At 52.4% G+C, this 69,291-nt stretch overlaps 2 protein-coding genes across 5 annotated transcripts; both read left to right on the top strand.

Annotated features, from left to right (window-relative positions):
- The first annotated feature begins 10,155 nt into the window (after positions 1 to 10,155).
- Positions 10,156 to 37,423, top strand: ELMO2 (engulfment and cell motility 2). 3 transcript variants are annotated; one of them, XM_065892937.1, is made up of 21 exons: positions 10,180 to 10,257; positions 10,602 to 10,642; positions 11,107 to 11,179; positions 11,554 to 11,604; positions 15,214 to 15,395; positions 16,940 to 17,039; positions 18,152 to 18,303; positions 20,800 to 20,878; positions 22,045 to 22,080; positions 24,061 to 24,111; positions 28,018 to 28,140; positions 28,456 to 28,590; positions 29,174 to 29,278; positions 29,369 to 29,477; positions 29,816 to 29,952; positions 31,362 to 31,525; positions 31,638 to 31,750; positions 31,932 to 32,039; positions 32,800 to 32,882; positions 34,732 to 34,809; positions 35,884 to 36,084. In XM_065892937.1, exons 1-21 carry the CDS (start codon positions 10,180 to 10,182, stop codon positions 36,082 to 36,084), a joined length of 2,199 nt encoding a protein of 732 aa, XP_065749009.1. The 3 variants fall into 3 exon arrangements, with proteins under 3 accessions (XP_065749010.1, XP_065749009.1, XP_065749012.1); XM_065892938.1 differs by lacking the exon at positions 22,045 to 22,080 and having other exon boundaries at positions 10,156 to 10,257; positions 35,884 to 37,423; XM_065892940.1 differs by lacking the exon at positions 22,045 to 22,080 and having other exon boundaries at positions 15,214 to 15,383.
- A 5,624-nt stretch (positions 37,424 to 43,047) lies between these two features.
- SLC35C2 (solute carrier family 35 member C2) lies at positions 43,048 to 50,314 on the top strand. Of its 2 annotated transcripts, none has more exons than XM_065892305.1 (9): positions 43,048 to 43,167; positions 43,541 to 43,691; positions 44,561 to 44,624; positions 45,278 to 45,350; positions 45,943 to 46,048; positions 46,125 to 46,208; positions 48,470 to 48,645; positions 49,737 to 49,866; positions 50,181 to 50,314. In XM_065892305.1, the coding sequence occupies exons 1-9, from the start codon at positions 43,048 to 43,050 to the stop codon at positions 50,312 to 50,314; spliced, it is 1,038 nt and encodes a 345-aa protein (XP_065748377.1). The 2 variants fall into 2 exon arrangements, with proteins under 2 accessions (XP_065748377.1, XP_065748376.1); XM_065892304.1 differs by having other exon boundaries at positions 45,880 to 46,048.
- Positions 50,315 to 69,291: the final 18,977 nt, after the last annotated feature.

Genomic DNA, 69,291 nt, shown 5'->3' with positions numbered 1-69,291 from the left:
ACCAAGCCCTGGCCCAACTCAGGGTCTTCACCCTCAGCCTTCCTGCTCCCTGGGCTTATCTTCCCCGCCTGACTTATTCCTGTCAACTCCCCTTTATCTTTGAAATCTCCACTCAAGTATCACTTCCCCAGGAGAAGTCCCTGGTCCTGGATTCCCCCACCTAGTGAATTCCTCACTTTCATCACCCTCTGTACTTCTCCTTCACAACACTTGAAGAGCTGCGGTTTTACATTTATTTATGAAAATATTCATGTCTGTCTGTTCCCACCAGATAATAAGGTCCACAAGGAAAAAGATAGTGTCTGCTTTTGCTCCTTGTATCTCCAGCATCTTGCCCAGAGCCAGGCACTGTAAATATGTACTAAATGAATGGAGGACTTGGCTCTGGTAGGAGGAACAAGGTGTGAGTCGTCTCTGATGTCCTACACAAAAACTGTGCCAGGCTCTGTGCTAGAATAATGCTGTCCGATGGAAAGATAATGCAATATCTGTTGTTACAAAATTTTTAGTAACCACATTAAGAAAGCAAAAAGAAACAAGCGACATTACGTTTTGTAATATATTTTACTTAACCTAATAGATTCCAGAATGATATTCTTTTGACATATACTCAGTGTTAAAAGCATTATTAATATTTCACATTTCTGTGTGTGTACTAAGCCCTTGAAATCTGGCCTGTGTTCTACACTTAGAGCCCATCTCAGCCCATGGTAAACACATTACAGGTGCTCAATAGCCACACGAAGGGGCGAGCAGTGCTAGAAGCTTTACATACCTGTGGCATTTAATTGCCTTTAACCTTTTGAGATAAATTATTGTTGTCTGCATTTTACTAGTAAACGTAATGAAGCTCCTAGAAGTTATGTTGCCTGCCAGCAACCATCCTAAACTTTGTGAGGGGAGGAGGCAAGGTGAGGACCAGGACCTCCATCTGTTCATGTGGAGTTTGGTCCTTCTGTACCCTATGCTGCCTCGAGGAGGTGTCAGGGGAGTCTGGGGGTGCAGGAAGTGGGGGCTAAACTTCTAGAAAACAATGGCACCTGTGGGTGTCTGCATATTCGGTTTCATCCATGAAGAGACAGTGTGTCTGGGTGTATCAGTACCACCTGCCTAGGTGGCTCAGGAACAAGTGGGTTTGATGCAGTGGAAGAAAAATCCTGCAAGGCCAGTGCTTCTTGATCCAGTCACCGGAGCTCAGCACATTCAGCACCAACTCAGCCTGGTCCCAGCACCTGGGTAGAAAAATGTACCCAGGCCACAGCATCTTGTACAGGGCCTGAGTCAACAGTCTGGCTGTTCAATTCAACAGTTGCTCACTGAGTTGAAGTCCCCACTCCCGTGAGGCCAGCACTGTTCTAGGCCATTTAGGGTGGCTGGGGAGTATAGATCACAGCCCTCATCTTCAGGACGCCTACTGGGTACTTGGAAAGACCAGACCAGACCACAGAATGATTAGATGAGGTGCAGGACACCGGGCGGTGTAATGAAGAACCGGAGACAGTGGTGTGCAGAGGCTGCAGTGGCTGTCTAGGCCACGCTGGGTAATGTGTTTCCAAGTGCGGATTTGGATTCCTCTGCAGGGGTAGGGGGGTACTTCGTAGTTGGCTACAGTTCCCACATAGATGCTGCTTGGCGTATTTACTTACCCGTCTGACTGCTTAAGCAGCCAGAGTTTGTAAACCCATTAGACATACTGGTTTTAATTGAGTCACTAGAAAAGATTTGTTGAGCACCTGTTATGTGCCAGGCATTGTATAGGCCACGCTCTGGAACTGACTATGAAGCTCTCCAAGGTTCTTCTGCTAGGAGAAAAATAATAATAAGAAGAATTTTATATTGATTTTCCTCCCCGATTGCCTTCACATATGTTCTCTCAGTCTGTCATCAGTATACTAAAGCCTGGCAGGCAGGGCTTTTTTATGCCAGGGAAACATGGCTACAGTGCTTTTGCAACTTCTTCAAGTTCACACTGTTGGAATTCTGCTTACTCTGTGTCAGGTATTATGCTTAAATGATTTACGTATATTATCCCACCCAATGTTCACAGCAACTTTATGGAGTAGGGTTGATGCGAATCCCCATTTAACAGATAAGGAAATTCTTAGAACTGGGATCCAAACCTAGGTCTGTTCCACTCCAGAACACAAGCTCCTTACCTCGTTAAGTTACTCTGCCTCGCTAGAAGGTCAAGGTTGGACGAGACCTCCTCATGCATATCAGGACCTGAAGTCCGAAGAGGCTTGTGCTCATGGCAGAGCTGGGCAGTCAGGTCTCCTGTGCTGCAGGGGCAGGACTAACCCAGAAGGAAGTGCCGAGGCCTTCTTTGGTTCCTGACTGCTGGTGTGGCCTTGCCAGCTTCTCTGGACCTCAGTTCCCTTATTTGTAAAATGAGAGGCTTGGCCTGGTTTTGCAGTGAGAACAATGCTGTGTGGTTGGGGTCAGTATTGAAGGAGTCGGGCCCCCAGCCCGGGGTTTCAGTCATAACCCAGGGCTTCTCAGCCCCGCGCACCCCGTGCCCACACAGGCTCTGCCTTCCCGCGGCAGCCGCGGTCCCGTGAAGGCAGACAGTACTTCTGGTTCATCTGTGTTTTCCACTTCAGTTTCTGTTTCAGTTCCAGAAACTGAGGCAAGTGGACTGGAAACACAGACCCCTTCTACGTCCATCTCGATGACTGTAGGGCCTTGTGGAGTTCTAGGCAATGGCTCGTCCTCTGTCATTAGAGTTTCTGTTCTCTTTTAGAGGCGGTCAGGTCTAGGGGCATCCTGGAGGGTATTTTTGGTGTGGAATTCTGTGGGCACAGCTGTGTGCCAGGCACGGTGGGCAGGGGAGTAGATGCGGACTTGATGAGTCCCTGCCCTCAGCTAGCAGCCCCTGAGCTGTGGCTCCCAGCCCTGGCTTCCCGTTAGATTCACCTGGGGGTGGGGGCTGGGGGGTGGTTTGCAGTGACCTGGGTTGGGCACGGATGAGGCACAGCCAGAGCTGAGGCCCACTGGTGTAGAGTCTGCACCTGGGCATCTTGTTTGAAGGCAGGTTCTGATTCAGGGGGTCTGGGCTGGAGTGGGTGATTCTGTGTTACAGGCTCCCAGGCAACATCGGTGGTGCTGGAGTGCAGATCACACTCTGAATAGCACGAGGAAAGGCTGCACATAGACAGTTATGAATCAGTGGGATTGTGACAGTGCGTGTAAAAGACGGGAGGGCGGATGAGGGCGCAGTTCATTTTGTCTGAGGGGAGAGGACCAGGAAGGCCACACAGAAGAGTGACTGAGCTGGGCCCTGAAGCTCGAGGAGAAGTTTGGCAGCTGGACCAGGTGGAGGGAGTAATGGCAGAGGCCCCAGTAAGACTTAGAAGAGCCTGATGTTTGGGGGAACAAGGTGGTCTGCTGTGACATTCGGAGTATCTGCGAGGGCGGTCTGAAGGCCGTGGTGGGCCTGGAAGGAGCTGGTGCTCTCCTGCGGAGTCTAAGCTCAGTTCTGCAAGGATAGGGACCTTGCAGAAGGTTTCTAAACCGAAGAGGAGAGCTGAGTGCTTCTTAGGGTAGGTGTTACGTGAGAAGAAGCCCAGACAGTTACCCTGTTCCCACGCCCTTCCTCACTGCCCTTGTGGCTCTAAGTTAGTGGCTTTTAACTACGTGTTTGGGTGAGTCTTGTGTCCAACACATTTCAACGGAAGGGAGAAATCTCAGCTGCCATTGGTATGATGGTCCATCTCGGTGTTTCTAGCAGTAAATGTCAGGACCTGACTCTTCGAACCCAGTTTCCCTCCCTGTACCTTAGAGTCTCACCCTCATTCAGGGGTCCGAACTAAGGGAAGTTAAGTCACTTCTCACTGCAGAAGATTTCAGAGGGAGAAGCCTCTGTTGAGATTGTGCTCTCGATTAGAAAGAGGGTTTGACCTCTGGTTGCCTTCCTGGAGCAGTGCTTTCTCTTGCAGGAAACATAAACCAAACTCACCCATGCCTCCCCCACCGAATCAGAAGCAAAAGAGCTGAACAAAAGCACCCGTCAATCCTTATCCTTAAAGGAATGAGGGGGGGAGAGTGCGGAGCTGGAGCCTTCTGGCCTTCCTCCATCTGAATTCCTTACTAATGGGGAGGGATTGTCTTTCACTTCCTTTCCGCTGGGCTCTCAGAATCCATCTCCCTGGAGCCGTCCTTGCAGGGGTGATTGATTGATGGAGCTTTGTGGGGCCTTTTGTAACTGTGCTGATTTTATAAGCACACCTTCCAGAAGCCACTTAAAGAACACTCATTGGAGACACGGAAGGTCCTGTTTTTCTCTTGTTTCCCCGACTTTGCCTTTGAAAACCTGGGCTTTCATTTTCCTGCCTTAGAGTATAGAATTATCTTCCCCAGATCAGTGTGTGCCTCTCTCCTGTTTGGTGACATTTAGAGCTTTCCCAATCATCTTTATATCTGTAATACTTGAAAGGGGGTGGGAGGGTGGGATGCAGAGTCCTTTAATCAGAAGGGGTTGATTACTTCTTCGCCTCCTGGGCCTGGATGTGGAACCACCGCTCCCTCATCTTGGCTGTTTGCTCTTGAACTCTATAGTGACGCTGAATGGTAGAGCAAGAGGCTATTTATAACCCTGAGAATTTTGCAATGTTACTGAATTGCTTCGACCTAATTCCCACTTCCTTTCTAAAGTGAAAATGAAAAGAGTGAGCAAATGAGAGCTGAAAGGGCTCCCCACAAGGAGATCCTTTATCTGGGGACTGTTACCTGGAGAATAGTATTCTTCTAGTCTCCTATCTCCCAACGTTTCCATAGGGAGAAAAGCGGAGGGATGTTTTCCCCCATCTTTTAACTAGAGTCGGGGTGCTAAATCTGATTTTCCAGTGAGACACGTCCTAATGTTAGATGTGAAAACAGTGAAAATGCTGTGGAGTTGGAAGGTGGTGGGTCGAGGAGGGAACACACAACCAGAGTGCTTCCTGCCCGTCCACTGCCATGTGAAGCCGGCCCTGGTTTGTAGGAGCTGAGGAAGTCAGAGCTGTTGGATTTGAGCAGATGCTCATGGAACCGTAACCGTGTGTCAGGCGCTGTGCCAGCCGATGAAGCTGCAGGGTTGGCCTTGCCCCGGGGGAGGAGAGAGCTGTGGGAATATAAAACTATAATGGGGTGGGACAGGAGCCGTCACAGAGCTGTGGACAGAATGCCACAAGAACACGGGCCCGTCCTGTTTCACTTTGCTAGAGAAATGGGGGTGGCATGAGGAACTAAGACTGGTACAGAGAGGAAGTGACATCTGAGTGGGGCTCTGAAGCTTGCATATGAGCTCTCCTGACAGTCGAAGGAAGGAAAAAAATGCAAAGATACAGAGGAGGAGGAGGAACATAGGCTGCCGTATAGAAACAGCAAGTAGTCCAGGAAGGTCTGGCTAGACTGAAGGGCTGAGCACCACACAGGGGAGTGGGGGTCACCTTCTTTAGACAGTGGGCTCCGTTATCTGTCACAATGGTGAGCTCTTGTCGTTGGTCTCTGAGCCCGGTGTGCTTCATCTAAAGGTCCAGGGAACCCAGATCCTCCACTGAGCGCCTGCTGTGGGAACCGTGCCACCTGCTTTCACGTGGCTTTCAAACAGCCAGACTGGCTGGGGTCAGATTCTGGCCGTGCCGCTTACTAGCTGTGTGACACTGAGCACAGTACTTAATTTTTCTGCGCCTCTATTTCTTTTTAAAATTTTATTTATTTATGGCTTTGTTGGGTCTTTGTTGCTGTGCGCAGGCTTTCTCTAGTTGCGACGAGCGGGGGCTACTCTTCGTTGCAGTGCGCGGGCTTATTGCAGTGGCTTCTCTTGTTGCGGAGCACAGGCTCTAGGCACGCGGGCTTCAGTAGTTGTGGCACGCGGGCTTAGTAGTTGCGGCATGCGGGCTCTAGGGCGCAGGCTCAGTAGTTGTGGTGCACGGGCTTAGTTGCTCCGCGGCATGTGGGATCTTCCTGGGCCAGGGATCGAACCCACGTACCCTGCATTGGCAGGCAGATTCTTAACCACTGTGCCACCAGGGAAGTCCCTCTATTTCTTGTCTATAAAACCAGGATGATACATCACACAGGGCTGCTGTGTGGATTAAATGAATTAATATGTGTAAAGCCCTTAGAACAGTGTCCCAGCACTGGGTAAATGTTAGCTAATGTCATCATCCTTAGCAAAGGAAGTAGAGGGAAGAGAGCCAACACCCAGTCCTGAGACCCAGTACTGATGTGATTTCTTTCTTTCTTTTTTTGTGGGGAAGAGGTGGGAAGGAGACATGTGGAAGATACGTTTCTCATCCCATGTGAACTTCAGTTGCCTCATCTACAATGGGATGACTTCCAGGGTTCGGGTGAGCATCAGCGGTAATAATGCTACAGACGTGTGATCAAATGTAAAGAGGCTGTCTGCACATTACTGTTACATACAGGATGACTTGCCATAAAGTCACCACAAAACTGAACTGTTTTAAACAAACCAGACTTATCTAAGTGGGTTTTGCTCTTCATTATTTCAGCCAGTGTTAACCAAGGGCCTGCTCAGTGCTGTCATCTTGTGCCTGTTAGGCTGCTGTCTCTTCAGCCCTCCATTTAGAGCTCCTTCAAACCTGGGGGGTCACCCTTAGGCTTAGGCTTTTTAGTTGCAATGAGTAGAAATGCAGGCTAGTTTAATTGAAAGGAGTTTTATTGGCAGGAAACAGGGGAACTTCAGGTACCCCAACTGTAGGAGGTGTAGCCATGGAGTCTGGAAAGTCTTCAGACACAGGCTTTTTCCACCTCTTTCTGGGACTTTGTGGTTTCTGGTTTCTGGCCTCCACTCACCCACACATTTCTGGATTCTTCTTGCTGAATAGCTTCCTCTGCAAGGCTCTTGGTTTTTGCTTCTTGGTATCTTTGGCCTGCTGCGGTACCTGCTCTGAGGCTGACTGTGACCTTTCTGCTCCAGGGCCCATTGTCATCCATCTCCTTTAGTCTGTGTCTTTAAGCTCAAGAGAGAGAATTGGATTAGTCCAGCTAAGGTTGAGTGTTCACCTCGGTCCTGTTGGCTGTGGCATGGGTGGCGAGAGTGCCAGGACACATGGGCTGCCTGGGCATATTGGGAAAGGGCAAAGTCACGGAGAATCGGGGCTTATAGTATCTCTGGAATAGTCCTGGTGGTTGCAAATCCCCGTGCTTTAAAATGGATATGAATTTTTGGAACATACAAGAATCACTCAGGGCTGACTTTAATAAAGAAAGAGATAGGGACTTCCCTGGTGATCCAGTGGTAAAGAATCTGCCTTCCAATGCAGGGGACGTGGGTTCCATCCCTGGTTGGGGAACTAAGATCCCACATGCTGTGGGGCAACTAAGCCTGCGCGCCACAACTACTGAGCTCATGTGCCTCAACGAGAGAGCCCGCCTGCCACAAACTACAGAGCCCACACGCCCTGGAGCCCGTGTGTCACAACTGGAGCGAAACCCGAGCAGACTGCGCACCCTAACGAAAAGATCTGTGTGCTGCAACTAAGACCTGATACAGCCAAAAAAAAATAAGGAAAATAAATAAATATTTTTAAAAAGAGAGATAACCTAGGAAATGCCACGTGGTGTCCCAGTAAAGTGGAACTGTAAAATAATGAACTTTAGCTTTGTTTATCTCCAAAGACAGTATCCAGAAAGGAGTTCTAGGGACTTCCCTGACAGTCCTGTGGTTAAGACTCTGCTCTTCCAATGCAGGGGACGCGGGTTCAATCCCTGGTCGGGAACTAAGATCCCACATGCCACGCACAGAAAAAAACCAGAAACAAACAAACAAAAACAAACAGAAAGGAGTTCCAAAAAACATGATTTGTTTCTTAGCAGCACCACTGAAATAAGGGTGTAACTTCTTTTGGAGAGGGACATGTGTACATCACCCAGACACTCAGTGTTGGAGCTGTGACTAGGTCCCGAGTCCTCTGGCTCTGAATCCAGATGCTTCAGCAGGGAAAATCTTCCCAGCCCAGCGCTCTTCCTCTTGCACCTACACTGCCTACTTATTTTAAGAAGAAGAAGAAACTAAACTAAATAACAAATGGTCTTAAAGGCCATATTGTATATTGTGCATTTCCACATATATGAAGTACAAAAGCAGGCAGAACAAATCCATGGTGTTGGAAATCAGAAACAAGTTGCCTCTGGGAGGGCTGGCAGGTGCGGGGTTGACTGGAAGGAGGTAGGAGGGAATTCTGGGGGTGTGAAAATGTTCAGTGTCTTGTTTTGGGTGGTGGTTACAGGACGGTATGTGTATTTCTATTTTGTATATATATTTATATATATACATACATATATACACATAAGCTCTGCATTTTATTATTTGTAGATTGTATCTCAGTCAAAAAAAACGATCTCACAACTGTACAGTCGTACCTCCTAATTATGGCAGATTTAGATAAGGATAGGGACTCCTGCCCTAGGCATCCTGAGATTCACGGTACCACCCCTGCTTTGCTGTGTCACTGGAGCAGAGCATCTCAACCAGGACTTCTTCTGATGGGCCCGTTTCTTTTCAGAGGTTTGTTGTGTGTCTAGGCACATAAAAATTACATGTGAGAAATTCTACCTGGAGCTGCAGAAGCTGTGGAAGCTCTCAGGGCCGTGAGACCGGCACACTTCACCTTTAGGCTTGATTTAGTTGCAGTGAGCAGAAATTCAGGCTAGCTCAGCCGGAGGTGGGGGTTGGTAGCACTGGCCAAAGTCAACTCCATGTTCTGTCACCTTCACTGCTTGTAAGCTGGGTGAATTGGGCACCTTGACCACACTGAGTTTCAGTTTTGTTGTCTTCAAATGGAGGTAATCCTGTATTGCCTACTTCATGAGGCTGCTTGGAGGACTCAACAGAATAAGTGATGGCACATTGAAAACCATCTCTTCTGTGCTGCCATGTTCTGGAAGTGCTGGTATTTTTGACAGTCGACTTCTGAAGCACCCCATCCTGGTCAGGAAATGGCCGGGAAAGCTTCCCTCTTTCTGAGACTTGTGGGTTTGTAGGGGAAGGGACTTGTACCCCTGTCACCAAAGAGGTTAGTACTTACAAGGCTGTGAGAAATAACAGCTGGTTTGGGCTGAAAAATTGATGGCCTCCACAAACACCAGCTCAGCACAGCTATGCCGCATGTTCCAGGAGAGGCGGGTGGTCTCCATTAGTGAGGCGTGGATTGTGGGCAAGTGGCTAAACCTGGGGGTGCAGGAGAAAGGCCTCTTTCGTGAAGAGAGAGGCCGCTCCTGAAGCTGCAGGCATGGAGTGTAAACACACATTGAAATAATCCATCAGCGGGGTGACTTCCCCTCATCATACCTTGGAGAGAATGCTTTAGCTACTGCCTGGAACACCACTAAGCTCACAGAGTTGCCTAGGATACCAGTCATGTGGGCCCATCTTCCAGACTTGTTCAAAATGATTTATTTTCCTTTATTTTGGAGAGCAGTGGGTCAGAAGTACTTCTGAAGCCTTGTCCTCCGATAGTTGGGCCTTTGTATGAGGGTCCTCACCTCCCTATACTTTTGCTCTCAGCAGCTCTTGCCTTTGGCAATTGGGACTAAAATAGCATTTCCTGTCCCGCTTCTCTTCTCCATTTTCTGAAGTCTGTGTCATCCCACACGGTGGAGGCTCCGCATTGTGTCCCTTTGCGGGGGGAGGAGTGGCAGCAATAAGTAGGGAGGAAGCAACAGAGCATGTGGCCAGGCCCTGCTGACTCTGGAATCTTCCCGGATGACTGCAGAGCAGAGCAGGCTGGCTGCTTCAGCTAACTGCTCAGCCGAGGAAAGGCTGTGTCTGTCCTTATCAGTCTCAGGGCATAAGCTTCTCCCTCTCAAGATCCCAGGACAGGACTTTGCAGTAAATATTCTCTACTCCGGGGTCCTCCTGGCCCTTCACCTGAAGTGTCACATTGGCAGATCTTGCAGCTGGCTTATCTGCAGTTGGTAGATAGGTTTGTCCCTTTTCTACTTGCTGATTTAATCCAAAGAGACAAAATGTCCAAGGAAAGGTTGTGGTATGATCTAGAAGAATTCAAACCAAGAAGTTCTACATGTTTCTTTGGACATTCTCTGTCTTCTGATTTTCCAAAATGTATAACAAGAGTGAAAAATGAAGGTAAACTGACTTTTTCCTTTTTTCTGATTCTTTTCCCCAGGCAGCTGTGTCTGTGTGTCTTGGAGAAGCAGGGCCCATTGGGAACGATGCCACCACCATCAGACATCGTCAAAGTGGCCATCGAGTGGCCAGGTGCTAACGCTCAACTCCTCGAAATCGACCAGGTAAGCTCTGGAAGGGAGCAGCGGTGATGCAAGGGGAAGGACCCAGGGAGTGCGTGGTGGGGATGTCTTTAGGGGCGGGGACCACTGGCATTAGGAGTAAGACCAGCAAAAGGAAAGCCAAGCCCTGTCCCACCCTGTGGAAGGCTGGTCACCATGGCCTGGGAGAGGCTTCCTCTTCAAGAAAAGCTTTCAGAGAAGAAGCCCGTGCTCAGGCCTCAGGATGACCCTACCTGACCGACCCTCTCATCAGGACCTTGGTACTAGCAGGCTGTGGCTCCTGGTGAAGGATCTCTCTCTCTCTCTCTCTCTCTCTCTCTCTCTCTCTCTCTCTCTCTCTCTCTCAGAAACGGCCCCTGGCGTCCATCATCAAGGAAGTTTGTGATGGGTAAGTTGAAACTGCCCCTGTTTTGTATGGTGACAGGCTAAAAACAGAGGAGCATTGCCAGACCTTGAAAGGAATTCTGCCCGAGGATCTGCAGTTAGTCGGGTCCCCAGTCCGGGGCTTTTGCGGATCGTTGTCTTACAAAGAAAGTATAGCTGGTGGGGATGTCCCTAAGACCTGTCAATCTTTAGTTTTTCCTTTAAGCCCAGGAATGCCCCACCTGAGGTCCTGGTGGGATCTGAGACCTGTGCTGAATTATACGTGCCGCCTTTTGTGGTACCAATCTTTACAGAGGCTGAGGAGGTTACTGTTCAACATCTCAACCCAAAGCTTTGGGGTTTTTTCCCCTGTACATCAAACAGACCGCCCAATCCCTCAGTCAACTCTGGTGAAAATTATTTATTTGCAGCTTCTAGACAGGCCCACAGGCATGGCCACACAGGCTGTACTGTTTTTCTCTTACATAGGTGGTCACTGCCAAACCCGGAGTATTACACCCTCCGTTATGCAGACGGTCCCCAGCTCTACATCACCGAACAGGTTAGTACAGGGAGAAGCCAAACTAACACAGGTCTTGCTCTGGAATGAGCCACCCCGGGGGCCGGCGCTGTTTGCCCTCCTTACATCCAGGGAGCTTCCACTTCCTGGGTCAAGAGCTGCTTCCTGGGCAGATCAGGGAGCATCAGCCCTTGTCCTCCTCTGGTGGCTGGAAAAATGTGGCTTCTGCTTCCTGAGAGGCGCTTGAAAAGGATCTTAGAAATTCTTTGCCAAGAAACAAGCAGGAGAGGAGGCCCTGACTGAAGAGTCTCAGTTACAGCTACTTTAAAAATGACAGAAAGTTCTTGTTGATTCAACTTGCTTGCACAATTTTAATATTTTATCTTAGCTACTCTTTTTTTCTCTTTGCTACCCAGACTCGCAGTGACATTAAGAATGGGACTATCTTACAGCTGGCTATCTCCCCGGTAGGTATTCAGCTTTCCTTAGGAATTCCTTTATTTGACAAGCGTCTGTGAGCACCTACCATGGGCCAGACTCTGTTCTAGAAAGTAAGACTTGGGGGTTAAAAAGTCAATCTTTGCTCTCACAGCCTGGTTGGGAATAAACAAACAAATATAAGGCCTCTCTCAAGGGTCCTGAAAGAAGGTTGCTTAGGGAACTCAGAAAAGGGTCCACCTAACTCAGACTGAGAATTCCCAGAAAGCCCTTCCAGAGAAGGGGGACACTTGGCTCAGATGTTGAAGGATAAGCAAGAAGCATCTGAAGAAAGAAGAAAAGGAGAGATGTGCTTTGTTTAGGGGAGGCGGGAGTGATGGGTGGCCGAGGGCCTGTAGCCATCGACCAGAAGCCAGTGAAAGGTTCCTTGGCGGCCTGCTTATGGGTCGGACTTTATCCAGAAGGGAAAGATCATTATTGTGGGGACGTTGAAAGATTTTAAGCAGGAAGCTATGTTATGCTTAGGTTCATATTTTATGAAGATCACTTTAGTGACAGTGTGGAAGATGGGCTTGAAAAAGGAAGGTTGATGGTAGGAGGAATCTTCAAGAAGCTGATGAGCAGTGTCGACAGCCCATGAAGGCCGTGGCCGTGGCGATGAAATGATGGGCAGGAAAAGTGTTTGCAGGTGAACTTGGCGAAGAAGGCAATACACTGGCTGTGGAAGCCGTGCGAGAATGCAGGCTGGCCCCCTGATTCCTGCAAGAGCAGCCCTTCCGGGTGACTAAGGAGGCACCCACAAGGGTAGAAAGAAAACAGGCGCTAGAAATGGCTTAGGAGCTGAGGGCAGGGAGAGTGTCCGGATGGAGGATGGGTTGGTCTGCAGTGAGCAGAGAAGGTAAACTGAGGACAGAAGAGCGATCCGTTGATCTGGGAGGTCAGCCAGTTGCTGGGGCAGCTGGGTGGCAGCCAGATCGCAGTGGGTTGAGTTTAAGAGGTGACAGAGCGAGGACCTTGTGTTCGCCATGTTATCGGGAAGCTTGGTTTAAAAGGAAGTAGATAGAGAAGGTAGTAGCTTGGGGATACGGAGTTGAAAAGATACGCCTTTTAAAAAGAGGTGGAGGACTTCCCTGGTGGCGCAGTGGTTGAGAGTCCCCCTGCTGATGCAGGGGACACGGGTTCTTGCCCAGGTCCGGGAAGATCCCACATGCCGCGGAGCGGCTGGGCCCGTGAGCCGTGGCCGCTGAGCCTGCGCGTCCGGAGCCTATGCTCTGCAACAGGAGAGGCCACAGCAGTGAGAGGCCTGTGTACCGCAAAAAAAAAAAAAAAAAAAAAAAAGAGGTGGAACATTCACATGTGTTAAAATCAAAAGAGTTTGACAAAGATACAGTGAAAGGTCTTCTCCCACTCCTGTCCCTCACCTACCCAGCTGTCCACCTCCTCTGACCCTTCACGGTTGTTAACTTCTGTTGCAGTTTTTTATGTGTCCTTGAAAATACGTTAAGATGCAAGAGAGGACGGTTGCCAGTGCGGGAAAGGGGGGGTGAGTGACAGGGGCAGGACCCTGCTGCCCACAGGACAGGGGAGGCCCACAGCCCAGGGGAGGGATTTGCCCTGACGGCTCGGCCTGGAGCAGGACCAGTGATACGGGGGTAGCGTAGGTAGGTCTGTAGAAGGGCTGCCGGAAAACGGAGGGCATGCTGGCCCCTGTTCTCTTGGTGAGGTGACAGGCTGGTCCATCTGAAAGGAAGGGAGGTGTGGAGTAATAGCAGCTACATTGGCTGAGCGCCTGGATTTTGCCGAATACTTTCCATATATGGTATCACTTAATCTCGACAAACCCCATGAGATGCGTACTCTTGATAGCCCCATTTTTCAGACCAGGAAACTGAGACTCGGAGAGACTAAATAACCTACCAGTTGTCGACAGCTCAGAACGCGGCGCAGCTGCCTCTCAAACCCAGGTCTGGGCGACCCCAGGCCAGTGTTCTTGGCACTGCCTGCTCCTGCCCTGCTCCTCAGCTCTGCTCGTCCTAAGGACTTCATCTCTCCTCCCCAAGCTCGGCTAATTTAACGTGATGGCCTGGGAGCTGCGCGCTTTTACAGAAGTGCCGAAGCATTTTACGGGCCTCGCGCACAGCGTAGCTGACTTTCCCAGAAGCAGGAGGCGCAGGAGGTGGCCCGGAAATGCTGTCCCGGGAGGAGAACTGACGTTTGGAGTTGGAAGGCTCTCAGTGTGATGCAGACCAGCGCTCTTCAAATCGTTCCGTCCTGTGACCTTTTCTCGCAGCGCACACGTCCCTCACCGTGGAGGTGAGGGAGGGTTTCTGTGTCCTCGCGAGCAGCGTGCCGTTAAAGGGGAGAGACGTGGGTAGGCCCGACTCCTCTGCAGCAGCGGTACCTGGGCTCCGTCGCTTGCCTAGCACTGGAAGAAAAATGAAGACCCCCGGGGCGCTTGTGCTCTCCAGATTCTTCCATTCCAACCGAGAATATTAAAGTAACACACGAGAGATAGAGAATGATGGAACGGTAAGCTGTGAGGCACGGACTATAGAGTGAGTAAGTTCAGCAACAGGAAAGACCAGTGAACATGAGAGGAGGGGCGTCAGCCGCAGTCTCAGGAAGGATGCAGGTGCTCCCATGGGAAAGGTTCACGTGCTCGGGGGAGGCTCTGTCACCAGCCGTCATTTTCAAAAAGCCGTTTTGAAATTAGCTGCTTCTAGCCCCTTGGTATTCTTAGTTTCCCCAGGGCTAGCACTTTGAGGAACAATGATGCGGACTCTGAGGGAAAGTGAAAAAAACACATCAGGCTTATCACAGTTTCAGATTGAAAGGGTCCTTAGAGGTCATCAGATCTCATTCTCCACCCACTGTAGGAACCCCTTCCATAGCACTTTGTACAGGTGCCTGTCCAGTTTTCCTTGATTGCTTCCAGTGACCGAGAGCCCAGTATTCAAGAGACAACCTCTTCCACTGTCTGACGGCTTTAGTTAATATCAATAGAAAACTCCTATGGTTACCAAAGGCTAAGGGGGTGGGGGAGGGATAAATTAGGAGTGTGGGATAGCAGATACACACTACCATATATAAAATAGGCAAACAACAAGGTCCTACTGTATAGCACAGGGAACTATATTCAATAATCCTGTAATAAACCGTGATGGAAAAGAATATGAAGAAGAAAATATACATACACACACACACACACACACAGACATGCATATATGTGTATAACACTGCTGTACACCAGAAACTAACAAAACGTTGTAAATCAACTATACTTCAATTAAAAAAAAAAAGAAAAACTCTGATATTGAACTAATATCTGTTTCTTTGTGACTTGCCATAGTTAGCGGATTGTCATCTCCCAGATCTCTCTTGTATTCCCTCGGTGGGAATTGTTTTATTCCATAGACCAGAGTGGTACAGAAAGGATACACATAACTGCAGACCGGTCTCATCGTACTGGTGATTCCCTGATTGATGCAATAAACATGTATTTAGCAAATCTGAAGCAGTGTGAAGAGCTACTTCTGTCTCGGGCTTGGGAGTCCACAGAAGGGCCCCTGTGAGCTATTCACAGAGCAGTAACCTGCCACAGGGAGCAGATGGCATGTGTCTTGTCCCTGGTCCCGCAGTCCCGGGCCGCACGCCAGCTGATGGAGAGGACCCAGTCATCCAACATGGAGACCCGGCTGGACGCCATGAAGGAGCTGGCCAAGCTCTCTGCGGACGTGACCTTCGCCACCGAGTTCATCAACATGGATGGCATTGTTGTGCTGACGCGGCTTGTGGAAAGCGGAACCAAGCTCTTATCCCAGTGAGTGTTGCTGAGGTCTCGTTTGGGAGCTCTCGAGAGATTTACGACACTCCGCAGGGCATCCTATGCTCATTTCCATTGAGTCAAATGAGCTTGTTGAGCTCCTTCTGCATACAGAGCAGCGTGCCCAGCACCAGGGTCCACACAGAGGGGTATAATTCACTATTGTGGTCCTGAATCTTGTAGTCTAGTTGGGCTCTCACAAATTCAGTGACGGTACAAAACAGTACTATGCTGAGTGACGTGAAAGTCGGGGCTCTAGAAGTCAAGAGAGAGGTCAGCTCACGGCTGAAATTATTTCCGGAAAATGACCGGCCTGATGGAAGTTAGCAGACTGTCCATTAGCAAGTAGAACAGGTGTCTGTGTGTCTGTTCTTAACCACACCCCTGCGTCCCTCCCTCTCCAGTCACCTCCCCACTCCACACACAGGCTCCTTATACAGAGACACGCAAGGGCCCTCCTCTGTGTTTACCGGGGCGTATCCCCACCCATCCACTGTCTCCCTGTCACCCATTTTCATGGGGGCAGGGAGGCGTCCGGAACTTTGCAACGCACTGCAAGTGGCTTTGTGGTACTCCAGTGCCAAGGTGAACGTGGCGGGAAACTGCCATGCCATTATCAGCAGTGAGTAAACAGATGTTTAGTTTGTCTTCTAAGCCCACAGAACCTAAGCTGGCAGAGAGGGAGTCAGAAACCTTTGAGTTGATGGATCAGCTACTGAAATTTTTAGCCAAACCGAGCAGCTAGTCTTGGGTATTTGTTTTAAGTCTTGGATTCTCCGGCTGCACGGAAATCTCGAAGCCTTTGGCTGCCATCAGCCCTGACCCGGACGTTCCGCAGTCTCCCGGGAGTGCGGGGTTGGACTGGCCTTCGTCTCCTCTTTAAAGTGGAGGCGATACCTCCCTTGCCATATTGTCATGAGGAGTACTGTGGATGAGAATGGGTCAGAACATGCTTTGCAAATGGAAATATAGTTTGTAAATTATAGAGCACTGTACAGATGTATAAAGGTTCGCGTGTATACAGAGCAGAGACAGAGGGGAGAAAACATTTCAGCCCTCATTCTCTGTCAGCTCTGTGGTAGGGTTTCGCATGCACTGTCACCCTGCCCTCACCACAACGCCGTGAGGTTAACGCTGTGAGAGGAACTCAGTTTCACAGAGAAAGAAATAGAAGTTTGAACAGATAAAATTTGCACAGTTAGTAAGTAGTTGAACCCATGGCCAGAGTTCATCCTCTTTCTCCTGTGCTCTGCCGCCTCCCAGCCTAAAAGTGAACCTGGGACGTAAGCTCCCTTGGGTACCCCACCAAGTGCTGGGATTTGACAAGGCCAAACCCAGAAGCCTTTCCTTTGGTGATTCCAGGGAAGAATCTGCTCCACACCTAGCTTAGGTGTGTGCCAGGCGCTGGCTCACAGTGGCGTTCGCTGATTTCTCAGGTGGTGCTTACGTTGAAATCCGTCCCTATTGTGGCTGCCTTCACACCTGTGCTCCCCAGTTCTGAATCTTTGTATTGTTTTGTGTGTGTTTTGCACATGTCTCAGCTACAGTGAGATGCTGGCATTCACCCTGACTGCCTTCTTAGAGCTCATGGACCATGGCATTGTCTCCTGGGACATGGTTTCAATCACCTTCATTAAGCAGGTGAGGCCTCCAACATTCCATCTTTCCTCCCTCCGTCGCCAGTTGTTCTCTAGGCTTTGAGGGGAGGTGCGGGCAACACAGCTGCTCCAGCGAGGGTCGGCGTTCTATCCCCGAGGCCAGGTTTTTCATCCTCAGGCTCCGGCCTTCCTGTGGCTCCTGGAAGGTGTACTTTGTTACACTCGCAGGGCCTGCACTGAGAAGATGGAACTGGACTCCCGGAACTGATTATGGCCAAAGTGGAATTGGATTGTCAGTGAGACTCGGGATAGCATGCAGCCAGCCAGCCAGCCAGCCGATACCATCCCTAAGTCTTCTGACCTGCTTCCTGAGCCCTGCCTCCTCTTTGGATTAAAAAAAAAACAAAAAAACGTTCATTTCATTTGCCTTCTATTTATTAATCTGCCTTCTGTTTACAAATCTGCAAGGTAGACTGTTTGATTGTCAGATGAACTCGGGGTGGGGGGAGAAGATGCTTCTAGTTTTATCCTCCTTTCTTCTAGAAGAAGGGGCAGTATCACCTCAGAAAACTGAACTAAAACCAATGAATGCTATATCTGCTGACCTAGAATTACACCTGTCATTGGCTTGGGACATTGAGAACTTCCCAGTGCTGGAGATACTTAGGCACAAGTGAAATGACCATGTGTCAAAGATGTTATAATGGGGATTGAGAAAAGGGATTAGATTATAAGACTTTGAGGTCCTTTCTATGTCCCCGAGTCTGCTGTTCTGCGTGTGTATAGGGACAAAATGTATGTCCGGAGTACAGTACATGGAGAGCAAATGAGATCCCAGCATCAGTAAAACCCTCTGCTTTTTACCCTTGGCTTTTTCATGCCTGAACCCTTATTTTGAAAACAAAAGATTAAGCCCTTAGGTTTAACGAAACATAGTTGAGTGGATGCTGTAATTTGAAATTGAGTTATCCATGCCTAGGGACTCCCTGGCACATTGGCCAACATAGCAGATACCGTCATCCACCTGGGGACAACTGTCCAAATGTGGGCAGCACACCTAAGAGGAGAGTCTGGGGGCGGCGGGCGTCCGAAACCTAAGCCTTCAGCTCTCTCGGGCCCTGAGCTTCCTAACTGACTTGCCCTCTCTGGCTTTAGATCGCAGGGTACGTGAGCCAGCCCATGGTGGACGTGTCAATCCTGCAGAGGTCCCTGGCCATCCTGGAGAGCATGGTCTTGAACAGCCAGAGTCTGTACCAGAAGATCGCAGAGGAAATCACTGTGGGACAGCTCATCTCTCACCTCCAGGTGTAAGTAGAGACCCTGCCCCAGCCTCCCTTCCCTGCCTATTCTCTTCTCCCCTCTTACTCTGTTTAAGTCTTCCAATCCTACTGCTTTGCTTGTACTCTGAGATGCTGATCTGCTTGTTCATTCACTCATCACCTCTTCCACACTACTGCCAGAATTCCTCCCGTAATTCAGACCTGGTCATGTCATGCTCCCGCTTGAAATCCTCTGTAACTCTCCTTGCCTCTCAGGATAATGTGAAGTTTTTCCCAATCTTCCTGTACCACCATGGTACCAGACAGAATTAGATGCTTTCTCCTCTGTGGGCCAAATAGTTTCTGTTTGTACCTATGATAATCATATTTATATAAAATACTGTATTTTTATTATCTGCCTCCCATTTTAAACTTTGAGCTCTCTGGGAACAGGGGCCGATCATTTTTGTATCCCTTGTTTTGATTTAAGTAGAAGCTCAATTAGCATTTGTTGAAAGAACTCTTGCCGAACTAACAGTATGCTGTTGTGGGTAGCAAGAAGTATTGTATAGGATGTGAATTCCAATCCAGGATCTACTGCAAACTAGGTCTCTGCCCTCAGCAAATTACCTAATCTCTTCTGGCCTAAATTTCCTCGCCTCTAGACTGAGGTTAATCATCCCCACCTCTCAGACTTGTGAGGATCAAAGAAGATAAAAGGTCCAGCATAGGGGCCAGCACAGGATAGGTATCCAATAAATCGAGGAGGTTTTTTTGTTTTTTGCTTTTGTTTGTTTTTTAAGAAGCTTATCACATCCTAAAACATTTAACAGATAATAAACAAAAGCCAAAGACAGATAAAGCCTTTGGAGCACTGTTTGTCTCCTCCCCATTCCTTATACTTCCCTTTCAACCATTCCACACAATTTAAGGGGACTGGACTTCCCAAAACAAGGATGGGGACACTGCTGATTCCTTCCTAACCCTCGCTCCCTTCCAGCATATGGGACATTGACAGAACACCCTGCCAGTTCCAGGGGAAGCCAGAGCTCCCAGACTTGGTTGATTATAGCAGCCTTGTCTTCACTCAGCTATGCTTTCAGCCTGTACCTTCCCACTAGTCCAAGTAAAAAGGAAGCACAAGGAGATTTACAGCTCTGACTTCTCCTTGTCACTTCTCTAAGGAATTCTTCAGCCTCTGTTTTCATGCCCAAAAGCCAAAAAGGTTGATTGAAGTCAGGGGGACATTGTAAATTCCAGGTGGAGAGTTCTGATTTTCCTGACCTCAGAGTTACCTCTATTTCTTTGTTTCTGAATTGGGAATGAACCAGTTACCTCCTTAGAGATGCTAGAGGAGCGTGGCATTTCTTAGGGGTCAGTCTATAAACACTTTCAGCCCATTGCTGTCCCCAGAAGTCATGTCCTCTGCTGCTGGGCTGAGGGACAATTAGTAGCCTCCACCAGACCTCCAAGATGCCCCCGGCCAGCCAGGACACCCAGCAGCCCCTCTGGAAAGAGCCACAGAATGCACTTATGACGTGGCAGGTGGAGAGCTCTTGTCAAGTGCCAGGATTACAAGATTCCAGAGAAGCGTTGTAGTTATTTTATTTGTTTAAAATAAAATAAGTTCATAGTCAGAGACTTTGAAAATACAGAAAAGCACAAAAAGGAAATCATTTGCCCATTATCCCCCCTCCAGACATAACCACTGTTAACAGTAAATGACTGTGCCGCTGGGGTTTTTTTCTATGCATATTTTTAAGAAAGTTGGAATCTTACTGTACATGCTATGCGTGCCTTGACTTTTTTTATGGAGTAATAGTTACTGAACATTTTCCATGTCAAAGAACCTTCTGATAGGGTAGTTCTAAATCTTCTTGTGCAGGAATTCCGTGCCAGTCTAGTGGTTAGGACTCCATGCTTCCACTGCCAAGGGTGCGGGTTCGATCCCTGGTCGGGGAATTAAGATCCCGCAAGCAGTGAGGCCTGGCCAAACATTAAAAAAAAAAATATATATATATATATATATTTTTTTTTTTTTCACCCCATATGCCTTTGAAAATCCAGTAACAGTTATGGACTCTCACCTCCCTGGAAAAAAATATCACATAGTCAGCCAGCTACAAGGAATAATGGCTGCACCATTTCTAGGGTTCCCAGACACTCTAAGCCCATCCCTAACCCCAGGCAAAGAACCTTTATGCTAAAACAGCATTTTTAATGAGTGCTTAGGATTTGAATATATATGAACAGAGTCGCTACTCTGGACATTTGCATTATTTACTGTTCTTGCTTTTTTTTATAGTACTTGGATGAAACACCTTGCCAGTAACTCATGCACAGCTCTCTGATGACTATCTTTGGGTAAATTCCTGTTAGTAGAATTGCTGGGTCAGGGAGTCTGCCCACTTTTAAGCTTTTGAGGCTAAGCCTCTGATTATTATTTGATTACAGTGTGCGAGTGATTGTTTTAAACCATTTCTAAGGATCGTCCTGCTGGTCAGTCTCCTAACCTCTCTCTGCCTTCTTTCTCCGTTGACACAGCTCCAACCAGGAGATTCAGACCTACGCCATTGCACTGATTAACGCACTTTTTCTGAAGGCTCCTGAGGACAAGCGACAGGTCTGTGGTGGCCTTTTCAAGCTTTTCATCTGGGCTCTCCCAAGAGAAGACTTATCCACCCAGTCATTTTCCCAAGAGTCCCTCCTCCTGCCCCTCTGCAGCCAGAGCCCGTCTGAGTGGCTTTGCTAAGGAAGACCTGGGGAAGAACTAGGAGGGAAACCAGCTGGGTCCTAGGTCAGGGCAGGGGCCTGCAAACTATTTCCCCTCAAGGACGAGTAAATATTTTTCTGCCTGGTGGCCCTTGTGGTCTACGTGGCAACTATTCAACCTTGCCGCTGTAGCCAAAGCAGCCTCAAACAGTAGGCAGACAGGTGGGTGTGGCTGTCTTTCCATAAGACCTTCTAGACACAAACAGGCAACAGGCCTCATTTGGCCTTACTGCGACTACCCCTGGGTTAGAGCATCAGGGAGCAGGGAGAGGAGACCCGCTGGGCCTCCCTGCCGGGTCCCAGGAGACAGAAACAAACGCAATCCTTGCTTAAGGAAGCAAGAGTGGAGGGACTTAGCTTGAAGTTTCACGTATAAAGATCCTCTGATCCAGGTTCTAAACTTTTTTCTTCCCTATCAATCAGCTGTGTGACATGATGCAAATCGCTCTGCTTCTCTAAACCCCAGTTTCCTCACCTATAACGTGGGAGTAACAACATCTGCCCCATTCACTTCATAAGGATGTCATGAGAAAAAGCCATCTTCTACAAGTGAGGAAACCAGGGATCAGCTGGGCAGTGGAGCAAGGGCTGACCTAGGAGGCCAGGGTCCGAGGCCGAGTACTTTTCCTGCCACTGCTGGGCAAGTGCTCTAACCCCCCTGGGTCTCCGTTTCCCTTTCTGTAAAATGCAAGGGCCAGATTAAAGATCGCTCTGAGCCCTTCCAACACGACTGTTCTAGATTTCTCTGGTCAAAGCCCAAGTGATGTACAAAAGCAGGACTTTGTAATTCTCGGTCAATACCGTGGGCTCAGTAAGTTGTAATTCCTGTGGGATTATGTACCAAGTTCCTGGAAGATTCTGGTGGGAGGACCAGGAGCGTCTGTGGTTCTGTCTGTCCTTGTCTTTCTTGGATGGCTGGCTCTGTTCATCTCTTCCTCCCTAGTCCTGTTTTGAATGTAAGCTGAAAGCTCATTCTTCCATCTGCTTCTCTCTGTGCTTTTTGCTTTCTGCCGGCAGGACAAGCATCTTAATCCTCTAGACCTCCCTGTCACTGTAAGTAGCACTGCCATATGGAAAGGGCCCCCGCTCTTTTCCAGGTGGGGAGGTTGAAGCTGGGTGAGAATCTCATGATCTGATCTAGTTGTTCAGGGAGCTCCAAGACACAGGAAAAGGTTGTGTGCTGTAAATCTCATTTGTCAGGACACTTAGTGAAGTACCACGGATCAGAGTCGCATAAAGGATTAAGGGGACGCCTGCCCTGGGGAATGTGGCCCAGTCTCTCCTTTGTAACCTGCCTTCACATGGGTCTGTGGTTCAGCCAGGAAGATCAGATTCAGAAATAGCCTGTGACTTTCATCTAGACGATGCCAGATGCATCACATTCCAGCTTGCTGTAGCCAGGAGTAAAGGTAAATCCATGCCCTTTTGGACGCTTTCTAGATCCTAGGAATTGGAAAAGCTTTAGACAGTTGACAGAAGGGAATGTGGATACTCGTTTCTTAGAGGGAGGGTTTCTTAGAGGATTAGAGGGAGCTCAAAGAGGTCAGCTCTGTGAGGATATGAAAAAGGATGAGTGCTTCCCCCGGCACCGCAGAGAAGCCTTTGGTTGCAGGCCTTTATATTCCAGCAGCAGACCACTGTCAGTTACCAACTTTGTGAGTTGTGGACAGCAAGATTTAATCGTGCGTTGGCCTCCCATAGCTACCAGAGAAGTTTCTAGTCCACCTTCCTCCTTTGCCAGTCAGTGTGTGCTCAGGGGACGCAAAGTAAAACTTAATATTCCTGACAGCGTCAGCCATTGGAATTTGGCTAGAAATCTAGAAGCGAGAGACAGAGGCCTTCCAGCTCTGAGAAAAATGACAACACTCACGGATATTGCCCCATAGGAGAGGTGTGACAGCTCCCTAAGGCCCGTTGATTTAGAATTATCTATGAAATTAAATTAAGGCAGCAGTTCAGGAAGGGAAGTCAAACTAATTAACATTGTAAGAAGTGGTAGCTGACATTGGAAGGAAGAGACGGAAGAACTATGAAAAGCTGTCAGAAAAATTAAAAGCATAGTAATCTGGGACCATTTTGTTTAGGGGAAAATAGCTCCACATTTCAGAAGCCCCATAGGGTATTACAGTGTCACAACACAGAATAATAACTGATGTGTTTTTTTGTTCCTGATGAAGCCAAGTCCTTGGCAGTGATTAAATTATTATAATCATCGTAGTCTCTTCAGAAATACAGGAAGTGTATATATTTTTAGAAGATTAGCATAAGAATGGTCAAAATAACAATTCTGAGAGGACCCTTAAAGCTTCATTCCCTGGAAGATTGACTTAACGTAGGATACTTTATTTCCTGAGTGAGCTAAATAAATAAAGTGTTACTGTCAAAATCTGAACCAAATAAATAAAAAAGGTGACCCTGTTGTGAAAAATCACTCCAAAGCACCCAACACCTTGTTCTCTAAACTGATCAGAAGTGAATCATAGACCACCTGCTGTTTCAGAACATCCCACCCCAGCTCCGTCTGCTGGCGTGGTGCTGGGCTGGGAGTGGGGGGGGACAGTGGAGGAGGATGCCGGAGCCCAAGCCTTCTTGCTCGGTTTGGAGTCAGTGTTCCATTAGAGTCCCTCCCAGCCTTGGCAGTGGTTCTGGCCTGGGATGGTGCATGTGGCTTGGGAACCATCGTGCTGCTCTGTGGCCTGTGCTTGTTGTCCATCTCCTGGCATCCTTGTAACACAAGTGTCTCGTCCTGAAGCAGCCTTTGTCCCTCTTTGAAGATGACACGGTTGATTGTACCATTGGGAAAGGAAACCCTGTTTGCATTAATGTGTACTCATGAAAGAAAATGTATGGGAATTTTTCAGAGTATAAAATACGTATTTGAAGGTCTGTGAATTTTTTTTCATTTGCCCACTTTTCATTTTAAAGGAAAAAAATTAAGGGAAAGAGCCCCAGAGCTATGACCTCACCTTCCTCTTGATAGTTGTCACAGCTGCATGCCTGCCACCTTACCTTATGTTCGCTTCTTCTTAATAGGATATGGCCAACGCATTCGCACAGAAGCACCTTCGGTCCATAATCCTCAATGTAAGTTCCCAGACAAGCTATATTTTGTTACTGTTATTGTTTTGTTACTATTAACTACAACTATCACTATTATTATAGTTGTATTATTATTACTGAAATCACTGTGGAGTGGGATGGGCACTCAGAGGGACCTTACCGATAGGTACTGAACACTTCCTAAGCTGGAAAGCTTACGGTTTCTGATCCACTGTAAGCAGGGTTGTCTCTAGGAGGCTGTCCCACCAGGAACTGCAGAGCCTCTAAGGAGGTACTTAGCCAGATACACTGTTTGTTGCCTCACAACTCCACAAACTTTTATCCAGAGGGAATGTGTTAAAATAGGCACAGAGGAGGAATTCACTCAACTAACACCAGTCATAACCCTGAGTTGTGCGGGGCACTGGGAGGGATGCCCAGCCTGGGAGATTGCAGAGGAGGAGCCGTCAGTCCTGCCGCAAAGGAGACTTGTCAGGAGCCCTTAGAGGCGGGTCTTCAGGGAAGGCTGAGGATAAGCCAGATGACCAATCAGAAAAGGAGTTCCTGCATGGGGAAGGGGGGCACCTAGGAGGAGTGTGTGGTCCGATGGAGCTTGGGGTGAGAATTTGTGACAGGCTGGAGAAGTAGCAAAGACCAGATCAAGTAGGGCCTAGGTCTTTCTCCCAAAAGCAATTGAGAGGCTTTAATCAGGATCGTGAAATAACCAGGCTGGTGTTTTAGAAGGGTCACACTCCAAGATCCGTGTTTCCTGAGGGGTGTGTGAGGGAGGAGGGTAGAGCGGGAGTTGGCCGGGGAGGGAGGCATCTGGAGGAAGGTCTCAGTCCCTGTTCTGCAGTGGGGATGTGGGTGGGGAGAGAGCTCAGGTGGGAGGTGAGGGCCGGGAAGGAGAGTCAAGGAGCTGGGTTTAAAGGCCATTTTATCAGTTGTCCAAAGCCAGGTGCACCTGGGAAACCACAGCGTAGGGAACAAAATGAGAAATCGAGAGTCAAGTGTGAAAGGCTTCCTAATTCTGAGCATGAACTTTGGAGTCGGCAGCCCCCGCTCTGCCTTTAACCAGTCTTTCATCTTGAGCGGTTCACTTAACTCCTGTGGGCTTCAGTTTGCTCATCTGGATGTGAGGCCCAAATGAGCTGATACATATACACAGGGCTTAGCAGGGGGCCTGGCACTTGGTGAGCGCTCTGCTCACATGGGCGGTTCCTTCACCGTAAACAAGATACAGAGGTGACAGAATTCAAGAAGTAACCGTGGGCACCTGTGAGGTGGAGCGATCAGCTGCTCTAAACAGGCAGAGGCCACCGGACTTCACCTCACAGAGCGAGCTCCTGCCTGCGGGCCATCTCCCTGGTCACACAGCCCCGCTGCCAGCCCGGCAGGAAGGACCTGGCCAGACGCTTCTGCCCTCTGCCTGCCACACAGGTCCCCACATTCTTGTCTCCCGTGTCCGAGCGGTTGTGTTGGGCGCCATCCTCTGCATGTGTGGGAGTGGGTGCCCTTCTCAGAGACCTTTAATGAATTTCGAGGCTTATCATTTACCTGAACGGGATTAGAAGTTCAGCTCATTTCTGGACAAACCTGGTGAACAAGCAAAGATTCCATCCACTATAGAAGACCGTTCGGTGTCAGGACTCAGACTGAACCGGTCTGCTAGGAGAAGGTTAACGCGTGCTCACTTAAGTCCCGGGACTGAACGGAGTTGAGCCAGGGAGCTGAGGCCTCGAGGTACTTGCCAGTCAAATAAGACTTCAGACTGGCACTGTTCTTCTTTAAGCCATTGATGACTCCAGGAATTAACCTCCCACTCTGACATCTCTGAGATTGAGAAACGGGGATTAAAGCGAATGGAAACCAGTATCACATTAACTTTAACCTCTCTTCAGAGTGGTTTTATGAATTCTGGAGAGAGGTGAGGAGAGAGGAATAGGGGTAGATGGGTAGGGAGAAATCAGAGTGGCAGAGGGAGGGACGCAGAGAAAGGAAGAGGCTCAGAGTGAGGTGGAGGGGCAGAAGCAGCCGAAGCGGAGAGAAGACCCTGGGCTGGAAGAGACTGGAGGCGGAGGAGGGGCAGAGCAGACCTTGAGAAGGAAGCTTGGGAGGGGCGAGGAGGCTTGATGAGAGAGGTCAGGCCGCCGAGAGGGCTCAGGGAGGAGGTGAGCAGAGCGGCGCTGTCCCCTAGAACCTGCTGTAGTTGGGTAGGTGTGTGCAGAAAGGGTGGCCCAAGCCACGTATGGCTGTTGAACACTTGAAATGTGTCTAGCGTGGCTGGGGAACTGAATTTGTAGTTCTTTAAAGTTTCAGTTTAAATGCCCACGTGTGGCTTGTGGCTACTGTATTGGGCCTTGCAGATCTAGGGAAGGAAAGAGACAGAGAAAGGAAGAGCTCTCATGGAGTTGCACCGGTGGGGAGAGGAAGTCTAGAGCAGCGCCGTCCAGCGGAAATATGATGCGAGCCACTTGTTTCATTTAAATGTTCTAGTAGCAGCGTTGACTAAAAAAGGAATAGGGGAAATGAATTTCACTAATATAATTCATTTAACCCGGCATATCTAAAATACTATGATATCAACATGTAATCAATAGGAAAATTGTTAATGAGATATTTTACATTTTCTGTTTTCATACTAAGGCTCTGATATCCAGTGTGCATTTTACATTTACAGCACGTCTCAATTTGGACTGGCCACATTTCAAGTGTTCACCAGCCACAGGTGGCTAGTGGCTACCAGACTGGACTGCACAGATCTAAAGAGATTGATCCCGAACCAGAGCAAGCTCTAGAGAGAGCTGACCTAGAGTTAGAAAGCTAAGTATTTTAGAGTACAGCAGAACTTTCTGATATGTTCCACTTCTACTCTGTCATTGGATGTAGCCACTAGCCACTAGTGCCTCCTGAGCTTAAAATGTGGCTGGTGCGACTGAGGACCTGAACTTTTAACTTGAATCAATTTTAACCGACTTAGATGCACGTGGCCACATATGGCTAGTGGCTACCATACTGGACAACACAGCTCTAGAGACGAGCTAGACCGAGTAAGAGAACACGAAGGGCACAGAGGGCGGTTACGTGTGGGAAACTGGGCAAGAGTCTCCTTTGGGCAAGAAAAGACCAAGAACGACAGGATTCTAGATGGTGAGTGAGACAGAGGGAGTAAGGAATGCAAGGGAGCAGGCAGGAAAGAGCAGGAGGCTACTGCGGGCAAGGGAACAGGACACCAAGAGACAGGACGGGAACCAGTGTTGGTCAGCCCGGAGGACAGAGGGGGGCTGTGGCATGTAGAACAAGACAGAGATGGAGCATGAGAGGTGGAGAAGGACCTAAGGTTGGTGGGCATCAGGGAGGAGGTGGTGAGCTGAGTGGGTGGGGAGGATAGAGTTAGAGGAGAGGAGAGGGATGTGGTGTGGGGACATGGGGAGGGGGACATACCCAGAATGAGCAGAGGGAAGGGGAGGGACACCAGTAGGAGAGAAGGGGGCCGGACAAGGAGCGTTAGATGCCCCTCTTTGTGTAGGTGTCTCGAGATGATTGAAAGAAAATGATCTTTTCGGAACCTCTCTACCTGGTGAGGCCATCCAAAACATTTTATTTTTCTAAGGGAAAACAAAAGAATTGTACTGTCCAGTTCTGCAAGCGACTCTTCACGCACACTCTGTTGTCTGGATCGATTGGAATGAGGTCCAGCGGCTGATCTCCCGCATCGTAATGTTACTTCCCCGGCCAGGGGCGTGCACAAAAAAGATGGTGCCCTTGAGGCCTGCAGTGAATCATCTCTGCCTGAATCAGACCCATTCATATTCCATCCCCTTCTGGAACTCCCTGTGTGGGGGAGGAAACCCTATCCCCTGCCCAGCATACTGTCTTTTCACCAGCACGGATGTGACTTTTCAGTAAAAATCAGTTCAACCCTCTGCTCCCTGCCTTTGCTCTCTCCAGCATGTGATCCGAGGGAACCGCCCAATCAAAACCGAGATGGCCCATCAGCTGTATGTCCTGCAAGTCCTGACCTTTAACCTTCTGGAAGAAAGGATGATGACCAAGATGGACCCCAATGACCAGGTCGGTTCTAAGTGGGACAGAGCTTTCCTGGCTGGCATCGTGCGCTGTTTGATGTGGTGCGTTCCGCCCTGTGTATTGAGCACCTGCTGTGTGTCAGGAACTGTGCTTAGTTGTGTCAGCTTTGTGCCTCACCGTGATCCCTTTCTGCCGGGTGACTGGGCCAAGCCCACCTCTGTCCTGCGATGCTAGAGGTGATGCCTCCTCAAAGATCCATCGGGGCCAGAGTTCTCCCCGGAAAAGCTCTACCCACTCTTTCCTTTCCTTGTTTCCCTTGACTAGCTGACTCACCTGCTGACTGTCTATTTCACCTCCCAGGCTCAAAGAGACATTATATTTGAACTGAGGAGGATTGCATTTGATGCAGAGTCTGACCCTAGCAACGTCCCCGGGAGTGGGACTGAAAAACGCAAAGCCATGTATACCAAGGACTACAAGATGCTGGGATTTACTGTGAGTTTCCCAGAGCATGGACACTAGTAGATCTTCTCCCCTGACAGGCAATCAGAGGGCCACCCAGACAGAACCCTGACCACCTTCTCTCATAACATGATGGTGGCCCCGGAACAGAAGACACTAAGGAGCTGGAGGGGCCTTGACACTTGGTTTGCTTTGGCTGTGGCAGGTTCACAAGTTTATGTGCCACATTTGGCCCCTTGAAACAAACCCATCTGTAGGAGGGCCCAGGAGTGGAGAGGGGATCTCTCATCAAAGCAGCTAGGTTCTTTGAAAATCTGGAGTGGATATTTTGTGATAGGCTATGACTTGAGAATGGAGCTAATTCAGTTAAATACTTATTGGGCATCTACTCGGCACCCAGCAGTATTTAGGCAGGGGGGATGCAAGACGAGTCAGGTACAGTCCAGTGGCCTGGAGCTCACGGCCTCGTAGTAGAGGTGGGCACGTGACAGGAGCTACAACAGAGGCAGGTGTGACGTGCGGGCGGCACATGGTGGAGGGGTGATCGGGGTCCCCCTCAGGTGAGCTCGCACGCAGTGTCTACCGAGTCTCAAATCAGGTGTGTTTATTTCTACAGAACCATATCAACCCAGCAATGGACTTTACCCAGACTCCTCCTGGAATGCTGGCCTTGGACAACATGCTGTACTTGGCGAAAGTCCATCAGGACACCTACATCCGGGTAAAGGCTGGGGAACAGCTTTCTCTGTGTTGATGCCACATCGCTCGCCTCCCTGCCTCCCTCACCCTCCCGTTCCTCTTCCGCCCACAGATTGTCTTGGAGAACAGCAGCCGAGAAGACAAGCACGAGTGCCCCTTTGGCCGCAGTGCCATTGAGCTCACCAGAATGCTCTGTGAGATCCTACAGGTCGGGGAACTGCGTAAGTCTGTGTGGCTGCCCCCTTCCTTCAGCCATTCCTTGTACTCAGGAGCCTGGTGAGACTCGAGGATATAGAGTTAGGTGTCCATGGGACTGGACAGCCTTACTGTACTTTTTAAAAAATTACCAAGAGAGCTTACCATCTACAGTTGTTTATGGGAGTCGTGGATGTGGCTTGTTTGAGCTGGTGATTTAGCATGTTCAGTAGCTACGCCCCCATCCACTACCCTTCTTGGTCCTCAGTCTGGTTTTGTTCCTCCAGACTTTGGTGTGGAGGATCCCAGGTTTCTGGACATGGGCTCCCAGCTTCATCCTTTCCTTGTTTCTCCTCTCCCACAGCAAATGAAGGGCGCAACGACTACCACCCAATGTTCTTCACCCATGACCGAGCATTCGAAGAGCTCTTTGGAATCTGCATCCAGCTGTTGAACAAAACCTGGAAGGAGATGAGGGCAACAGCCGAGGACTTCAACAAGGTCGGTGTCACAGAGCTCTGAGGCCTGTGGGCTGAGACCATCCCAGGACAGTCTGTGACAGCTGGCCAGAGCCTGGGGAATACCTGAGCTGGAGGACAGTGTGGTCTGCAGCACTGAGTCATAAGATGGAGGCATTGAGAGCATCAGTCCCCTCTGTAACCCTGAGCAGGTGTCTCCCTGCTGGGCCCCTCATTTGCCCAGTAGACCAGTACTGGCCCCTCCCGCCTTCCTTCGGGGGCAGGAGGATAAACATAACAGTGATAGCTGTGGGTTACTGAGCACTTACTCTGTGCAGGCACTGGGGCAGTTTTGTGAACTGCAGATGTTACGGAGACATCGGGGTGGATCCACAGTGAAGTGCATGTCAGGGGTACTTACCAGTAGCCATTTCTGGATGCGTTCTGAGTCCACTCTCTGACGGCACTGCTAGACCCTCAAAAGCTGATTATCTAGGAGTTGGCTCTTTTGAAGCTGCTCATCTCATTGTAAAAAATGTGTGAAATATAAAGAAGAAAAAGTTATCTATAATTCCCCTATCCAGCGACAATGACCATTTTTATGTTTCCCTCTAGTCTTTTTTTTTTTTTTTTAATTTATTTGGTTGTGCCAGTTAGTTGCAGCAGGAGGGCTCCTTAGTTGTGGCATGCGAACTCTTGGTTGCAGCATGCATGTGGGATCTAGCTCCCTGACCAGGGATGGAACCTGGGCCCCCTGCATTGGGAGCACGGAGTCTTATCCACTGCGCCACCAGAGAAGCCCCTCTGGTCTTTGTTTTGCTGTAGATTTTTCCTTCGTTGGTGGGGAGCCGACTGGATGTGCAGATGGTGTCCTGCTTTTTACTTAGCTGTTGTTGTCTTAAGGGAACTATCACATGTTTTGAACACACTACAGTGTGCCAGGCAGTGTGCATCCAGATGGCGTCTCACTCATATGCTTGTGGCAACCTCTATCGAAGATGTGTCTTCCTTTCTCTAGCTTTAAGGATGAGTAGGTGGGGCCCTGAGGATGTTAAGTGACTTGCTCAAGGAGAAGATTGAAGCACAGAGTTGAGATCTGAACCTACTCCTCTCTGACTCCAGAATGTATGAGAAATAAAGCACTTGTCTGGATGTCCCTGGCGGTCCAGTGGTTAAGACTCTACGCTTCCACTGTAGGGGACACGGATTCGATCCCTGGTCAGGGAACTAAGATCCTGTATGCCCCATGGTGCAGCCAAAAAAAAAAAAAAATCCATTTGTCACCATCCATCATTTGTCCTACGTAACTAAGAAGAGATAGTAGTAGAGAATCAGTGCTCTTACTCGCCCAGCGGATGCCTGTGGTACCCACCGTGCTCAGGACCGCGGAGGGCAGAGCCTGGCATCCGTTTATCAGACCAGGGCTGAGGCGGCCGCCTTCCTCTCTCTCAGGTTATGCAGGTAGTCCGGGAGCAGATCACTCGGGCTTTGCCCTCCAAACCCAACTCTTTGGATCAGTTCAAGAGCAAACTGCGGAGCCTGAGCTACTCTGAGATTCTGCGACTACGCCAGTCCGAGAGGATGAGTCAGGATGACTTCCAGTCCCCGCCGATTGTGTAAGTGCCGTGCTGGGGGAGGGTGGGGGTGTGTGTGTGCCAGCTCTGCCTCCCTTCAGAAGGCCTGCTGTCCCCGTGACCTTCTCCTTACTCCGGTGCGTGTCCACTGCAGGGAGCTGAGGGAGAAGATCCAGCCCGAGATCCTTGAGCTGATCAAGCAGCAACGCCTGAACCGGCTCTGTGAGGGGAGCAGCTTCCGAAAGATTGGGAATCGCCGGAGGCAAGGTGAGTTGAGGGCCTGGGCCGTCTGTCCCTACTGCCCGGAGCCGCCACACTGGGGGGGGCACCTGCCCGGGCAGTCCCTGCGGGGAGCAGGCAGGGAATGAGTCGTCTTTTTGCCCCTCGTGTGCCCAGGCCTCTCCCGGAACTGTCCTTGCTCACCTGCCTGTCTTCCCTTGTGTTCCAGAGCGTTTCTGGTACTGCCGCTTGGCCCTGAACCACAAGGTCCTGCACTACGGTGACTTGGACGACAACCCTCAAGGGGAGGTGACATTCGAATCCCTGCAGGAGAAAAGTAAGTTCATTTCTCTGTTGGGGTGTCATGGTAGCTGGACTTTCTGTCAGGAGACCTGAGTTCTAGTCCTGGCTGCTTCAAACTGGTAATCTGGCCTTGGGCCAGTTATTTCTCTGAACCCATTTCCCCGTTGGTCAGAGGTCATCTCCACCTGGCCTAGGGGGTCAAGGGGCCGTTTGGAGAATTCAGTGAGATTACAGGTATGGGTTTTGCAGATTGTAAAGGGTGATACAAGACTAAATTGAAACGCGGTGGTTAAGAGCAGAAGCTCTGAAGCCTGACTGCCTGGATTCACATCCTGGCTTTGCTGTTAATTCTAATTAATTACAAGTTAATTCTCCCCCCTGCCTTGGATTCTTCTGTAAAATGGGAATGATAGCCACGTTTCCCTCATCAGAGGATTGAATGAGTCCTATATATAAAGCACTCAGAACAATGGCTGGCAGAGGGTAAGAGTAATTATTAGCAGCCTTTGCTCTCGTGGCCGTTGTCATCTTTATCGCCACGAAGTGGAAGTGAGGTGAGTGTCTGAGGCCCCCTTCCCTAGGCAGACAGTGCAGAAGCCCTGAACCCACCCCCAGTTAGACTTGACACAGCGCAGCAGGCCAGGGAGTCCAGGCGAAGCGACCACGGAGCGGGGAACCCTCCCTGAGCTCATACAGCCCTGTGGGTCTGGGGGCTGGGCCGTCCCTTCCAGCACTGATGTGAGGACCAACTTGCAACATAAAGCTTCCAGAAACTAATTCCCCTCATTTATCAGTTCCTGTTGCAGACATTAAGGCCATTGTCACTGGGAAAGATTGTCCCCACATGAAAGAGAAAAGTGCTCTGAAACAGAACAAGGTGAGTGGAGAGGCAGCCCAGAGTCTGAGCTGCTGTCACAGTGATACGTGGAGCGTAGTCGGTGGTGGTTGCTTTCTAGGTGCGTGACCTCTCGCCCCCATGCTGTCTCACGTTAAGTTCATCCTGAATGTTTTGTTAAGAACAGTTTGAACAGACACCAAGATAGATAGAACCCCCATAGACGCCTCACCCAGCCTCATCAACCAGGGCAAAGTCTACCCATCCACTTGTCCCTCTTCCCTTATTACTTTGAAGAAAATCTCAAGTATTATATCGTTTCTTCTGTAAATATTTAGAATGAATCTCTAAATTATAAGGACTCTCTTAACATAATCACAGTACTATTTGCACACCTAAAAGGAAATAAAAAGTTGTTATTTAGTATCAAGTATGCCACTGATGTTTGATTTTCCACTAATTGTCTTAAAAATGTCATCGTTTCTCTATATAAAAATATATGTGTTTATGTGTATTCCCATGCACACATACACACACTCATACCCACTTAGTTTGCTAAATCAGAATCCAGATAGGGTCTCTGCACTGTGATAAGTCTTTTAAGTTTCTTAATTCATAAGTTCCCCCTCCATCTTTTTTTTTTTTTTTTTTTTTTTTTTTGCGGTACGCGGGCCTCTCACCGCTGTGGCCTCTCCCGTTGCGGAGCATAGGCTCCAGACACGCAGGCTCAGCAGCCATGGCTCACGGGCCTAGCCACTCCGCAGCATGTGGGATCCTCCCGGACCGGGGCACGAACCCGTGTCCCCTGCATCGGCAGGCGGACTCTCAACCACTGCGCCACCAGGGAAGCGCCCCCTCCATCTATTGCAGCTCTTTTTTTTCCCTTCTCTTTGCAGTTTATTAGTTGAAGAAACCAGGTTGCTTGTTTGGTAGTTTCCCAGAGTCTGAAATCTGCTGATTGTCTCCCTGTGGTGTAGTTGAGCCCATTCCTCTGTCCCAGATCTGTAAGTTGGTAGAGAGATCTAGAGGCTTGATCCAGTTCAGGCTTGACCTTTTTATTTTGGCCAGACTCCTTCCTAGATGGTATTCTGTTCTATCAAGAGGCACATAATGTCTGGTTGTCTGTCTTTTTTGTGATGTTAGCAGACTCTGGATGCTCAGTGCCTTGTTTCATTAGTAAATTAAGGTTTGCAAACTAGTGATATTCTAGTGCGCTCATCCCTTTTCGTTTATCAGTCGAACTACTTCTCTAAAGAGAAACTTGCCATCGTCTATGGTGGTTTCCCAGTGGTACAGTTTATAAGAAGGGAGGATAAACGCTTGATTCTTTTCTTTTATGTACCTACTTTTAAAACAAGGACTTAGTACCCTGGTATCATCCAACAGTGACCTGTTTTGTGCATGTGTTTTGCTTTGGTTTTTTAGTGGTATTGTGAACTCATGGATTTAAGCCTACTATATTTGTTTCAGTCATTACAGTTATGTTATTGATGCTCAGGTTGTCCCATTTTTGGCCACAATTTGTTTCTGTCGTGGTGTTTTTTTTAAACTGTTAAGACTTTCAGTTTAATTACCCAGATATATATGTAAGGTAATATACAGTCGTGGACTCTGACATTCAAAGGTTCCGAGTGTTGAGAAATGATTTTTCTCCAATCTTAGAAAGTATCACCACATCCTAGGCATGAGTTAGGTGGGTTAGTGAGGGTTGATTACCGGTGCCCTCATCTCCAGCCACATTTGTGCATGAGCCCTGGGACCTTGATGACATCACATCTGAATCAGCATATTTGGTGGTGGTGCCAAGTCACTAGGACTTTGACCAAGCTCTTGGTATGTAGGGCTCAGGCCATTCTCTTGCTCCAAATAACTGAAGCCCTTTCTCCTTTAGGAGGTGCTGGAATTGGCTTTCTCCATTCTGTATGACCCCGACGAAACCTTAAACTTCATTGCACCTAATAAGTATGAGGTGAGCAGCGTGGCGCTGCCTTGGGCAGCGAGGCCTTCTCTGTGCCTGCAGCTGGAGGGGAGGGGTGGGCAGAACAGAAACATCCCCCTAAAGGCAGGGGCCCCAGAGAGTGACGAAGGCTGCCAACACCAACTAGGGATAACTTACTTGCCTGGAACTAGGAAAATGCTTCTCTTTTCAGTTTCCGCGTGGCCACCCACCCAAGTGAGCCTGACAGATCCTCCCTCTCCAGGGCTCTGGGGCATATGTTGTAGTGGATCTGACCTGGGCTTTGAAGCCAGGTGGATCTGGTCCTCTTTACATGGGGACTACAGTTTCAGCTGTAGCACTAGAAGATGCTAGATATTGAAAAGCAGCTGTGGTTGAGAGCATACATGTCTGGTGAGCTCTGAGAGCCAGTGGAGGGAACTGGAGGTGGGGCTTCTGAAAGAGGAGACCCTTAGGCAGGGCCTGAGCTGCCAGTGGAGTTTGGGAAGAAGTGAAGAACTAGCAGGTGGGAGACAGGTGAGCAAAGGCAGGAAAAAGATGGAACAGGAGTTAGGGAGGGATAGGCTGAGAATTCTTTGTTATTCCCTCTTGTCATGAGACCCTCTAGTTCAGTTTTTCTAGTACTTATTCTTAACATTTATTGACGGTTGTTTTTTTTTTTTAACTTTTTTTTGAAACAAAATTGAGATTCTACAGAGATTCCTTTTGTTTCCTGCCTTTTCACCTAATATGTGCTCCCCCCACCATTACAAATTTCTGGGGCAATTTCAGGTTTCTGTAAAGAGAAACTAGTTGGTGTCCCTGTTCTTAGTTCTTGTTTTGCTGTATTTATTAATTGCATTTTTAAAAATCACACTTCATATTATTTTAGGGAGTTTAAGTGTAAATCCCTTATAAAAATCAGAAGGTCTTTTGAGAAAGTGAACAATCACCTCCCAGTTTACCTTTGCTCTTATCCCAGATAAGTCCTGCCTGTACTGAATAGGGCCCAAAGAGGCTGTGTGAGCCCTGTCAGCAAAGGGACTTTGGCAGGACCTCCCGCTGATCAGGGTCCACCAGTGACATTTTGCAACTTGCTTCTCACAGTACTGCATCTGGATCGACGGCCTCAGTGCCCTTCTGGGTAAGGACATGTCCAGTGAGCTGACCAAGAGTGACCTGGACACCCTGTTGAGCATGGAGATGAAGCTGCGACTGCTGGACCTGGAGAACATCCAGATCCCCGAGGCCCCGCCGCCAGTGCCCAAGGAGCCCAGCAGCTACGACTTTGTCTATCACTACGGCTGAGCCCAGAGCCGGAGCCAACGGTACCCAGCAAGGGACTTGCGGCCCAGGAGGAACACTCACAGTCTGGTGCCTTGTCTTTTGCTTGTACAGAATCTATAGTGACCGTGGTGGCCAGTCAATGCCAGTCACTCCTCAGACCCACCTCGGGCCACCCAGAGCTTCCTCTTGGTCCCTGTGCACTCTGAGCCGTGAAGGCAGGGTGCTCTGCCGTCCCCATCACCGGGGAGCCTGGGGTCGGGCCGTGAGGAATAAACAGCAGACGCCCTTGCCTTCCAGGCCAAGAAACTGCTTCTTGAGCCAGAGTTAACAACGGCCACTCACCTTTTCTTCCTGACCCTGCTCGCCAGTTGCCTGGATCCCCAAGCGGGCGAGAGCTGGCCCAGGAAAGGCCGCCCCAGAGGACAGACGTGCTGGGCATGTTGAGAGCCTTGGAGAGGCTGCCTTCAGGTGACCCGGGCCTGTGTCTCAGATCTAAGTGGAAGCCTTGGCCTTTGCTCAGTAGCTGCCTTGCCCTTGCTTTTGCCGTCTTCGTGAAGGCTCACCTGGCCTCGTCCAGGGCCGACGTGCTGCTGAGGTTCATCTCTGACATCTCTGGTCTCCGGAGCCACCGGATCCTCTTGCCCACACAGTTGTCTGGGCAGATGGACATGTCTCCCTACAAGCTCTGTCTCTCATTCTGGCAAGTCAGAGACATGCAGGCCAAGTCCCACCCTCTTAGTCTCAAGGAAGAGCCCAGATGAAGCCTGGGTCTAGACTGTGGTGAGGTCACTAGATTCCACTCCCCTCCCGCCACATTTATATCTTTTCCTTCCTAGGGGAGAAAGCTCCCACCTCACCTGAATTGCGGCCTCTCCGGTTTGCTTTCCTTTGGCCTTCCAGACCTCGGGAGGTTAGCCTCCCTTCCTCCCTCCCCCAACGCTGTGGTTTCTGCCATTGGCCATGATTTCAGGGAGCCGGCTGGGGCCAGCGGAGGCCACAGCTGTGCCAGTGAGGCTTCCCTGGTGCTGCAGCACTTGTAAACCACACGCACAGCCCGTCTCCTTGGACACGCGTGGACACAGTGGCATTCAGTATTGGTAGCCTAGCATGGTGGGTACTGCCCAATGAAGAGTGTACTATATATTTTCTTTACTATAGGCCATACTTATACAGACATGTATATATATTTATATAAGATCTACCTATCCTAGGATGGAACGTTTGAGGGAAAATAAAATGGGAGACCAAAAAAAAAAAAAAAGGTAACACTTCTAGTTGTGAGCCAAGATTGTAACCTGAGAGTGGCCAGGAGCTTCCTGTCAGTAACCATGTTTTCAATAAATACTCTTTCATGTACAAACTGGTTCCCATTAACAGCTGTTTCTCTGTACTTGCTCCCTGCCCAAGGGAGCTTTCACCTTGACAAGCATTCATTTCACTGTGTTTGGGAGACGTTGGAGAGCTCCAGCTAGAGCCCTCAGCCGCCTTCCCAGAGCCCCTTCCTCCTCTTCAGCGACTCTGCCCCACACGCACATGCCTGCACACACACGTACACGTACACACACCCCTGCTGGTTAAGGATGCTCACAGACTGTCACACCAGGACAGTGCTTTCCAGTCAGGCCTGCCAGGTATAGCAGGGAAAGGCATACTGCACACCCTCGAGGACACGGCCTCCCTCTCCTCCCTGCCAGGGACACAGCCAGGGAACAGCTCGAGTACTAGTGCCTGACAAAGAAGACATGTTCTTCACCCTGTGTGTTGCTGGTGCTTAGGGCCCAGCCTGCCAGCTGGTGTTCTACACTGTCTCTGTCGCTCCAACCTCAGCCTTGGTAGCTGGGAGGCTTGAATGAGGGCGGTGATGAAGTAGATACTTTATCTTGCCTCTGAAGGAGAAGGGGGCGAGGACAAGCACTTTCAAAAGGCATAGAAAGTACGTGCAGCCTTGGGGACGCAATAAAGCCAAGAGCTTGGGTGCCATTGTAGGTGTTGGTAAGTGCTGAATGAACGAAGGCCTGGTGATGCCAGCTGGTGGGGGCGGGGCAGCAGCGGTTTGCATAAGGAACTGCTTACACTCTGGCCTTGGGCCTTCTGTTCAGAGAGGCCAGGGAGCCCAGCTGAGTCACTTGCAAGGACTCCTGTTTGCAGCCAGCCTTAGAGCCACAGTCCAGGAGGGACAAAAAGTCCCAAACTGGGCTTCACTCTGCAACCCTAGCCTGCCCTGGCCTAAATGGTTCTCTCTCTCTCTCGAACTGCTCTGACCCTTTTAATCCATCCTGAAAGATGAGTAAGACCTCAACTCCCTAGCTGGCATTTTGGGGACTACTGCAACTTGCCCCTTGGCTACTTTTCCAACCATGGTTTTTGTTAACTCTCCTTATGAACAAGTGGACTCCAAGCCAGGCTCCAGCCTTCTCCTCGCCCCCTTATTTCCTCTTGTCTGGGATGCTCTCCCCTTACTCAACTTAATGAAATTGAGATCATTCTTATAAAGTTTTCAGGCCCACGTAAGATGTTTCACAAATGTTTATTATTTATTCCCTCCCACGGATCTTGTAAGTCCTAAAACTTAATGCCTCTGACATCACTCCCCCCAGCTGGCTTGAGCTCCCAGAAGAAAAAGGCCAGGAGAAATCCAGCTCGGTGTTTCCATCGTTGCCCAGCCCTGTGTTGGAATACGGTAAATACTTAATTTGTAAGTAGGTGATTGTTTTCTGGCTGCCCGCGATGCGCAGGGCTCCGCAGCAGGCACCGAGGCTCCAGACCGAGACCCTGGTTGAGCGCAGGAGACACAACACCGAACGAGGGGAGTCTCGGCGTCGGGCCCCAGGGGTCTCCTGACCAGCGGAAGCGCACAGCGTTGGGCCCCGCAGACGGCACAGGAGGACCGGCCCCTGACCGCCTCCCCGCCCCCGACACCGCCCCTTCTCGGCCCTCAGCGGCTTCCGGCAGAACTGCCCCCCCGTGGCGACGCTCGGCCTCGCACTTCCGGCAGGAGGATCCGGGCCTGGAGCTTCCGAGGCCGAGGTGAGTGGCCGCGCGGCGGCCCTTCTGCGCCCTCCCGGGGTAGGGGGGTGGACCCGGGCGGGGCTGGGAGTGGGATCCCGGCTTGGCAACGCGCGCCGCGGCTCGGGGACCCCCGGGGAGCTCGTTATCCCGGGCCTCAGTGTCCCGGTCGTAGAGGGGTCCGGGCCTCCGCGCGCGCGCGCGCTCTCCCCGGCGTTTCCCGAGTGCCCGCGACGTGATCCAGGCGGGCATCACGGGGCCCCGGCCCTGCCCTTGGAGAGGCCGCGTCCCGCGGTGGGGTGGGAGTCGGGGATGGGCAGTGAACACGTGGACAAACAAGGAAATGTCAGGTAGTGGGAGGTGCCAGGAGGATTAGGAGGTCTCCCCCTCGCCCAGGATGTTCAGCCAAGCACAGGTCTGTGGAGGAGTGTACCCGGCAGAAGGAACAGCAAATGCAGAGAAAGACACAGGCTTGATTTGTTGGACAAACGAGGGGCCAGTGTGGTGGGTGGGCGGGAGGGAAGATGAGGTTGCAGATATGGGCAGAGGCCAGAGGGTGGAAGGCCTTCCTCTTGGGCCTGCTGAGGAGTCAGGGTTAGCCCCAGAGGGCCTGGTCTGCTTTCTGTGCTCAGACCACCTCTGGGGCTGATTGGTGGACTCCAGGCTGTAGCAGGGGAGAGGAAGCAGGGACGCCAGTTAGGAGCCTCCTTGACTTTGAGAAGGTGCTCCGCGTGGGCTGGGGTGGGCATGGGGACTTTCTGCAGGTGGGGGACCTGGACTGGCTCGTTGAAGGAAGGGTAGGATTTGAACGGTGGAGGGAAGGCATGGCAGTGTTGGAGCAGGAACCCCACTGGAAGCCAGAAGGTGCAAGAAGTCGATTCACAGGAGGGTGCAGACTGCCCTGGCATGGGAGCCCTGGGGGAACCACAGGGAGGGAGTGCCAGGAGAAAGCTCCCTTAGTGCCAACACGCCCCGTGGTTTCCTGTGGGACATCAGCAGTCGATCTCAACAGGGAGCAGTTTTGCCCCCAGGTAACAGTTGGCGACACCTGGAGACATTTTTGGTTGTCACAGCTTGGGATGAGGGGGAAGGGATGCTACAGGCACCTAGTGCGCAGAGACCAGGGATCCAGTGCACAGGACAGGCCTTCTCCCAACAAAGAATTATCTGGCCCCAAATATCAATAATGCCAAAGTTGGGAAACATTGATATAGAGGAAAGAGCATAGGCCTGAAGTTCTGTTAGATGTAGGTTTGGTGCCCCCATGCTGCACTCTCTGGCTGGGGGAGAGGAGTCTGTGAGGGCTGCAGGCAGAAGCAGAGAGGACCGTATAGGAGGCCAGTCAGTGCATTGTGTAGGGCGGGGAGCATGGTGACTCGGATGTAGTGGTGGAGGTCAGGAGATGGGACCTTACTGGGGATAGTTTTTCAAGATAGAGGAGACAGTATTTGCTGATTGAATGTGGACCGAGGGAAAGAGAGGAGTCAAGGGTGAGAACAAGATTTCTGGCCTGAGTTACCAGGTGATGGTGGCCCTGGCTGAGGTGGGAAGAGGAGGTTTGGACGGAGGGTGGATGACTCCTGGAAAACAGGAGGCAGCCCTGGACAGGCTCTGTGTGAGACACCTGATGTTAGATATTCAACCGAAAAGGACAAGGAGGCAGTTGGATATTCTTGTGGAGTTGAGGAGGTCGGAGAGAGGGATCCACACTGGGGAGATGTAAGCTCACATTTCAAGGAATGGGACCACATGAGATCACCTAGCACAGCGGTTCTCAACCCACTGGATACAACACCTTCTTTGGAACGACAGATATTTTGGTAACAACCCCCCTTATTATCCGCAAAGGAAATTTATGGTTAATGAAAATGGCCTACACATAATTTTTTTTTAAAAAATTGACGATCCCCTAACCATAATATAAAAGGGAAATAAAAGGAAAATAATTGATGATAAAATGTTTCAATATGTGAGTTCCTGGGCCCTGCGGTACTAGAAACTACGAAGAAGCAGTGGGTGCTTTCACCTCTGGTAGAACCTCTGGGGGTGTGAAAGCCACAGTGCAGGTGGCTGCAGCCATGTCGCGTTGGCAGCTTGAAAACCATGCCTGCTGTGTCTGTAGATGAGGTCGTTTTTCCAAACTGGGAACTCGTGGTACCGTTTTATCAAAAACAGTTCAGTCTCCCCTCAGTGTACATGGTATAGGTATTATTGGACATTTTAGTGCCTAGGAGACCCATGGAAAACTTACTTTGTGTTACATGTGAAACAGAGTTGAGTTGTAAGTTCAGGGAATTATAAATAGATCTTTCACCTCTGTGGATGTTGAAGTCATGCAGGGTGCCGAACAGTTCTTAGTTATGTGGACTGTCCTCCCATATTCCCGACTCACTAAAAGCTAGGAGAGTCTCCCCAAAACAGCACAGGTTTCCAGAGTTTCCTGAAGAGAGCCACAGCCTAGGGTGTCCTCTGGGCAAAACCTTGTGCCAGCTCCCAGTTTGCCTCGGGGGAGGAGACACGGTAAGCCAGGTTCCAGAGTATAGAACTGAATGTGATTTCTCCTTTTAGAAAGGACCAGGGGTGGGGGAGGTAAGGTATGTCTGATCGGATGGTTCTAAGAAGGCTTCCAGAAGGAGGTGGCATTTCAGCAGGGGGGGAGTGTCTCAGAGGAGGAGGTGAGGCAGCAGGTGGGTCACACTGGTCCCGGGTACGCCTGGTCTCCCTGAGCCTGCGTGCTCTGGACACTCATTAGGCTTGGCTGGATTGATAGGGGGGCAGGAAGTGGTTCCCTCTGGCAAGACCCTCAGGCAGGCACTGCCTCCATGGGAGTGGTTGTTAGAGGCTAGGGCATGGGAGGTGTGGCTTTTCCAGTTTGGTTTTTGTTTTGTTTTGGTTTTTTTTTTTTTGTCATGAATTTATTTTTCTGGTAAAGGATGTAAGCTATGGCATATAGACTTAGCTCAAATTCTGACTGACTGGTAGTCCACGCCCTAGTACTGACCAGTTCGTTTTCAACGCCTTAAAGCCCAGATCCATCTTCTGAAAATCACGTGCCCTTTCTTGCATCGAGCCACCAAACCATACAGGGAACGCACAGTGTGCCAGGTGGGTGTAAGCTGACATGGGCACTGTGGCTCCGGTGTGCTCGGAGCGCACAGCCCCTTGGGGGACACAGCCTCACACAAGCACGACGAAGGAAAAGTAGGGGAGCCGTGGGAGCAGCCTGTATCTCAGGGGGCCCATGTGGGGGGGCGGTGCTCCCTGAGGAAATGCCGTTCGAGCTGAAGATAAGTAGGATCTGCTGAGGAAGGAATGAAGGGTGGGCAGAGCGTTCAGCTCCCTGGGGCAGCAGGAAAGAGCCCGATGTGTTTGGGAAAAGGAAAGCCCTGTGGCAGGACAAGGACACCAAGAGTCTGGCAGGGCGGAGCAGGCCTTCTTAGCCAGGGAAGGGTTTTGGTCTTTATCATAGGAGCCTGGGAGCTACTGAAGGGATGCAGTCTTCTCTGACATGATCAGATTTACATTTTTAAAAGGTCACTTTGGTGGAAATTCATGGAGAACAGCTTGAAGTGACAGGAGAGTGGACGTGACAGGGAGCTGTGCGTCCTGCAGTCCTGTCCGCTTCGCTCCACTCCCCGCGGGCCAGGGCTGGGGAGGACACGTGGGGTAGCCCTCCCCCTGCCAGAGCCACCGGAACGGCCTTTTCCTCTTTCTAGCCTCAGCCCTGGGGTCCGGCGAGTCGTGTACGCAGTCGATCATGGAGAGCGTCGGCTCGGGCCACCAGCCCCTTAGGTGAGGACAGAGTCTAGGGCTCAGGGGACGCTTCCCGATCATGGAGGCAGCGAGAGCGCCAGCCAGGAGACGCGCTTGTTGAAAGTCGCGGGTCCAGCTCGACTGGCCCTTCCTGCGGGCCCTGCGGGCATCTTCAGAAGAGGTCCACCCCCACTGACCAGAGCCAGGGAGCTGCAGCTTCCACGGATGGGGAGGTGGGCCCTCGACGTGGCCTTTGTGTGGAGGGCGGTGTTGACTCTGGGGCTGGTCCTTCTCTACTACTGCTTCTCCATCGGCATCACCTTCTACAACAAGTGGCTGACCAAGGTAACGCGGGGGCCTCGCCAGCCCGGCCGGGTAGGAGATGGCTGTGGCCAGGACTACAGCGCCCCCCAGTATTTAACAGCAGGGAGGCATGGGCTTCAACTAGTCACACTGGAAGCCACTCACACCAGTGACGCGACAGGGCCATGCCAGGGATTCCCCTTAAATTTTGGGATGGAGGGGAAATCAGGAGAGGGGGAGACACGCAGGATGAGCTGGGGAGCCGTGGGGTTCCTAAGGCCCCTTGTACACTGGGGCGCCCTCAGCGCCCCGCCGCCAGGTAGAGGCGAGGAGGGAGGCGGGAGGCGGGAGCCAGGGGCTAGCAGCAGGCAGTAACAGCACTGCTGTCTGTGCTCTGTGCTTGGGCTCCATACAGAGTTTCCACTTCCCCCTCTTCATGACCATGCTGCACCTGGCTGTGATCTTCCTGTTCTCTGCCCTGTCCAGGGCCCTGGTTCAGTGCTCCAGCCACAGGGCCCGTGTGGTGCTGAGCTGGACCGACTACCTCAGAAGAGTGGCTCCCACAGGTACGTGCCTGCGGGCTGGTCCGGGGAGGGCCCTGGAGGCAGGAGGGAGCTCGGGAAGCCAGAGGCCTGGACCAGAAGGAAGGAAGCCTCTGTGGCTTGAAGCTTAGGCTCTCCCGGCCGCGCTGCAGGGGGGGGGATGCGGGGGCCGTGCAGCAGTGGCCGGTCGTCCCCACACCCTTGAACACACACACCGAGCAGGTACCAAGGCCTGGAGACAGTAGTGAGCAGGGCACAGGGTGCCTGCCCTCGGGCGGCAGAGGGGGCGCCTGGGGGCCACGGGGCACAGGGGAGGATTTCCGGAGCAGGGGCTGAGTGGGCTGAGACCCGGAGGGGAAGTTGACGGGAGGCACTCGTGTGCCTGGGTGAGGTTGCTGCATGGGTAGGTCTGAGAGGGAACTGAAAGTGTCTCGAGAGGCTGAGGACTCAGCGTTGGTAAGAGGAAGGGGGAGAGAGGCGAACCGAGAAGGTGGCCGGGCCAGATCCTGGAGGGCCAGGTCCTCCGAGAGGAGTGTGTGTTTCATCCTGAGAGAGGCGGGAGCCACTCTGCAGAGTTTCCAGTCGGGGAGCATCAGGGTCCGATTAACACCCCTCCCTCCTCAGGGTGGTGTTCCAAGTATTCAACAAGTGGGAGCCGCAGTGGCTGCAGCCAGTCAGGTGGAGGATTGCCGCCCCCTCCCCTTTTGGGGGGGCCAGGAGTTAACCCTTCAGTTGCTGGGTAGAAAGGAAGGCGGGCAGGACCCCAGAGAAAGGCAGGCCTACAGGCCAAGGCAGGGGGCATTCGGGCGCCTCACGGAGAAGTGTGCTCACTGCGGGCACACCCGTACGGGCCTGCCCTGGCTGCGTGTCCGGTGGGGCCCGTGTCTCTGCAGCACTGGCAACGGCGCTTGACGTGGGCTTGTCCAACTGGAGCTTCCTCTACATCACCGTCTCACTGTGAGTACCGGCCACACCCACCACCGCCCTGGGGGCTCTCTGTCCAGCACCGTGTCTGTGTGCCCGGCCGACGGGCCAGCCATCACACTGCCCTCTGGGACCCAACCCCCTTGCTCTCTCCGCGCCTCCCTGGCACCCAGCAGCTCGCCTGGAAGTCGCCAGCCTCTGCAGTGAGCCAGGCATGGAGGGGGTGTCGTGCCTCCCTGCCAGGTGGCCTGGGGAATCCGGGGGCTCAGACGGAATGGTGACAGGGCAGCGGAGAAAGGGGCACAGAGGGGCAGGCAGAACAGTTATTTTCTTATCTCAGATTTTGCGCTTCAGCGAGCACAGCCTCTGCCTTCTCTCTTTCTCCCCTTCTCTCCTTCCCGCCTCATCCTGGTCTGCACTGAGGGGTCGGTAAATAACAGGACTCAGGAAGCTCAGTTTCTCCCTGGTGATAATCAGAGGCCTCTTAGGCATAGATTTCTTCTGATTAAAGGTCAGGTATCAGCCCAGATGACTCAGGCCGCCTTACTTTGGTCTTTGTATCCAGATTGCCCTGCTGCCCTCAGGGAAGTCAGGGGTCTCCTCCCTACCCTTTGCAGCCCACTGATTGTGCTGTGGGTCCATGCCCCCAGCTGCAGCGGTGTGTCACGGGTGACTTCCCCTCGCAGGTACACGATGACCAAATCCTCGGCTGTCCTCTTCATCCTGATCTTCTCTCTGATCTTCAAGCTGGAGGAGCTGGTGAGGCCCCAGCTTTCTTGTGTTCCTCCTACCCCCACAGATGCTAAGAACAACAAGGGGGACCTGAGCAGTGGCTTGTCACTGCGTGTGACCGAGGAGATAAGCCCAGCCCAGGTGGCGCTAACTCGCTGAGGAAGGACCTAGACACAGGGCGCTACTGAGAATATTTAGAAACCGGTATGGCAGGAGCAGTGACCAAAGGAGACAGGGTTCAAGGGGCAGCGGGTCCTGCGGGCTTCCCGCTGTACAGCAAGAGCCCTTTGCTTCCTGGGTCCGGGGGGGGGCCACTGGGGCCACATGGGGACCTAGGACAGCTGTAGGGAAGCACTGCCGTATTTCAGGATCTCGGTACGTGCTAGCTGGATGTCAGCCCTGCTACACCGACGGGCAGGGGCTGGCCCGGACCCCAGGGTGGGGCAGGTAGAAGGGTGTCTCGCCCCGGGGGCAGCCAAGGTGGCTGCTGGCCCCCAAACTCTGGGTGTGAACTTGAGACCCCCACGGTGGTTGCAACTGCTCCCCATCCTTTCAGCGTGCGGCGCTGGTCTTGGTGGTTCTTCTCATCGCCGGGGGCCTCTTCATGTTCACCTACAAGTCCACACAGTTCAACGCTGAGGGCTTTGCCTTGGTGCTGGGTGCCTCGTTCATCGGGGGTATTCGCTGGACGCTCACGCAGATGCTCCTGCAGAAGGCGGAACTTGGTGAGTGAGGGGCCGAGGCACCAGGCGGGGTGAGGGCGGGCCAGGCCTGATGGCTCGCCCGTGTCCCTTTCTGCAGGGCTCCAGAACCCCATCGACACCATGTTCCACCTGCAGCCACTCATGTTTCTGGGGCTCTTCCCTCTCTTTGCCGTATTTGAAGGTACGTGGGGTCGTCCACCTCGGGGGCACCCCGCTCCAAGCCTGTCACTGTGGTAGCTGCAGAGGTTACGGAGATCAGAGATGGTGGTCCCTTCCCTGGCAGTGCCTGGTTTAGGGGCTGGACAGACACTTAAACGAAATGGCTGGAACCCAGCACGTAAATGCTACGTAGAAAGCGCATGTAGAATAAATACACCAGGCGGTGATGACGGTGAATGCAGACAGCCCTAAAGGTATGCCAGGGCTGTTCTGATCAATTTAAGCGTATTAACTCCTTTAATACTCCCCCAAAGCCTGTGTGCCAGTGCTGTTCCTGCCCCATCGTGCAGATGAAAGAAACTGAGGCAGAGAGAGGTAGAGATAGCCTTGCCCAAGGTCCCATGGCTCATAAACACACCTGAATTGGGATCCAGCAGCTGGCTCCGGCGTCCTTCCTCTTAACCATGATGCGTTCTTTTAGAAGGAGCACAGGGTCATGAATTGCTCCAGGATGGTGGGGTGGAAAGGCAGGTCAAGGCTTCCCAGACAGTGCATTTTGGAGAATGAATGGGATTTTGACAGCCTGATGGGGGCGGGCGTCCCGGGAAGGGGGAACAGTAGGTTCAGACGTGGGGAGACGTGTCGGGGATTGGCCTTGGCCGAGTGCACAGTTCTGGGGCAAGGGAGAGGGGGAGGGGAGAGGGCGGCACACAGGAGCCCAGGCAGGTGAGCAGTGTCTCCCCGAGCAGAGGCAGGATGATGGGTCGAGGCTGGGGGGCTGGGGGAAGGGGAGGCAGGGGCCCACCGCCTTCCTTTCCCCAGTGTTTTGGAATGAGTCTTCGTCCCCTATCTGTTTATCCTTCCTCTCTGAGTGCCTTCTGTCCTCGGGGTTATTACAGAGAATTCTGTCCCACGTCCATTTAAGTTCCAAGCAGTGAAGTGTCTCAGACCTCTCGGAGAAAATTATTCTGCAGCTCCGTTGTCCAGGAAACTTCTGTTCTGCAGCCTCCTTTTGTCTTCCCTTTTAAAATCTCTCTCCATTCCTTCCTTATGCCCCCTTCACCAAACACCACACTCTCCCTCCCTTCCTGGGTGTTCACGCCATTCCCCGTCTCTGCAAACCCCCACCCGAGAGCCCCTGCTGGTCATCATTTAGCAGAGCTGCAGGGATTTAGCTCCTTTAATCTTTTCTGGTAAATTAATCCCCCAAGCACCTTCATTACTTATGTTGCTCTTCCCCGAATTCCCTTCAATTTGCCAGCGCCTTTGCCGTACTGCCGAGCCCAGCACCAGACAAGATGTCCTAGCTCGGGAAGCTGTTTCCCCGGGGGGGCTGTCACTCTGCATTTCTTTGGTGCTTCCCCCCCAAAATCTCACAGGACTCGGCCAGTCTCCTGCTCCCACAGGTGTCCATTTGCTGAGTCGGGGGTTCAGCTTCACGCCGGCTTCTATACCAGGGGCCTTTCCTGCAGGGAAAGGAACCATTCTCTCAGATGGGCAGTGTCGGAGGGCCAAGGGTCCTCTGAAAGCCTAAGCGCAACTTGGTGCGTGGAGGCCTGTGTGGGTGTCTCTGGAACAAGGGACCGTGGCTTTGTCAGGTCTTTGTACGCATGTGTGTTTACTTTTTGAGAACTGTTCATCAAATTATATTCTCTGGTCTAGTCCCAACCCTTTCATTTAATCAGTGGGGGAACTGTGGTCCAGAAAGGGGGCATATCTTGGCTAAACCCCACAGCTTTGTAACTAAATGGAGAAGGTTTGTACAGATAGAGTTTCATCCCTGTTTAGAGGTGACCCACCTGAAATTAAGGTACTCCTCCAGTGGCCCAGGACATTGACAGTCCTCATGTGATGGGCTGTCCCGTCTCTCTTTGGCCCACTGGGTATCACAGCTGCCAAGGCCACATGAAGTCACCCTCCCCCACCCCTCCTCCCCCAAATACGGGTAGGTACATGACGTATGAAGGAGCAAGGCGCTTCTGCCCGATTTCTTCTGCAGTGCCAGCCCCCTCTACTCTAGCCCAGAGGCTCAGAAGCCTCCCCATCACTCCCTATAAGGATCTCTGGCTTGTATTGCCCCGGGGCTTCCCCAAGTCTCAGGCCACCTCCGTGGGATTCTCTGGCACCTTCCGTCCTTGTGCTCAGGGCCTCAGACAGGCAGCAGGTGCAGTGAGTGTGCACTGCAGCAGAAGCAAAGCTCACCCGGCTGCCGGGTAGGGTGAGGCCGCCCAGGCAGGCACACCCAGGACATGGCCTCCCGCTCTCTCCTCCCATTGCTTCCAGGTCTCCATTTGTCCACATCTGAGAAAATCTTCCGTTTCCAGGACACAGGGCTGCTCCTGCGGGTACTTGGGAGCCTCTTCCTTGGCGGGATTCTCGCCTTTGGTTTGGGCTTCTCTGAGTTCCTCCTGGTCTCCAGAACCTCCAGCCTCACTCTCTCCATTGCTGGCATTTTTAAGGTACAGTCTTGGAGGTGACTCCAGCCCTGTCTCAGAGGGGAGACCCCTGAGGGTGTCCCAGCTCCTACATCCCAGAGCCCTGCAGAGAAGAGACGGAAGTGCCTAGTTAGGGTGCTGCGCGCTCTGCCGTCACCATGGCCCTGTGAGGTGGGGATGCACCTCCCTGCTTCACAGATGGGGAAACAGACATGAAGAGCTGCTCGTACCCAAGGATATACAGCTAGGAGGTAGCCGAGTGGGATTCAAAGCCAGGTCTGACTCCACCAGTCCTGGGATGCATTTACGGTTTACCAGGAATGCCAGCTCTGGTCATTTGGCAGTGACCTGGAGCCAGGATTGAGAAGCCCCCAGTCAGACTCATTAGCGTAGAGTTCTGTGATTGATTGGTAATGTCTGCCATGGGCACAGTAAGGGACGGTTTTATCACGCGTGCCTTGCATTCGCTAATCCTGCCTTTACTGCTGTCCAGCAGCACCCCTACCCTCTCCTCTCATCACTTCTCCCCTTCCTTCCCCCAGCCTCTCTCACTCCTTCCTGCTCAGGGCCATGGACCAGGCAGACACTGATACTGGAGCAGTGTTGCCTAAAACCAGAAGTATAGCGTTCCCCGAGGGTCTTGCCAACCAAATGATAAGGCATAAGCTGTGCTTCTCAGAATGCATCATCTGACAGGTCCCATTTGCAGTCAGTGTGTACGAAAAACCCGTGAGCAGTGTGCGTCCTGTAGAGCCCAGTGTGACTTCATTCCCCCGCGGCAGCAGAGGCTCTCCATCCGCAGGCGCCTTCTGGAAGGGCAGCTTCCTCCACTCCTGTGGGCATGGCTGTGGGCTTGCTACCCTGTGCTCCCAGCCTGCATTTGTTTGCTAGTCCTGACAGCCCTGTGAAAAGCACCTCTTCCTGCTGCCTCTCAGTAACACAAAGGGGGAAAAGGCGTCAGGCTGGTTTACTGAGCTTGGGGAGGCTTCCGCCTTTACCTTGCAGGCCAGCCTGCCCAGGCCCCGGGAGTTTTGGCAGGTCTGGCTCTACCCTGTGGGTGTGCCCGGGGCCCCTGCCCTCCGCCTCCTCCTCCTGAGCACGTCCCCTTCCTGCAGGAAGTCTGCACTTTGCTGTTGGCAGCTCATCTGCTGGGCGATCAGATCAGTCTCTTGAACTGGCTGGGCTTCGCCCTCTGCCTCTCGGGAATATCCCTGCACATCGCCCTCAAAGCCCTGCATTCCAGAGGTAACCAGAGCCCGTCTCCTGATGACGTTTTCCCTGTGACTCTTAGCCCCACAGGCTTCCCTCCGCCAGCCCTGCCAGGAAGAGGCAGGTGGCTCTTGACTCCCCAAAGCAGTTGCAGTCTGGTCTGCACAGTTCAGCTGCCTCTGCACCGGCTGTCCCTCTCATTGAGGAAGTTTGCCTGGTGATTCTCCACCGCCACTCCTCCGAGAAGTCACAGGGACCGTCTCCGGGGGGGTGGATGGGGGCCTGGGGGCCTCAGCACATGCTCACGTCAGGCCACACCGGGTCTGTAACTGGGCTGCCTCTGTCCGCAGGTGACAGCGGCCCTAAGCCCATGAAGGGGCTGGGCTCCAGCCCCGACCTGGAGCTGCTGCTCCGGACCAGCCAGCCGGAGGAAGAGGACAACGAGGAGGAGGAGGGGCGCTTTGTGGCCCAGGGGCAGCAGTGACCAGCCAGGGCACAGCTTGGAAGCAGGCTGCTCCCCAGCCTTCACACCTGTCGGCAGCTCAGGGACCCAGGTGGCCCCTCCCAGCCGCTGGGGAGCAGCAGGCCGGGGTCTCCCAGGCTGGCCTCAAGAGCACGTGACCACGTGGTGGGCCCGGGCAGGGAGTGGGTCAAACAGGGGTGAGCACCAGGCCAGCTCAGACCTGGCTGGAGCGGGGCCCAAGTGGTGCTGGCGTCACAGCCGCTTGCCAGGCTCTGAGAGCCAAGGTGGTGATTTCAGAGGTATAACGGGTTTGGACTGTGGGCCAGTTAGGAACGGGAGATGGAGAAGATGGGGCCTCATCGCCTGGAGAGCATCTTTTCTCAGAGAGCAGATCTATTTATAGTTTGGAAATAAAGGGTTTATGGTCTGCCGGCCACCTTGTGTTGCCTGGAGGTATGGGGGCAGGCAGGGAGGTGTGGGCCTGACCTCTCCCCTCCTTTCCCTGCCTGGGACCTTCCTGGGGGGACTGGTCATACTCCAGCCTCCCATGTCTCTCATGCTCCTGTTTGAGCCCCAGTGCCCTCTCTTAGGGCCCCACCACACCTGCAGGCAGGAAAAAATAGGTACCGAGTTTCATATCCTGGGGACTTTAATGCTTTCACAGCCTGATTTGAATATTGACTCTGTCACTTACTAGCTGTGTGACCTTAAGCAAATTACTTAACCTCTCTGTACCACGGTTTTTTCATCTGTGAAATGGGGATAATAATTATCTCAGAGTTGTTCTGAGGGTCAAGTCAATATTGGTAACAGATTAAATGTCATTTAAGTATGACACAGCCACAGGAACGAGACCCTAAACGAGCGGCCGTGCTAGGATTCACGGCCAGGACAGTATGCCTACGTGCTTGTCCATGGACCTTACACAGAAGGGTTATGGGCCTCTGGGACCTGGGCCTTCTGCTCACCTACCTTGGGCAAGTCGCACAACCCCTCTAGACTGCAGTCCTCTTTATAAAATGGAGAGGGAGGAGGTGAGATGCCAGCTCTGATGTGCGATGGTTCTGAGGCCTGGTCTGCTCCTGTGAGCTGTTCCCCTTGCCTTGTGAGAGCTGCTGGCCAGTGGTCCTTCCGGGCACAAGTGCTTTTAGGCAGTCACAGCAGGTGGCGCCATTGCACCATGCTTCGCCTCCTGAAACTGCCCGACCTGCCGCCACTATCCAAACTCAGGCAGGGGTCGTGGGAGAAGGACCCACCCTGGTGTCTTCCGGTAGAGAGACTAGGACAGGACTTGTTGTGAATTGTTCTAATCAGATCAGAGCCACACCAGCCCAGTCCATCAAGCCTAGGAGAGCGTTCATACTTTAGAAGTGGGTCAGCAAACCTTCTCTGTAAAGGGCCAGATAGTAAATATTTTCCATCTGGGGGCCATATGGTCCCTGTTGCCGCTGCTCAGGTCTGCTGTTGTAGCAGGAAAGCAGCCACAGACAGAGATACAGAAGCAAAAGGGCATGGCTGCGTTCCAGTGGAAGCTTGCTTATAAAACCAGGGTTCAGCTTGTCGGCTGGAGTTTGCCAGCCCCTGCTGTGGAGGAGTCCTTAGGAATGACTGAGTCCCACTCTCCGTCTTACAGCTAGGGAAACTGAGGCCCAGGAGGGCGCAGTGACTAGCCTGAGGTCTCCAGAGCCTCTGGCCCAGGAGGAATTAGAACCAAGGTCTCCTGCTACCAATTCAGCTTCACAATGCAGACTTCTGCAAATGGAGGTGTGACACCCAGGGCTCCCCTGAGGCGGTGTCTTACCTGGTTCCTGCACCTCTGCCCCCCTTGGATGCTGCAAGCTCAGAGGCTAGGATTAAAGCAAGCTTGCGTTCTACACCGGATGACCTGGGGAGAGCCAGCAGGCGGAAGGAGCCGGGGTCCTCCCTGCCTCTGCCAGAGAGGCTGCTTGGGATGCAGGATGCTCTGGCGGTGGGGAGAGGCTGCCAGAGCCCCGCTGGCTCAGGTGGATGAGAGCTTCCTGTCTGCTCTCCCCTCCATCTCCCTCTCCTCGCACAGGGAGCAAGGTGTTGTTGTCTGGTGCAGTAATTATAGGGTGCAGAGCGGGGGGGCCCCCACTACCTGCATGTTGGGTTCAATGACAGCCCCTCACTTAGCAGCAATTACCAGTCAAGCCTGGAGGAGGGCTCCCTCTCCTCCTCCCCCACCCAGCCCGCCCAATCGCCTGGCCTCCAGGGCCAGACAGCGTCACCCTCAGCTTTGAGCCCTGGAAGCACCCATGCTGTCTGCAGCCATTGCATCTCAGGGCTGCAGTGTCACCATGGCAACTCGGTGCTTGCACAGGTTGAAGGAAGCTGAGGATGTGACTTGTCTCTCCAAGGCTGTGGCATCTGTCCCCACGAAGCCTCCAGCTCCAGGGCTTCTGCTGAGGAGGGAGGGGGGGAGGAGGTGCTGACCTCCAGGTTTGAGTTTTAAGTGCTTACATGCCCACCGCCTCTCCCAGGGGCCTCCAGTGGAAGGAAGGTTAATGCCCCCAGTATATGAGCATGTCTGCAGTCGGGGGGCGTGGTGGGGGTGAGAACGAGCTGGGGTTTGCCCGTGGGAGAAAGTTGAGACATCAGGCTGGACCTAGAATACCTTCATCCTAATTCTGGTACCTCCTCTGTCAGGAGGGCTCAGGGGACCACCTCCATCTGTTTCTGCTCAGTTCTGCTGAGAAAAACCTCAACATTCCAGTGGCTGGAGAGCAGTTACGTGGCACCAAGAGAATTGTCTTCGTGGTACTTGCCCCAGCCTGCTGCATCAGGGACTAGTGACGGACCGAGTGGGATCCCCACCTTGCAGTCCAGAGAGCTGAGGGTGGGGACTCCCACATCATCCATTTGTGTCGACAGCATTCAGTGAGCGCCGGCTGTGTGCCAGACACCAGCAGACCTGGGATAGAGACATTTGTCCTTGGAGAGACGGCGAATGGGGCCATCATTCCTTCCAGCCCAGGGAAGCGCTGAGGCGCAGGGGACGAAGGAAATGGAGAGAACAGAGTGGACGTTCACCAGGCACCTCCTGGGCCTCTCACATCGGTTATGTAACCGCTAACAACCCAGTGCCGTAGGAATTGCTTGTACCTCTTTCATAGCTGTGGAAACGAAGCTCGGAGACATTAAGCACAATAGTGCCTAAGAACACAGCCTCAGCACTCCACTAGACCTGGGTTCGCATCTCCCCTTGGCCTTGAGGTGAGCTGTGCGTCTTGGGCATGTCGCTGACCCCCCTGAACCTGTGTCCTTTTTTATAAAGATGGAATGACTCTCTCTCTCTCTCTCTCTCTCTCTCTCTCTCTCTCTCTCTCTCTATATATATATATATATATATATATATATATATCTCCTAATGAAGCTGTTGTGAAGATGAAGTGAAATCATGTATATAAAGCAGTTAGCACGTACCGGGCACATAGTAATAACCATTCAGCAAATGTCAGCCAGCAATGGGGAGGTGAGGTAACTTGCCTGGGAGACAAAGCAAGTGAGAGGAGCAAGCATTGTCCTGGCCTTTTGAGGTCACCATCCCTGCTGCAATGCCTGGGACGGTGGACACTTCATACGTAATTTGTTTCATGAAGGAGTTTCCAATAGTGGAAACTAAAGTGAGGGTTTTTCTGGGTTCTGGGGACCAGTCTAACTTCTAAATGATTTGCTCTACAAGAAAAGGCTGTCCCTCACCACCACCCATCCCTGCCAGCCTCCAGCCTCCCAGGCATCCCCTTGAGCCTCCACCCTAACCACACAGCACTGACATCAGCCAGGCCCCTTTGACCTTGCTCTGTAGTAACCAGTTAGCTTGACCTCTGTTCCCATGGTTAGGTACCCAGAAACGGGCCCACAGCCCTGGTCCTGCTGGCATCCTGCCAAAGGGTTCATCTTTTTCTCCTGGATGTCTGATGAGAACTCTCCTGGGGGGACAACAGAGGGACAGAACAGAGAAGCAGGAGAAAATGCATTCAGTAAATGTTTCTGGAGCATCTACAACACGCCCTGCCCAGTGAGAGCTGCTGGAGATACAGTAGGCCTTAAGGTGCTGTTGCTGTCCTCAAGGAACTTTTGCAGGGCTTTTAAATCTAGTGGGTCCCCTGGGAAATATACTCAGAGGTAAAGATTAAAGTGTAAGATGTGGTTTAGAATATGGTCTTGGGAAAAACACCTTCCACATTGATCTGTCTTAGAATTGGGCCTACCCTGGAAGGAGGCATGTTTTCTTCCAATCAAGACAATCTCCAAAGAGGGCTGACAGCTGAGGGCTGCCTTCCAGCCACGCTGGGGTAGTAAGTCTCTCATACCCAGTGGGGCGATCTGAACAGCCCATCACAGCATCCAGCACACATAGGGTCCACAGTCTGGCTTCAGCGACGACCAGGGATCCCTGAAGAGGGAAGCAGCATCTGGCACTTCCAGATGGCATCTGGCACTTCCAAAAATATATCATTTTACTGGGGGAGGGTTCCTTGACCCCCAAAAGATTACGAACCACTAGTCTAGGGAAAGCCAGACTTGTCCAAAACTTCAAAACATGATCAGAGATGCACACAATTGGTGCTCAGTGAATATGAGTGGGTGGATGGATGGGTGGATGGATGGATGCCACATAGAAGAATGCATGGGAGGCAGAGAGAAGGGAGCAACCAGTTCTGCCTGGGGCAGGAGGAGAGCAAAGATTCCCAGGGGCAGCTGACCCGTTTGAAGTGAGACTTGAAGACTGAATAGGACTGGCCAGGCAGACGAAAGGAGATAGGCATACCAGACAGGGGCAAGAGCAGATGCAAAGACCCAGGTATGAGCGAACATGGGGATGGTGTGTTTCAGCACCGTAGGGATTAGTTCACCGTGGCTGGCCACAGGTGCACTTGGGTAAGAGGAGGGGTAGCGGACCTTTTCTCCTTTGAAAAGCCCACAGGTTCCAAGGAGGTATCCTAATGGGAATCGCTTCTTAAACAAGCAGGTATCTCCCCTCCCCCGACTAACACTTAACAATTGCCCCAGTCTCCAGGTGGGGGGAGGGGGAGGTCCTAAAGATAATCCCACACAAGTGAAGAGCATCTGGTTATCTACCACCTCCTTTCCCATCCTTCTTTGCTCCTGCAGTCCATCCCTGAGAGGTCAGTGTTGCCAGCCGCCCCACTTTCCAGAGGAGAAATGGGCTCCAGGGGCCAGGTGACTTGCCCAAGGTCACTCACCTCCCTGGCTCCCAAGCGCAGCCAGGAGCCCTCTCTGCAGACTCACACCTCCCAGTGCCCTGTTTTCCACTTCTCTGCTCTGCAGCCCTCCGGTTGGAATGCACCCAGTCTCACCTGCCTCCTGGGATTCAGCCCCTCTGGTTAGTGGGGGCAGGGGACCAAGGGTCTGGCGGGGGATGGTGGGGTGGAGGGGGATGCAGCATCCCCCTGGCCATGTTTTGCTCTGGGAGGAATCCCCACTGAGCCAGAGCCTCCATCCCGTTCTAGGTCTACCCCATGAATCAAACATGCCCCCGTGGTTAACTCAGTAATGCTTTTATTAATAGTTAATTATTCAATGCACACTGGGGAAATGAGCCTCACTCAGGCCTTGTAAGTTAAGGCAGTGATCTCGTGATAGAAGCCAGCGGGAGTTCGTTACCCACTCCGGTCGCTGCATCTCCTGGCTCTCCATTTAGCAATGCTAAATAATGGGGGGCTGGGGGGGCGAGTAGGGGACAGGGACCTTCTCCGGTGGAGGTGAGAAGGGGCAGATGAACATCCTCTGGTTTCCTCCGAGAGAAAGGGCTCAAGGAGGGTGTGGCGAAGGACCAGCTGGGAGATGTGATCCCGCCCGCACCGTGGCAGTTGTCATCAGCCTGCATTCCTTGTCACTGCTGGGGACTCAGCGCGGCCCCCAGGGACTCGCGTCCAGGGCAGGGCCACCTGTCCCAGGTGTGGGACTCCCAGGCGGAGAGGAGCCCGTCTCAGACACTCCCGTCTCTGAGCCGCAAGCCTCCCTCCCCCACGCAGCCTTTCTCATTTCACCAGTGTCAGGCTTCCTGGGCGAGGTTTTTGTTGTGGCTGAAGCCAATTTCCCGTCCTGAATTTGCAGCTGAGCTGCATAAGGGGCTTGTTCTAACCTGGTTTGGCTTTTCTAAATTTAACTTTCTCCCATGTTTTGTTTCCCTGGCGACAGAAACCCCTCTTTATCTTCTTGGGAAACGAAAGCCAGCACCTGCTTTGAACCTACTATGTGCCAGGGCCTGTCCCCCTGGTCTATGTTGACTCATTCTAATGTTCAGCTCTGTCTTTGGGACAGTGACTCCGCCTCGCTGGGTCTCCATTTCTGCACGTGAAAATGGAGATATAATACTCCCTACGTCTGGAGTAATTGTGATGGTTACCTGAAGTAATAGATGTAAAGTACTTAGAACCCTGCTGAACACATAGTAAGTTCTCTCTAGGGGTCGCTGCTATTACTGTCTTCTTCACAGCTGCGCTGCCATTATACAGATGAGCAAAGTGAGGTTTTAAATCCACGCTTTGGCTTGTTCAAGGGCTCTTGACCCAGAACTTCACGTTGCCAAAGCTCATCACCTTCCTTCCATGGAGGCAAAACGGGGAGCCAATCTCTTCTCCAGAAAAGCCAATCTCTTCTCCAGAAAAGCACATTGGCCAGGTCCCAGGAGCCGGGAAAGATGTGCCCTTCTGTCCCTGCATGCAATACAGAGCCTCACCAAGGCAGTCTGGGCTGAGACACTGGAGCACTGGGTCCAAACCCTGCCATACCTGCTAGCTGTCACATCGGCCCCTGCAGCCTCAGTTTCCACTTCGGGCACAATGGCTGCTGGTAGCACCTACCTCCTTGCGTGGTCATAAGGATTTCTGTTTGAAAGTGCGTGACACCTCGTAGCCTTCTTTGAGAACTCTGTGCACCTGGGATAACAAAAAACCTCCCCCGCCCCGGGTTGTTGGAGGCACCCTGGAGATGATGGGTGTCCATCTGCCGTCAAGCAGGAAGATATGAAACAGGTGAGCTTCTGGTGCTCTCCGCCAAGGCCACTCAAAGGCAGGGATTTTCAGAGAGCCTCTGGGGGTGAAACACTGCCCCTGTGGATGTGATGGTCCCTGGCCTGACGGGGGTTTTCCTGGGACAGGTGATGCAGAGGGTTGGGGACAGATGGCCTTCCCAAAACCCATGCCAGCTGTGAACTGCCTCGCAGGTGAAGGTCGGCTTCTCTGCTGTGACCTCCCCCTCCCCCAAACTGCTAGAGCCACACATGGGCAAAGAGTCTGGGGTGGGGATTGAGGAGTACGGCTCCAGGTTCATCTATAATATGTAGCATCAGATTTAAATGTCACTGCTGCAGGCGGCTGACCCGGGTTCCCACACAATGGGCCGCGAGGGGCGCCTTCGCCGCCTCTTCATCTTCCTGGCGGTAGCTGACCAAAGGGAGCGAGATTTGGTTTCTTAAAAAACTAAACACTTGTTGAGCACTCTGGCGTTACCTGGGCAACAGCCGGGGGTGGGGGGGAGAGAACCACCTTATTGTTGAAAGTTTTTCTTGCTCTATGTCAGAGGGTTGCTCTGAAAAGACCCGAGTTCTCCAAGCGTCCAGACTGGTCTCTCTCTCTCAATCTCTCCCCTGGCCCAGCTGGCCGTGCAATCCCAGCTCCTGTCCTCCCTCAGCCCCCAGCCCCACTTCCAGGTCCGGGGCTGTGGGAGGGGTCCTGGCCATGCTGGACATCAGGATCCTGGAGGCAAGTTCCCTCCATACTCTGTGCGTTCACCCCCGGGCCCAGGGGCTCGTGGAATAAACACACAAGCAACAGGCCGGCAAGGAGAATCCCTGCTGCCCCACCATGGGCTGCCTTTCCGGCACCCGACCTGGGATATGGACACAAGTGTGGCTCCGTGACTTAGGGGTCAGCTCACAGAAGTGCCTAAACTTGATCGGGGTGGGGGTGGGGGGAGTCCTGGCCATATAATCCAGAGGTGGGCATCTTGGTCCTCAAGCCCAACCAGGGGCGAGACAAAGGTAACCTTGTGCCAGGTCATTGCTCAGGGGCCATGGCTGAGTGCAGCCGCCGGGATCCTTGGAGACGGTGTAAGTGGCACCCCGTGCCCCTCTACCCTTCTCGCGACACTGTTTCAGAATTGTTTACTCGTCTCTCTTCCCCACGAGACTGTCAGCTCCCTGACAGCAGAGCCGCATCTATTCATCTCTGTGTATTCTTGTAAGCTGCCACAAATCCTTTCAGGAGCAAGGCAAATTCTGAAAATCCAGATGAGATGTACATATATTTTTAATTAAAACATGTTTACGTAGCGAATACATACACATGATGCAAAATTCAAAGTTTAAAAGGAATGAATACCCATGTCTCCTGCTGCGCAGTCTCCTTTTATGGGGACAGCCATGGTTTCCAGCTTCTGATGTATCCTTCCAGGGATATTCCACTCATATAGAAGCAGATGGGCATCAAATAAAATATATTAGTCACATCTCTAGCTCCTGTGTCTAGCACAGGGCCCAGTATATGGTAGATGCTTGATAAAAGTTTATCTGATAGATGAACACACAAACAGGTGATGGATGGATGGTTGGATGGATAGATGGATGGTTAGGTGGATGGATGGTTGGATGGATGGATGGATGGATGGATGGATGGATGGATGGTTGGGTGGATGGATGGGTGCCGCTCTTGTACTGTTGGTTCCCTTTTCACCCAGATGTCTGGGTTCCCCAACAGGGAGTTCCTTGAGAGAAAGATGGAGGCCCAGCATCAGACACGTTCAGTCTGAGGGGTCCGTGTTCTTCAGAAGGAGACATTTAATAGGCAGTTGGATTGTGCTTGTATCAGGTAGGAGTCTTATTCGACTGCTAATAACAGAGATCCAACTACAATGGCTTGAGTCCATAAAGGTTTTCTTTTCCTCGTGATGAGAAGTTTATAGGGGTTCAGCCCTCAAGGATACCAGAGTTGAGGTCACTGTGATGTCCTTGACCTTTCTCTCGTGGTCTCAAAACTGTTGGGGGAGGGGGCTCCAACCATCATATCCAAGTTACAGGGAGGAAGAAGAGGGGCAAAAGGATGCTTCCATCTCCTATAGGAAGCCTGTTCCTGGAGGCCCCACCAAATGACTTCTAATCATATGTCCACGGCAACCCTTAGCAGCAAAGGAGGCTGGGATGTGTGGCTTTTAAGATGGGCATGTTACTCCCCCAGATAATATTGGGGATCTGTTAGCAAGGAAGAAGAGGGAGCTGGATAGAGTAGGCAACTCACAGCCCCTGCCACCCCTGCCCAGGGTGGAGACTCTGGGCCCTGGGAATGGACACAGCAGGAAGGCACATCCCAGAAAAGAGCATAAACTAAAGCACAGAGGCATGAATGCTCATGGCACATTCGACCTGCATCCTGTGGACTCTCGCCTCAAATATCTCCGAATAGTCCCACTTCTCCTGCCCCTGGTCCTGGCCACCGTCATCACCTGGGGGACTGCAGCAGCCTGGCCCCTGGTCTCCCCACTCCCTCTCTGACCCCATGCTCAGCGCTCCGTTGCCTGCCCAGCATCCACAGTGACCCCTGCATCCATAAATCAATGCATGGCTCCCTGCTTAACTCCCAGCAGCAGCCTGACTTGGAATGAAACCCCAGGTCCTCACCCAGGCCCTCACGGCCTTCCTTGACATGGCCCCTGCCCTCTCCGTCCTCTCCCACCATCAGTCACTTTGCTCCATCCACACCCCCTCCCACTGCGGAGCCCTTCTCTTGCCCCCGAGGCCCGGAGTGAATTTCACTCCGAACCTTCCCGTGGCAGCTTCTCTGCCTCCTTCAGGTTGCCACTCAAATATCACCACCCCAGAGACCGTCCCCCCCAGCCGCACTCCTCTTCTACCTACCCCCCTTCTCCTCGCCATCACTCTCTACTCCAGGACTTAACCCATTTGGGGCCATGGACCCCTGGGCCTCTGGAGAAGCCTATGGACCCCTTCCCAGAATAATGTTTTTAAATACATAGAAGATACGTAGAATTACAAAGGAAGCTGATTATATTGAAATGCTGTTTTCAAAATATTTACAAAACAAATGTGTGATACGGCACTATAGGTGCATCTGTATTAACGCATTAGATAACAAGATCTAGCAGCACCTCTATTAACTCCCACGAATTTGAGGCAGTGATGAGTGTCAATGATATTTTGAAACGTCTGCAACCACTGTAATGTAATAGGAAAGATCTGATTTCTGCTGGTGACAGTCACAGGCATTGCCAATACTACACAGTGTGTTGCCAGCACTTTCAGTTGAGGAGAAATGCTATATTTCAGTGAATTTAGTGAAATAAAAATGTACATTTTTGCCCTTTGATTTCACTGACCCCCCCCCGCCCCGTATTCTGTCTGTAGCTCCCTCGGAGGAGTCTGGTTGGTTTTGGTTTTGGTTTTCTTGAAAGCCCCTTTCTCTGCCTGACATTACACATTTATCTGTTAACTTGCTTACTGTCAGTTCCGCCCAGGAGGGCAGGGATTTTATCTCTTCTGTTCTCTGCTGTATCTTCAGAACCTAGAACACTGCCAGGCACGTAAGTAATCAATAAGTATATATTTTTAAATAAATGAACAAGCAAGGGATGAGGCTGGAGAGACAGGGAGGCTGGAGGCAGATCTGGGGGGCCTTGAATGCCACGTTCAGGAGCATGGCTGTGACCGGCAGTGATGGACTCACCCTGGGAGGGAGGATGGGCCTCGGAGAGATCACTGTCCCATGGCAGCTAGGCTGACAGTTGAGATGACTGGGGAGGTGAGAGATGGCCGAGGCCGCCTTCCAGATGCAGCTTTCTGAGGGGGGCTTGGGCATCAACCACTTAGCATCATTCGTGGATGTCGGCAGCCACTTCACCCCCTGCCTTCCTGCCTCCTCCTGCCGTCCCCCACCCCCACCCCGGATGTTAAACAGGAACCCCGGAGAAGCCATGGTTTCTCAGTGTTTCCCGGGCAATAAAGATGTGCCAGACAACGGGAAAGGGCCCACGGGGCTGAGGAGGCAGGCACGGGGGTGGGCGGGTGAGAAGAGGTCCCAAGGCAGTCACTGCGGGGCCGGGGTCCTGGTGTGTCAGACCCTGGGCTCAAGCTGTTGAAGGGTCACCCCTCCCAGACCGTGGCTGGCTATTCAGAACCAGGGATTTTACAGCAACCTGAAAATCCAGGGAAAGACCAAACTTCTGGAATCAGCCGGCCTTCGGCCTCTTGTTCCTTAATCGCACACAGTTGAACAGGTCCCATAAAGGCCCCACACCTCCCTCTCCACATCTCGGAATGGGGTGGGGTGAGGATTCAATGGGGAAAGTGATGGATCTAAAGCAGCCAGCTCAATGCCAGGTGCGCAACAGATAGCAAACGGCTGCCTTTGTCACTGTCAACCCCTCTACTGCTAGTATTCCTTAACAATCCACTTTATCACCCTGCCCATAAAGGGGGGTGGGGAGGATGCCAGAAGGTTACCAGAGGAAACAAGTCAGTAGTGGAGAGAAAAAGCAAGTTCTGGAGTCAAACAGATCTGGGTTCAAATCCAGCTGTGTGACTTTGGGTAAGGCGCATCACCTCTCTGAACCTCAGTTTTCTCATTCAGAAAACAAGGATGGTACCTTCCTCTCATGGTGCGGTGAGGATTACTGGACGCAGAGGCTGTGTGGAGGTAAGCGCTCAATCGGCAGAGCCGCTGAATACGTGATCGCAGCCCCAGCCCTGTGCCGGGTGAGGATGAGATAGACAGTGGTAATAATCCCCTGCTTTTTTCTCAAGAGGTCTACACTTCCGAAAGCACTCTTTCCCATCCATCATTTCATTGGAGCCTCACTTCAGCACCTCAGGATGAACAGGACTGAGAGTTTGATCCACATTTGACAAACGGGGACACAAGAGCTCAAGCGGCGATGGACTCAGGGAAGCAATCTGCTCAAATGTCACACAGCCGGTGAGATTCCGGGATGGACACGAAGCCAGGCATCTCAACTCCCGTCTCTTTTCAGATCAGCCGCTTAGGTATTCATCCACTCAACAGACAGTCCCTGAGCTAAGCTCCAGCAATAAGGCAGTAAATGGGCAGACACGACTTCCGCCCTCGAGGAACTTGGAGCCTGGTGGCTCAGGACACAGAGACCTTTTCCGAGGCTGCACCAATCACAGGGAAGACCCAGTTCTGCTCAGAGACGCAGATCGGGATGCACCCTGAGTTCAGAGTCATGGCTTTGTGTGCCCACCTTGGGCAGTGAGCAGGCCAGGAATAGAAGACTTCTCTGCCCTCAGGGATGAAATCCACTCGTTAATAAGCCCAGATACTGGGAATTCCCTGGTGGTCCTGCTTCCAGTGCAGGTTCGATCCTTGGTCGGGGAACTAAGATCCTGCAAGCTGCGCAGCATGGCCAAAAATAAATACGTAAATCAAAGCCCAGAGACTGGCACCAGGATCCCAGCCTGAACAAGAGTCCTAAAATAAAGGTTTCCATAGCCAGATGCGTTCAGAAAAGCTACACATCTCCCACCCTCTCTGAGAGTCACACTGCTTTGGCACGCACTACACCCTGGAAAGTCCTGCAGAAAAGAACCCTGTTTAACACGAGGCTTCCCAAACGTGCTTAACCACGTGAACAGTTTTTTTTCAAGCCACACCTACTAACTTGGGAATTCGGAACAGGGCAGCGGAAAGAGCACAGTGTCTAGAGCCAGTTACTTGGGTTTGAAGCCAAGCCTTAGATGCGAGTAGCACTTGGTAAACTGTGGAAACATTATAACCCAGGAGAGGGGACGTGACTTGCCCAAGGTCACTCAGCATCAGACCTACAATCCAGGTCTCCATGCATATGAGAGGCGTCCTTAGGGCATGTGCCACTTCGCTTCCCCTCTGACAGGGGCGGCCCTGACAGCCTGCTGGGGTGGGTGTTATTTAGGTCTACTTGTCCATGCAGTGCCTTTGTACAGATTACAGAAAGGTGCCTCCTTCTCCTGGATCCACAGAATTCCACGTGAGGGCACATGGATGGATAAAGCATTGCATGGACTGAATTTTAGCCCCAACTTGCTTCCTTGGCCAGCTATCCTTGTGTAGGTTACAACCTGTGCAACTGTACATGGCAACGCTTATTAGCCTCTTCCTCCTCGTTCCTCTTCACTCCTTCCACCCTGGTCCCCTTCGTGGGAACTGCACCCTCCCCTTAGGGTGCTGGGTTGAGGCTGGGTGGGAAAGCCCAGTTGTTGGGCTGTACTTCCCAAGCTCCAAAGTAGCGTCGGCCAAAGATGCTGGCTCAGCAAACTTTAATTTATCGCACAGGCCAGGGGTGCACGTGAAGCAATTAGTGAAATAATGGTTACGTCGCACTAAAAATTATTTATAGAGTCACTGTGCACACAGCTGTGATTAAATTAGACAACCAAGGGGACTTTAACTGCCAACGGAGCCGGCACCCAAGGCCTCGGGCTCCAGCTGGCTGGGGATGGGGTGGGGTCACTTCTCCTGTCCAGTCACCCCCTGCCGGGCAGGTGAGCCAACCGTGACCCAGGCAGGGGTGAGGAGGGTCTTCATGGGCAGGGGTGTGGAGAGGCATCTCCGTCCCCGGATGTCCTGAGCTGCCAGGACCTTTGAACATAAACAAGTCAGGGGCTTTCACATACCTGAGACTTAGCAGTCCCTGAAACTCTTTCAAAGAGAGTCTTCTGTGGACCCCCAATGACTGAAAGGAAGGTGGTCTGGGTGAATTAGAAAAGATGGGCCTGGAGACCTATGGGCTTGACATTGACCCCAACTGTGGGCCCTGAGAGCACAGAGCCAAGCTGGAAACCAGAGATCAATCCAGCCCTCTCTTTTTACAGGTGGCAAAAGTGAGGGCCAGAGATTTCATCTCCCGTGTTCTCCCCACAGTGTCAGAGACCTTTGTTCCAGCCCTGGGTCCTGGGTAGGCCTTTACCCCAATCCGTGTACCCCGTGAGAGTTAGTGTTGGACACAGGGCTTCTACAGGAGGGAACAGGTATTTTGAGCACCTGTGGCGTACCGGACGCTGTCTATATTTATATTTATTGCTGATTCACGTTTATCTTTATGTTCTTATTCAGCTCCTTGCAACATTCCTGTCAAGTAAGCGATCTTGTCCCTCTTTACAGATGCAGAATCTGAGGTTCAGAGAGGTAAAGATATTTGCCCACAGCCACACAGCAAGGGAAGGGCAGAGCCATTTTCTTAAGGTCCATCAAACTCCAATGATGGAGCATTGTGGTGCTTTGAGTATTTTGCAGGGTGTCTCCCGGGTGCGGGGTGTGATGCTGAAAAGTCATAACAGGGTTTCCTTTACACTGGACACAAGACATGCATCATCTTGTTTCATCAGCAGCCCCTTGGGTGCACATGGGGAAACTGAGTCACAGAGCACTCCATAAAGGGCCCCCAGACGCCAAGACTGTGAGCATTGGGGTTTGTGTTCATCAACAGCCCTCCACCTCTTGCTGAGATGCAGTCGGTACACCATGTAGGAGCCACAGATCTTTGCCCAAAGGCTGGAGCTACCTGTGCAATTCCAGGATTCTCTCAGGGGGCTGAGGGTGCTGGTAGCCTAAGGGGTGGCAGCCAGGGCCAGGAGTGTGGGTTGCAGTCAGGAGACCCTGAATCCCAGTCTGACACCAACCCAAGCCCCACATCCCTGCGGCTTCTTTCCCTCTCCATCTGAGCTAAAGATGGATGTGGAGCCTTTCACAAGAGCTCTGGCCACAGTCATCTTTTAGCAGCCCCGTGTCCTTTCTGAAACTCACTGGTCCTCCCTCCAAATAAGCCGCTGGAGGTGCAGATCAGTGGGGTGACGGAGCAGGGCCCTGAGGCTCAAGTCTCCCTCCCCCTCCTCCTCCCTTCCAGGGCTTCCCCAGCCCCTCCCCACTCCTCTCTCCCTCACAATTCCCTGGAAAGCAGGACCAGCTCGCTCTCCAGATGTCTCCTGCCCAGGGGCACACGCTCACGGATCTGCAGGAACCCCACGCCTGGGACCCCAAAGGAGGAGGGCTACGTGGAGTGAGGACGGAGAATTGAGAGAGGAGCTGGATGACCCTGGTGCTCCCAAGCTTCGGGCGGGTCCCCCCACAGGGAGGAAGCTCTGACAGCATAGGACACGTTGTCCTAGGGAGCCAGCGTGGCTCCTCGTCCAAGTCAGGGCTGGCCTCTGGATTCGCCTGGGTGCGCACGGTGTCCGGTCCCCTCTCCCGGGCCTGTCCTGAGGCCCGAGGCTGCTGTCTCCTCCGGCCACTTAGCATGCAGGCCGGCTTGTGCAGGCTGCAGCAACGAGATGAGATTAGCTTGCCAGCTAAAGCAAGTCCCCACTCGCGCCACCCACGGCCCTGCGCGACCCCCAGCTGTTCTGCTGAGCCTCCCACGGCCTGGTGGGCCCAGCCTGGCCTCTGGCACCTCGCCTCCCACCCCGCCCCATGCCCCATGGAATTCGGGCCAGCCAGGGGCAGGTCTAAGAGGATGAAGGATCCTGCCTAACTTTATAGCCTTGCTTCCTCTCTCTCAATAGCCCTTCTGGAGTCAGCTGGGGGAGGGGGGCAGGCGGAGGGAGACAAACAGGATTAAGGATGCTTCCTTGCTTTGTATCCCTTGCCAATTCTCCATCAGACCTCCTGGGGGGAGCGGGTAGGAGATCCCAGCCACATCTCCTCCCATTAAAGCCCCGAGTGGGGGTGGGAGCGGCCAGGAGTGGGGAGCAAGCAGAGGAGGGGTCCAGTCCAGCTGCACTCCCTCTACCTCTGCTCCCCTGGGCCACTGGGAATCAAGCATGAAAGTCTGGCCCAGCCCTGGGCCTCCCTGACCGTTCTCCTGGCCAGGGAAGGAAGAAGGACCCAGCTCAGCCACTCAGCCCTAGTCTAGCTGGAGTCCCTGCCCCCTGGGCCCCAAGAAGCTTCCAGGGGTCTGTGAAGGAAACTGGGGGAAGCCTGGGTTCCCAACCAGGCCCCCTGGGAGAGGTGAGAGATGCCTTTCATGTCAGGACTTGATGTCAGGGTGGAGGTGTCTCTTGAAGGGTTGAGGGTGCGGCAGGGACGGCCCCCACCGAGGGCTCCTGCTCTGCCTCCGACCATGCCCCAGGCTCACCTGGCTCTCTGCAACCATCTTCCTCCCTCTTCCCATCTCTCCCTGTTCTCCATCTCTCAGGCTACTTGCCCAGCCAGGAGTAACCCACTCCTGAGTCCGCTCCTGAGTCCACTCCGCTCCTGAGTCCACTCCGGTGGTCCTGAGCTACCCTGGGGCTTCCTGCCTGGCTGGGAGCCCATTGCACTGCTCCCCTTAAGGTCTGAGATTGGCACCTGAGATTGCCGAGGATGGCAAGTCCCTGCCACCTCCCCCATCTACCTAGCCGGCCCAGGTGGATCCAGATGAGCTGAAGGGGGCCCAAGGTGAGGGAGGGGCTCCTCTTCTCCCTGGAGAGAAGAGGGAAACGTTCCCAGCACACACCTCTCCCCCGCCCACTCCGACTCCCTGCCCCTCCCCCTCCCTCTCACTTCCCAACTTTTCCCACCCCCTCAGCAGATCGGGCAGCCAGCTCACACCCTGCACACTTCAACTTGCGCTTATTTCTACCCATCTCACTGTGCAAATCATCAAACCTCTCCGAGCCTCAGTCTCCCCATCTGCAGAATGGGGGTGACCCCTACTATCTCAAGGGCTGCTGTGGGGCCCAAGTTAGATCACAACTGCGCACGCCCATGTGAATCACGGAGCCATCTGAGGGATTTTTCATCCTAGGTGACTGGGAATCCCCGTGCCTTCTGGGTTTGCCCACAGAAGTCTCTCTAGGCCCTCGCCCCAGCCATGCGGATGCTCTTCAGCCTGGTTCAGTGAGCCCGGCCCCTCTGTGCTGGGGAACATGGGTCCTTTCCAGCCTCTGGTCCTGGGCAGAGGGAGCGGGGAGCCTCGGGGTGCAGCGATGCAGAGGCAGGAGGGTGTGGATTAGAAACCCATCACAGAAATGACTTTCTTATCACGCCACGACCTGAATTGACAGAACCAACTCTGGAAATGAAATTGCCTCGCCCCTCCCCCGCCGCCCGTCCCCGCCCCTTCCCTGGGCTCCTGGTTCTTTCCACACTCCAGCCCGCACCTCTGGAGGCCCTGCCGGGAGAGACCCAGAGGCAGAGATACGAGAGAAAAGCAAAGGTAGAGGGGAAAGTGGGGTGGGCAGGGACCCCACGCCCCTGGGGGGCCACACGCCAGAGGTCGAAACAAGGAAGAGATGGGAAAAGAGAGGGTAGCATGGGACGTCAGCACAGAGGAGGGTGCGCCCCTCCCTTCTCACTTCTCCACCTGCCCCTGCACCCAGCTGGAGGGCCGGGGCCCTCTCCTTCCTGCTGGCCTGGGGCAGGGCTCTGGTGACCGGGGCAGAACCCTCGGCTGGAGCCCATGGGTGCTTGGAAGCAGCCCCAGTGAGTTCCTGGCAGAGCCCCGGCTGCAGGTGGTGGGGAACGGGCCGCGGGTGGCCAGGGGCAGTCAGCTGTGCAATCAGGCTGGCGCTCACCACAGCCAGCCCCAGGCACGAGGTAAGCAGGGTGGGGCCGAGGCGAGCGGAGGGCGGGCCTGGCTCCAGGTGCTGCCTGGGCAGGGGGCTGGGACCAGTATATAACCCTCTATAGCCCCCATGGTACCTACCAGCCCAGCCCCCAGGCCTGAGGGCAAGCCGGAAGCTAAATGTTGCCGCCTCCCAGCTGAGCTGGTCTGGCTCTCCCTTCCCAAGATAGCATCTCCATCTAGAGCCTGAAAGTATAGGACTCTCTCATTCACTGGCACCTTGGCCTTCAGCCAGGTTGTGGTCCCCTCTCTCACATCCATCCCTCTCTCCTCAGCCCCTGCTCACCCCCTCCCATCTCCCCCTCCCCCATGTATCCACCCATCACTGGTCTGGTGTAGACTGCCTGCCGGTAGGCAGTCACAGGGGCCAGGGAACCCGGCAGGGGGAGGACTGCATCCCAGGATCATGTGGTCCCAGACCTTCCCCCACTCAGCCCATTCCCCCTCCACACAAACACACACACACACACACACACACACACACACACACACACACACACACCCATCTTTTTTTCAGAATGTGTTGTTGAATCTCAAGTTCATGCATTATCAACTCCAGACACCTCTTAATCCAAGCCCCATTTTACAGGTGGGGAAACCAAGGCCCGGGGATGGAGTGGACTTGTCCAAAGTCACACGACAAGGAAATCCCTCTGTGCCCAGCCAGTCCTTCTCTCCCAGGAGGTCCCCCCGTAGAAGCCCCTACTGGCCTCAAGACTCACTTCCCAGACTTTCCCGGTCCTCCTAGCTTCCCTGCTCACCTGGGCCTCCCAGGCCTGGCCAATTGCAGGGTCCCAAAGTTAATAAATCAAGGTGACTTTGGGGACAAGAATCGGCCTCTTTCTCCCTTGTCCCTCCCATTTACATAATCCTGGCTGGCAATATGGTAATGATGTTTGTTAAAGACAGAGCACAGTAAATTAATACCGTTAAGTTGTTGCTACAAAATGCAAAGTAGGTAATTTACTGCCAGGGAGGAAGGGAGCCTTTAAATTGTAATGGATTAGCTTTCCCAGCAGCAAACGTGTCCCCGAGGGAGGGAGTTGGGGAGGCAGGGGCGGAGCTGGGTTGATGGTGCGGGGGGCCCCCTGATTGCTGCCCAGGATCTGGGCCTCAGGTGTCCAGGCCCCGATCTGAGGTCTCCACTGGATGTCAACCCCTTCCCCACTGTACAGAAGGGGAAACTGAGGCCTGCACGGGGCAGGGAGCTGTAGAAGCCCACGGGGAGACAGTGGTGGTGATCAGGGACTTCCTGTGACAACCCACACTCCTCTAGAGAGGGAGGCTGCAGATGCCACATTTGTGGGACCCTCAGGAGGAGCCCCTGTTACAGACCAACCCTTTCTTGAGGGTGACTAGAGCAGTCCCCCCAGGCCTGGTCCAGCCCCAAAGATGGCTGAGCCCCC

This window comes from Phocoena phocoena, chromosome 15 (assembly GCF_963924675.1).
Source record: "Phocoena phocoena chromosome 15, mPhoPho1.1, whole genome shotgun sequence".
In the NCBI taxonomy this organism is placed as follows: domain Eukaryota; kingdom Metazoa; phylum Chordata; class Mammalia; order Artiodactyla; family Phocoenidae; genus Phocoena; species Phocoena phocoena.
This window is presented reverse-complemented; position numbering and strand designations above follow the sequence as displayed.

Excerpts from the sequence above, each read along its gene's own strand:
- SLC35C2 (XM_065892304.1), top strand. The coding sequence starts at position 43,048 with ATGGGGAGGTGGGCCCTCGACGTGGCCTTTGTGTGGAGGGCGGTGTTG. Across the intron at positions 46,209-48,469 it reads TCTCTTTGCCGTATTTGAAG|GTCTCCATTTGTCCACATCT; the intron begins GTACGTGGGGTC and ends CATTGCTTCCAG. Across the intron at positions 48,646-49,736 it reads CCATTGCTGGCATTTTTAAG|GAAGTCTGCACTTTGCTGTT; the intron begins GTACAGTCTTGG and ends CCCTTCCTGCAG.
- ELMO2 (XM_065892937.1), top strand. The coding sequence starts at position 10,180 with ATGCCACCACCATCAGACATCGTCAAAGTGGCCATCGAGTGGCCAGGT. Across the intron at positions 31,526-31,637 it reads TTCCAGTCCCCGCCGATTGT|GGAGCTGAGGGAGAAGATCC; the intron begins GTAAGTGCCGTG and ends TGTCCACTGCAG. Across the intron at positions 34,810-35,883 it reads TTGCACCTAATAAGTATGAG|TACTGCATCTGGATCGACGG; the intron begins GTGAGCAGCGTG and ends TGCTTCTCACAG.